Below are 72,089 nucleotides of genomic sequence, written 5' to 3' on the forward strand. Positions count from 1 at the left end.
CCATAAACTCTCATTATACTGTGATGATCTCCTTTTGTACCCTTCACATCTAGATACATCTATACCTCCTGCATTAGACCATATCACTAAATTTGGGGTAATATCTGGTTGCAAAATGAAACTTTTCAAAGAGCCCATTTTTTCCTACAAGTGTGGCTGCAAAGCAGAGGCCTCTTGACATGTTTCCCTTTAAGATCACATATGACTCCTTTAAATACCTAGGTGTACATGTTAGAGATTCAATGATCTTTTTAAAAATAACTTTAAGGTGGAACTGGAAAGGACTAAACAAGACTTGACACGATGGTTGTCCCTTCCATTATCTTCAGGAAGAATTAACGCTATTAAAAAAAAAAAAAAAAAAAAAAAAAAGGCCATAATGCCACAATTCTTATTTCTTTTTCAGAGGATCCCCACATTCATTCCTAAAGCATTCTTTACTGAAATTAATAAAAACATATTCACCTTTGTATCGAACAGAACTTTGCCACGAATTAGGCGAACTTTTCTAGAGAGGCCCAGGGAAAATGGGGGTTTAGCATTACCAAACCTAATGCACCAGTACTGGGCAGCTTGTCAGGCTCAGACAAAGAGAGAGGAATCAGATGCAGAATGGCAGAAGTAATGTCAGGTTTTATTGACTGATTTGCAACTCTTCAGCTTGAATGATAAATCAAATGGCTATGAAATACTATGGAGGACAAACAGTACAAACAAGACATAAAACACAAAGAATGAAAAGCGCTGTCGAAGGAGGAAAACCTACACTGCACTTGAAACCTTAGCTATAAAAATTTAACAGAAAACAAAATCACTCCGAAGAGGTCAGCACGCAGGCTATGAAACTTTCTACTCTGTATAATACAAAAGGTACAACAAAAGGCGCTCCACACAGAGGAAAACAAAAGGCTATCAAACAACTATACTGAAAAATCAAACTCTAACCAGAAAACATTATAAACTCAAAATCACTCATCTCAAGAGGTACACATACAGAAAATAAAACTTGACAATACTTAGCTCAGAGCAATGGCAAGACTGTGAAACAGGGCTTCAGTACACAACAGACAACAAAATACTTTGGCGATGCAGACAGGAGAAGACAAAGACTTTATAAACATGGGGGAGGGGAACACAGGTGAAAACAATCAAGGATTAGGGATGAGGTCAGACCAGGGACACAAGAGGAAGGGCAAGTGACCTGAAACGAGAGGAGAGTTACTTTTCAAAATAAAACATGAAATTCACAGGACAAAAACCCAAGACAGGACATCCACCGCGATGTGACACAGCTAACCTTCAGCCCTTTCATTTTGGACATCTAACATCCCTGAACATGAGGCACCAGTATGGTTACTTATGGAACAACACTCTAGCTCGCCCAACTCACTGGCTGCCTTGCTCCGATGCCGATTAGCAGGCGCTACCACACAAATAATCCAATAATTGGGAACTCCCTCTGAATCTGGTCACAATTCAGAGTACATTTTGGACATAAGAAACCACTTCTATCAAGTCCCATCCTTGCCAATCCCTTCTTTCCTCCCTCTCTCATAGATCCAGCATTTAAGCTGTGGAAAAGTAGAGGTCTCATATGTGTAAAGGATTTCTTTAAAGATGGCCTTTTTATTTCATTTGACTATCTAAAGGTACATTTTGACATTCCAGACATCCATTTCTTCAGATATCTCTTCTCTTCTCTTCTTTCTGCAGATTCGAAATTACATTAAGACATGTTTTTTACCTTCGCTAGTAACCATAGAGGAAGATTGGATCCATGATTGTTTTAACAGGGATCCACAAACAAAAGGCTTTGTTTCATTTGTATAAGATGCAATCCAAAATGTAGCTGCTCCTTCCCTTCACCATATAAAGACCAAATGGGAGGAGGATCTTAATCTGCAGATACCGGATGTGACCTGGCAACTGGCAATAAATCGAGTGAACTCGTCATCTATCTGTATCAGACATGGTCTAATTCAGTTTAAGATATTTCACAGGCTTCACCTCTCCCGGAGCAGACTGGCTAAACTATAGGCCGATGTAGATCCAAGATGCGAAAGATGACACCAGGTGGAGGCCACCCTTGGCCACATGTTTTGGTCATGCCCAGTGTTGAGCTCCCTCTGGTCGTCTATCTTTGATGGCATCTCCTATGTTTGTAAGAAAAGGATCAGCCCCAATCCAATTATGGCAATACTCGGTGCCTCACTGGAAGGGATCATACTCTCAGTAAATCAAGCAAGTATAGCTGCTTTTGACACACTTCTTGCCAGTAAATTAATTCTTGTTAATTGGAAAAGCCCTAATGCTCCAACACATAAACACTGGCTTGCGGAAGTACTCGCACATTTAAAGCTGGAGAACTTGGGATACTCCTCTCAAGGCTGTACTCAGAAATTCTACAATGTGTGACAGCCATTCATTGACTATTTCAATGAGAATTTTTCCTTTTGCCTGCACAAGATAACGATAACCCTGACGCTTCACCCCCCCATTGTAGTAATGTGTTTTTTTTTCTCTTTTGTTTGTATTTGTTTTGTATTTGTTTTGTCTTGTTTGTTTGTTTTTTTATTCTCTCTTATTTATCCATTTATGTTTTCCTTCAGTCAGTGCGTGGTCATATATATACGGAATAATTGTAATTCTGATGTCTGTAATTCACATCTGTCCTATCAAAACCTTAATAAAAATATTTGAATATATTCCATTATTTAAGTACATTGCTACATCGGTATTACTTTGTTGCTCTTTCACAGCACTTTTATGTTGTTAAAATATTACCAATATCCGATTCACTTCTCAGTCATCATGTAGCCTGTCCTGAACATATTCAACTTGTTGTACCGCAGCATTTTTATAAATTGTGGATTGTGAGAAGAATTAATTGATTAAATATTATTTTGTTAATGCCAATTGTTACGGATTGAGAAGACTTGTAAAAGCTGAAACACTTAGTTGGCAGTCTTGACCAGGCTGAAGCTATCTATTCAGCATAACTGAACTGCATGGCTTCAGATATATGTCAAGCCTGCAGGAGCTCAAGCATAAACAGAGAGGAAAAATAAAATGTGCTTCTGTCATACCATATAATATGCTTCTATGTCAAGCCTCATCTCTCATGAACATTCAAAGAGACAATTATAAGGTGTTTAGAAAATTCTCTTATCTTCTAATATCATTATATAAAAATTATACTCTGACCACTATTCTATTCCACTTGTGTCTACAGGACCTTGGAGAAGAACACAAAGAAGAAAATATCTTAATAACTCTGGGGGACTTTCCTGATGTTATAGTGTATTGTTATTTTGGCAAACTGCAAGCCTTGATTGTCAAAACCACTGTTTGACCAGGGGTGGCTGTAGCTCAATGGGTAGAGCTGGTGGACTAGTGATCAGAAGGTTGTTGGTTTGAATCCCTGCTCCTGGGGCAGGACTGAGCTACATGTCGTATCCTTGAGCAAGATACTGAACAAAGTTGCTCCTGATGTGCAGTTGGCACCTTGTGTGGCTGCCACATAAGGTGCCAACCACTGCCATCAGTAAGGGCGACTCATCCAGCTGGTGACTCATCCAGGGTGTACCCTGGCCCTTAGCCCATTGAGTATTTTGGCCCCAGTAAGCGCCGCAACCCCTTAGAGGGAAAAAAGCAGCAACATCCTGCGACCCTCACGGTTAAGCAGAAAGAAAATAGAACACTGTTTGACCATGTAATAATCAAGTGAAAGCCAGGGGGCAGTATTGTCTGGACTCTCATTTTAAGCAGTTGTTCTTCACTAATTCTCGTGTTCCTCCTGACAGAGTCAGTCTACAGTGCTAAAAAATGGCCACTGTGCTTTATGACAAACTGAAGGTCAACATTCAGAGTTCAGTCATTCTTCTACTTGGGGAATGCTGGATGCAGCAGTGTACTGTGCTATATCTGTTTAATGCCCAAAAAAACAAAAAAACAAATACAGACATCAGTCTTTTACTAGCTGCACTCTGGCACACAGCGTCGGGCTGAAGCTTACCTTAGGCACTGTTTTTTTGTATGTATCTTTTCAGTTCTTTCATTTTGGTCTCACACTGATTTTCCTCCGTAGGTGTTATACTTTTCCGTCTCCTGTAATTTAAATTGTATAACCATGAATTGCAGTGATTTACCTCAGTCATAAGAAAAAAATCCTTATTTTTTGTTAATTTCTTTTTCTCTTTTTGTATTGGCCCTTGCATAGACTGGCATTAACTGTGTTAATTTTTTTTCCCCTGTATCATAACCGGTGTTTTCCAGTTTTCTTGGAAACCAAACTTGTGCTCCTAAAATCACTCATGCTGAGTGTGACAATATAAAGTGCTTCAGTCAAACAGCCAATGGTCAACGCAAAATTGTACGAAGCTGGTTTTCTTTACATCACGTTTAGCACTGTTGGTGTACTGCATCTGTTCTTATTGTATAAAGTCATATAATAAAATTGTGATGGGAATAAACAAGGATGATCTTGGCTAAATGTTAAAATGATCTACACTATGTGACCAAGTACATGAACAAGTATATTGGTCAAAATGTAATGTTGTAATGATAATAATAATGACTAACTTTATTTAAATAGCACTGTTCAAAATGTAGTCACAAAATGCTTTACAGAACGAAAAACAAATAAAAGTGAATAAAACAAGCCAAAATCCATAAAATCCGGTCATTCAGTTTTTATAACCAGTGGTAATCCTTCGTATCCCCTTGATGTAACTTCTTGAGTTCTTGTAATTCTTCAAGGAGCTCTTTAGTTTACATTAAACATTATAAAAAACAATGTTAACAATATGTTTTAGTAGAATGAGGTAAGTTTTTCAGGAATGCAGGGAGTGTGCCAGAGATTGTGCTTTTTTGAAACAGATTGGGTTCAGGTATACTTCCTGTCCACTGTTGACTCACAAACAATGCAACAGGAGATAAGTGCAATGAGATCTCCCCACAAACATCGATTAGTTCCACAATATAGTATCTAATCAATCTGCCAGTATCATATCCATGTTGGATGAAGTCAACAGATTCTCAATTTCAAAAGATTGATTTTGGTTCTGTTTATTGACATAACCTTTAAATTGTCCATCCCCTGGCCTAATTTAAACAAAACCTGGACCCTTTGGACTCCAAGCTGTTGTATAGACACCACACACATGCACATGCAAACTGCTTTACTGTAGCATCACGCCACAGCCTTCCCAGTATGACAACTAGTCTGCTTTGGCCTCCCCCTTGCTGATTGGCCAGCTGTGCCTTTCTGATCCCCCAGGTGAAGATGCCCTCAGCCAGTTACAGAGGTGTACTCTAAAAGCCCAAGTGTCAGCCCACATGACAAGACAAGAACTGGTCACTGTTATTTTGCAGATTATTTTTTGGATGATATCTGTACTTTAGATTGTTTGCTTTATCCATGTTGCATGAGAGCTGAGGATTAAGAAAAGGATGACCATGTCCAGTATTTATGCAATGGGCCATCATGGCTGTAAATCTTCCAGACACACTCAAAAGAACCCACATGAGTATATCGAGAACTATTGGAACCTTACTCTGGGCCCCCAGAATCCAAAGGACTTCTTTAAACTTAAATCTCCTTACTAAACTATTGTAAATGTCCAGTGTGTAGGGTTTAGGAGGATCTACTATTGGCAGAAAATGAATCAAATGAATGAAATTGAATATAATATTTAACATAACATAACATGCAGTTTTCCAGATCTCTCCAGAACAATATGTAATGCCTATTCTCAATGGAGTTGCTATTTATTAGCCTTGATATGAGGCACTTTAGATCCAGATGAAAAATAACAATAAAAAATGTGAAGTATGAGTATTAAGTGTTTTTTTTTTTAAACCAATAGCAAACGTGTTACTGCTTGTATAGTGTTGTCAAGCATTTTATTTATGTTGATAAGCAGTCTTAAATTTCTTAACAAGTTCAACACATAGTTGTTAGTAAGTAATAAGAACATAATACATGCATTAATTATGCTATTATTAATCCTCATACAGCCGTGCTTATGTTAATGAGCATCTTGTAAGGTTTAATAATTGACATATTAACTATTAATTAATGCTTTTAACAAGGACCTTAATATAGAGCATTACTAATAAACATGGTAGGATAGTGGTAGGAATAAGTCCAATTTTTATTCCCAACAGTTAAAAGGTAGTGCCTAAACTCTCTGTCTGTCTGGAAACAGCTCCAGATCAAAGCAGAATCTGATGCAACTTTAGGTGTTTATTCCTCCAGAAGGTCCAGCTCTGCACCAGACTCTCTTCTTCAAAGCTTGCCGGCTCAGGGCGGCTGAGCAGCCGCTCTGTCATGTCCCTTCTCTGGCCCATAGACCCACTCAGGAGGACCCTTTATATAACACCCCATCAACTGGACCCTAGTGGATTGATTAGATTACATCAAAAGACATTTGATTTTCTGAATCACCTTTTGAAAATTGCTGGTGTGGCATATTAAATATTATAACCTTCGACCATTGCATGAAACTAATACACTATTTTCACTGAAATCAACATGCACATGTTTGTTGGTCCCACAGTGTGTGTATGAACATATAACTTGTCTTCTTGTGTCTGTGTTTCATATTTTGGTTTGCACAGAATACATTAAAAGCCATTTGATCTGTGACCAGAAAAGAGAGACTGTTATGTTTATGAATTTTTCAACACCTCTACAAAAGAGAGAAAGCACAAAATCAATGGACAATCGTGGGCTTTGTTGATTAAGAATGAAATCAAAGCATGCAGCTTATCTGAAATTATAATACTGAGATAATTCAATCAGGCAGAAGCAGGGCAGACGGAGCCATACTGGTAATTACATCCTTCTATTGATGTGGGCCACAATCAAACACTGAATGAGCTGACCATTTTTTCCCCTTGTTTTAATTCTATAAATCGTCTTTGAAAGCTATAACTGTCAAAAACTGTGTTCCCAATGGGGAAGAACCCTAAATCTGAGTAAATAGTTCCCCAGAAGTGACCTGAATTAGTGTGTGTGTGTGTGTGTGTGTGTGTGTGTGTGTGTGTGTGTGTGTGTGTGTGTGTGTGTGTGTGTGTGTGTGTGTGTGTGTGTACCTTGCCCCAGCTGCTGCTGATGAGGAGGCACTCAAATTTTAGAACAGGAGAAAGTTTCAAAATAAAAGCTGGACTGACACGAACTTTTTTTTTCACTAGGTTATCAGTCTGTCCCACCCACCACAATAGGAACATACAATAGATAGATGTAAGGGAAATATTACATGTTCAAGAAATACGGTTGTAAAATGTCTTTTTTCTTTTCTTTTTTTTTGTTTTAAGTTTTTCTCTGCTTTTTTCAGCCTAAAGAATTATTCCCAACCACATCATCACAACAGTTTTTTAATCAGGGAAGGCAAATTGCACAGGAAATAAATGAATACAAAAATGTTCATAATGTGCGCCTTACATTCCCTTATTCATTAATTTATTAAGTCATTTAGATTCTCGAATGAAGCACACTTGAAAAGATGCATGACAGATTAAATAAAGAATGACATTTTGTATGACTTGTATAGCCTAGACTACAATAACAGAAACATAACCGTTAAAGAATACTAAATGTAAATGTGGACAATCCCAATCGCTTTATTAATTTAGGATGCTTTTATTTTGAAGATTTCCGGTATTTGCATGTCTGAATATTTGTGACTTGAAACGCGTTGTGAGCCATATCGGTGTGAGTGCTAGCGTCTCCCTGTCGGACGAGGGTGTGTAGAGGCCGACCTGTGGACAGCTACACAGCGAGCTGTCACCGGGCAAAGTTTATCGTGGAGCCTACTTGTCCAGCTCTTATCTCCCCTGAGGACACACAGAGAAAGACGGGCAGCAGGAGAGCAAAGAGACGCCGAGCCGGTATGTGACATACATGCAGCATGTAGCCACGATTGAGCCTGACAACCGCAGTGTGGTGCCGATGTTCGATATCCTTTGACATGAAGCAGTCTCTTATAAAAGGAAGGAGGAGGTGTCTGTGTGTACGACTGTGTGAACCTGTGTGACTGTCACTTCTGTGTTCTCCATGTTTGCTTCTTTCAGCCTGTCCTCTCTGTCGTGGCCCGCTGTCTGCTCCTGTCCTCTTTACTCATCCGAGCCCCCGGTGACCCGCTGGAGCCATGGGTGGGAGTCTGGGCTGCCACCGCTCCATCCCCAAGGACCCCACAGACTTCAGCTGCGGAAAGCGCAAATTCAGCGCTGCGTGTAACTTCGGCCACATTCTGGTGAACCAGGAGCGGCTTAACATCAACACAGCCACCGAGGAGGAACTCATGACTCTACCGGGAGTCAACCGCACTGTTGCGCAGAATATCGTTGAGTACCGGGACTGTATCGGGGGGTTTAAGAAGGTAGAGGACCTGGCTCTGGTGAGCGGTGTCGGTGCCACCAAACTGGAGGTGATCAAACTAGAAATATGCGTCTCCAGCAGGACAAGTTCGTCCCAGCACTCTCCGTCCTCCCTGCGAAAAGATCTGGATCACCTGTCCTGTACCGGGATGAACATAAACACGGCGACCCCGGCGCAGCTCATGAGCATCCGAGGTATTACGGAGAAAATAGCCAAGAACATCGTAGCGTACCGGGCGGATCATGGCCCGTTCAAAAGCATCGAAGACCTGGTGAGGGTCCATCACATCAACAGCTCCCTGCTGGACAAAATCCGCTTCCAGGTGTTCGTGGAGCGATCCAGGGCGCCATCTACCAACACCAACGGGGGGCTGACTTGCACCACCAAGTCCCACCCCAGCCCGACTTCATTCAGTCTCATGATCGACGACCTGGACCTCCCGCCTGGGGGACCGACCCAGATCATCTCTGTGCGTCCCATCGTGGAGCCCCCGCCAGCCCTGCGTGACGGGAAGCCCGTGGTGCGCCTGGGCACCTGGAGCCTGCAGGGCTGCTCCTGCGATAAGGCCAACAACCCTGGAGTCAAAGAGGTGGTGTGCATGACCCTGCTGGAGAATGAGTGAGTACAACTTAACTGTTCTCATTCCTGTTGTCTAAAGTGTGTTTTGAAATGAAACATAAGCAGATAGAGATGTCCTGGTGTAGTAGCCCCAGATGTCTGAAGCTAGGCCAAAGTAGACGCATTTTGGTATGAGAACAGTGGTGTGCACAGGGGGTAGGTCGCCCCCCCTCATGGCCCAGTTGTTGAAAAATGTGTGCCTAAGTGCTCTCTTGGTTGGCAAAACACACTAAACTGCCCTCTTGGGTCTAAAAAACACACTAAACTAAGTATAATGTGCGCACAAAATACTAATGAATAATTTTAACATAATTTCTGGACAGCTGGGTTAGAACATTGAGCGCAAATTATTCTGTTCTAGTCAATATCTTGTTATCCCGTATATAGGCAATTATTTAATTAGGCCTATTATTGATACTGTGTTACAACAGGTAGCATATCTGTTGACATCTCACTTACGAACTTTTTATTCTCATCCTGTTGCTTAACTTTGTTTTATTGTGCTAATGTGTAGCCGTAAACTCATTTGTGTGTGCAGCAGCTCCTGCGCACACAAATGAGTTTATGAGTTTATTACAGAATAAGAAAAGACACTCAAGTTAAGGACATCACATAGGCTATTGCAGTTTTTAGAGAAGGTGCGCTCGATTTGCTTACCCAGCTGTCCAGGAATGATATTGATATTATTCATTAGTATTTTGTGCGCACCCTATACCTACTCTGTGGCCAAAAATGAGTACTTCATGTGCACCTTATACTTATTGGCAGTATTGACAAAATACTAATTTGTGGCCATGAATTAGTATTTTGTGTGCACATTATAGCTATATTGTGACCACTGTTTAGTGTTTTTTTGACCATGTCATGTCTGGGGCTCCGTACCACCCTGGTTAAAGAAGCACAGAAATGCTCTACTGCCTACAGAGAATTAAGAGGCAAGATTCTGGTAAACTTTTACTGAGGAGCAATAGAAAGCATCCTGACTGGAAACATCACAAACTGACATGGTTCATCACTGCCCAGGACAGGGAGGCTCTACAGCAGGTGATTAGAAACACCAGAACATCTTTTGTACCATCTAAAGAACATCAATGACATCACTCTGCAGAAGGTTGAAAAAGATCTTTTAGCTAAATTGTTTGAGTTTTTTCTTCCACTCAAAGTCTTTCATAATAATAGTAAAACAACCAAAAAAACAAAGTGTGTATTTTTATTCAATAAAGCAAGAGATTTTGATTATATGCTCCTCATAGGCAACAGTATCAAAGCAGCAAGTTTCTGGGCCAAACCTGTTTTAAGCTAACAGGGACAAGCTTTGAGTGATGCAACATCTCTGATTATTTGATTGCAGCATTGTTGTTTGACAGGATTTCATTAGTAAAAACAAGTAAAGAGAAATCAGTGAACATGCTATTTTGCCCCGAGCGAAACAGTATTGCACATAGCAGGAAAATGGCCCTTTGTGAACCCAGGTTAATCTGCCCAGATAAACTCTGAGAACAGTGTTTTAGTGTCAGGTTCCACAGTCAGTGAATAATGAGATTAATTTAAAGGGACTCTGCATGAATTTGCTTGACAACAACCACTCTACTACTTCCCTGAAAGCTCTGTAAGCTCAGGCCTGAAATAACTCAGCAAGACATGACACAATGATATTTACTTTGTTCAGCTCATATGACTGTTGTGGCTGCCATGTTCCTCAATTATTCTTTGTTCATAATACAGTCTTTGAGAAAGGTGTTACCAGTGGGTTTGGGTTTGGAGCTGTGCAGTACCCTACTTGGGTGGTGAGCCATGGTCATGGGAGGAGCATTATTGCTGTATATATTGCTACATCTGAAACTGTCACTGCTAGTGTAATTAGTATCCTCTGCAATGCAGCCATCACATGATCCACTCTAGCTCCTCAACATTATGTTGTATGGAATATGGAGAAGCCCACAGACCAAACTCTATCTGACCATTCTACATTCTATGTTATTTTGCTTAAAAGAAGCACGTACACTTCACTAAACATAACAGGAACCCTTACATGAAAAACTACAGGTCTGTTGTCTGATTATGACATCTCAAAAAGTAAAGCTCTTCTGTGGAAGTGGTCTCAAAATGTTGGGTTTGTTTTGTTAATATTCTTTGAAGATGTTGATGATGCTTCTCAGAATTACCATGACCTGGATGCTAAGTGCCATATGGTAATTGATGCTATCGGTGATTTCACCAATTTACTGAACTTTCTTATTCTTTTGTCTTCTCTTCTTCCTCCACAAACACAAACACAAGGCTTTGCTGACAACACCATACCAGATGCAATTCTCTAATCAGGCATATTCATAATTTGTAGTTTGGGCATATTTACAGTCCTGTTCAATGACATTCACAGTTTGTTTGCTATTTTCTTTATTTAGAGCTGTCTGATTACATTTAGCACCATGTTAGATCTGCCTCCCCTCCTCCTATCAAATCCACCCACTCTCATATAAATCTTTACGACTTCCTTCACTTATGCCTCCGATTTCCTGTGTTCCCAAGCCATCGCCAACAATTCTAATTTTGATGTTGTAGGGATCATTGTTAGGGAGGAGGAGGACGTCATGGAGGAGATACTGTGTGTTTGCACAGTGCTTGGGCTTTGCTGTATGAGCAATCACAAGATCCAGACTGAGTTTACACACTTCCTGGCTTTCCTCCAGGCACAAGCAGAGAGCTACTAGAGTTCAATGAACTCCCGCCTACCAAATGTTACACGGCAAACCGCACTTAGCTATAAAAGCCTGCCAGGCTTGCCGATGTTAATAATAAGTCAGCCATTAGTCAGTCTCACACACTGGGTTGAAGGGATGAAAAAAGATGCCACCGGCTCTGAACAGCAGGGTTAATATGGCTCAAGTTGTAGATGGGAGCTGACAGGAACTCACTTGATTAAAAGCAAATGTGGCTGTAGTTGTAAAAAGCTGTGTTGCAGTTGGATCTGCTCCTTTCTTTCTACATGGCAGTTTGTAGGAAGATGTTTCTGTTTATGGAGCGTTCACTCAGGTTTTTTGGGTGATTCATCAGTCTGAGGGGGGTTTTTTTGTGTCATAGGGATGAATGCAGCTCTGTCAGTGATGAAACATTTACACGGCACATCCACTGTGTTTTTGCAGTGCTGTGTTAAGCAAGCATTTAATTCTTGCTAAACTACATCCATCTTCGCTGTCTAAATACTGAAGTGGGACTGCAAGAGAGAACATCCCCACAGTTTCATCCAAACATGACATTTAAAGTCACACAGGAAATGAAAAACATAAAACTGAGGAAGCAAACTACCCAAAGAATGATGGGCTCATCAACATTTTTTTTAAATCTGTTAATCTGTCTCTGATTTCCTTTTGTGTGAATCATCCTAGATGAGCCAGGTCAGTAAACATGAGGGTGCAGTTCGCAGTGCACTGACATGACTTTAGTTGACACGTTAGTTCTATAATTTGAGAGGATGAATTTACTGTATTTAAATATTGAAATGCGATGATCAAATTTAGTACATCTGGATTATTGCATATTGCTGATATTCTGAAAGCTTGAGAAAGCTCATGGGCTACGGCCAAATATGCTTTTTTTTTTTTTTTGCCAGATTCCAAGTTATGACATCAAATAATCACATTTTCTTTTTTATACTGTCCATCACTGCAGCACCTCTATCATCATGTCTGAAAACTAAATTTTTTGTCCCTATGTCTTCGCCCCCTGAAAAGTCCAGTCTAGTCTGATTGGCCTGAGCAAGGCACCAACCCATTGCTCCCAGATCAGCTCTGTAGGTGGTTCTGTAGGTGGTTCTACAACCACAGCAGTGCGTGGGGTGTGGCTGAAGGCAGTGACTATGCGGTTGTGACATAATAACCTTACGGAGGTCCTGACGGCTCGTATAAAGGTACAGTTTTTTAATATGAGCTGTGTTAATTTCTCTGTCTATTGAGTGTTTTGAGACTTGAGACTTTTACAACATTTGCAATAATAAAAAAAATTCTAAAATACTGGACCTTTTAAGCCAAAAAGATAAGTCTTTTCTCTCAGTAACTAATAACCCTCCCTAACTAGTCCCTTGCTTGTCTTAGTTAAAAAGATAAGGCCCTTGCAAGGACTGATAATGTACAGAGTAACACATCACATCTTGCAATACTTTTAACTACACAGAAAAGGCCCTCACAGTCTTTTTTTATTTACATGTTTTGTTTCCTTTCATTAATGTAATGCAAACAACAGGAGGAATTGGGTTGTTGATCATGTAGATGAAGTTTGCTGAGCCAAACAAGCTGAAGCTTAAAGCCACAAGGTAACTCAAGGTCATTTATACTTTTTCCATCACAATGTCAAGTCACAAGGGTTTGTTTTCAGTGGTGCTGTGTATGTAGTTGACCTCTGACCTTGCTGACAGGGCAAATGATGATACACACACTGGGGAGAGTTTCTACTAAAACCAGCTTCCTCAGAACAGCACAGAATGAAAAGCAAAAGATACCAAACCAATCTACGTCATTCCAGCAGAATACAGGCTCTCAAACCATGTACCCATGCACTGAACAGAATCTGTAGCTATGATATTGACTGACATCCAAACCCAATGAGCTGCACTTACTCTCCTGCCTTTCACATTTCTTGTCTTCACCATTCCCATATCTTGTAAGCAGAATTTTGAGTGACAGTCGAGTACGAATGGCAGTTGCTGTCATCACTCCATCACTGAAGACTAGCTGTAAAAGGCTGCATTTACATAGACCATTGTATTCTATTTCAGAATCCTGAACCTGTGTATTGTGTTAACATTTTTTTTTCTATTTTAAACATATTACATCACTATTCTGTCATAAACAGAGCAGAGTCAGACATAAAACAAGAGTCATGGATTTTGAAAAAAGCTACCTTCACATTGAATTTTTTTCTGACTGCACATAGGAGGGACTTAATGTGCTGTAGTTGGAATCATTGAACTGAGCTGTATTTCCCAGAAGTATCTTCTGATTTATCTGTGTGTTCAATAGAAAGGTCAGCATTAAACTAATAATCATGGCAGTCAGCACTGGCTTGTGTATGCACCCTAAAGCCAAAAAGTCTGGGTGTGGTTGCACCTAGAAAACACAACATGCATAGAAAACAATATACGAGAAACAACGTCAAGTCCAAGAACATGTTGTTGACTTTTTAGGGGGCCAAGCCTGAGGGGCCGAGGGAACACATATGCAAGCAGACGCATTTCCTAGGACCAGCGGTGCTAGAAACCCTATTGTAATTAGGGGTCCAAGCCCGAGGGGCCAAGGGAACGCATATGCAAGCCAAAATATTATGCTGAGAGCTTTGAAATTTATATGGTACATATAGAATAGGACACAGTTCTTCCATACAAAAAAAATTATAACACATTCGCAAACCTTATAGCCATATGTTCCCTGGATAGAGCTGGGTTTTCTGACATAGGACACACCCACTGCTCCACATTTTATTTGCTAAATTGCCACATATGCAAAACCTACTTTTTCAAACTCCTCCTACAATTTATGCGCCATCTGCTTGAAACTTTGCACATAGACTCTCCATTTGTGTCTGATGAAAAGTTGTCAAAAGAATTGTGGCACTCCAAAAAATCTTCTAGTTATAACCAAACGATCTTTTTTGCTAGTTAAAAAAACACATATGGTTTCATATTTCGGTCAAAATAAATGCTTTCAACATCAAACTTAAGCCAATTGTTTCTGAAGTCATCCAGAGGCTCTTTGCCAAATTTGATGCAAATTGGCCTATAGTAGGCACTATAACAGATGTAAATGCGTTTTTGCCTTTAACTTCCACATTTTAAAGAACACATTCATAAACATCATATTATTGTATTTCCCCAATAGCGTGGGCTGCAGAGACCATGCAGAAATCATTTGCTTTCCTCATTCTGGGAGTTGGCAGGCTCAGGGAGGACCAGCTTATATATGTAGAGACCAGAGAAAACGTGTTTTTCATAATATGGGACCTTTAAAAAAAGGTTGGCCCTCGATAGGAAAAAAGTTCCCCACCCATGCATTAAAGGGACCATTCATTCTTATCACTCTCTATGCATATTTTCCTCTTACCTGTATTGTTTTTTTTGTTTGTTTTTTTAAAAAAAAAACATTGAAATATCAATAAATGGCAATATTGAATCTTTGAAACAGTTTCAATACTATATAATTTCCCCCAGTAACAATACTGATACCAGCCCTGCTCTCTCACTGTCTCTTCTCTCTTGGTCTGAAGTAGTTTATCCTTGATGTTGTTGTGCTTAACACACAGTACACAAACCTTGTTATGTTAATATTTTATTAAAAAATCGAAATTGGAAATTCCAGTGAACACTACTGTTGACAACACTACTTACCTGTAGTGCTATTAATCCATTTAGGATTTTGTGGTATAAGTTTTTTTTAGATATGAATATATATTTTTGATATTGGCTGTAGAGATGTCTCCCTTCACTCTAAGATGGAAGCAGATGGAAGTGTGCTTTTACTCATCAACAAGAGGCTAGCCAACTTTACAACTTAGCCGAGGAGGACTATACTACTACCGACACCCCCTTTTAATATGTGTGAGCATCTCATCCAGATGCATGCACAGTGATTCAGTGCAGGTCAGTAGAAAGAAAACAGTCCCTTCATGTTACTTCTCAAACCAAGGTCTGTGGATTAAACAGTAACCAAATCATAATTTCTGGAAAGAGTCATTGTTGTTCGGTTTTTGAAATAATTTGTTTTTACACTTTGAGCACCATGTGTAGGTTGTCAACTAGTTCCATTATATTGAGAAGGGAGTCATCTCTATAGAAAACCTCCAAAATTCAGCAACAAAATAATCTAAATGGATTAAAGGCGCTACAGGTTAGTGGAAACAAATGTATTTTTGATTTTGATTTTAAACATGTTCTCCAGTGTTAACCAAGCTGTTGATTTGAAACTGGTAATTACCAAACATTTCTGCACATTCTTTGTAAACACAAAATACATTTCAACCCACAGCAAAGCCACTCCCAGGTTCTGTGAGTGACTGACACTGTGTACATCTATGTTTGCATGTGTGAGGTTGTAAATCCTGTTGATTGCCACCTACACAAGCTCAGTGCAGCTGTCAAAATGATTTACCCAACATGTGTGGTCTGTACAGTAGGTCTGTATTTTGAGATAGGCAGGCATGGAGTCTGGCAGCTGCATGACACACTCATTTAATCCCTTCATAGCCTGGGAAAACGATCAGAAACACTAGAGGTGGGAATGTCTTGGCACCTCACGATTTGATTCAATTCTGATTCTGAGGTCAATGATTCGATTCTAAACCAATTATCGATGCATCTCGATGCAGCAGTTTTTTTGTGTAGATTTCGATGCATGATTTAAAAATACTACTACTACTACTACTACTACTACTACTAACTCTCTCATGCACTAGTGCACAGTCATGTTGGAACAGGAAGGGGGCATCCACAAACTGTTCCCACAAAGTTGGGAGCATGGAATTGTCCAACATCTCTTAGTATGCTGAAGCATTCAGAGTTCCTTTCACTGGAACTAAAGGGCCAAGCCCAGCTCCTGGAAAAACAATCACACACCATAATCCTCCCTCCACCAAACTTTACGCTTGGCACAATGCAGTCAGACAAGTACAGTTCTCCTGGCAACCGCCAAACCCAGACATCATCCACCTGTCCAGTGGCAGTGTGCTTTATTACTGTATTGCGTGGTTTATTTTTGCTGGGTGGCCATTATTTTATGATATCAGAATTTTATTTGCATGTTACAATCCACATGGATCAACTCTTTTTTTTATCTTCTTTTACTGTCATCCTTTGGCCAGAGTGTCCACAATGCATACAAAAGTTTCTCTGACTCTCTTACTTAGAATTTAATATTTGCTGAGCTCGTCCATGCTCCCCAAAGGGTGAACCTTTGTTATTTTAACAACTACATTACCTGCATTACCAACCTAAAACACAAACTTAACATTTTTAGCCCCACTACTTGGCAGACCTGCAAAGTTATCATTATGTTGTTTGTTCTGTCGGCCAGCTGTACTATTAAAGACCCCACTCACCGCGGACATTCAGACGTCAGACTGTCAGACGTTCAAAATGCATGACATTTCAGCCATCTTCGTTGTCCGCTTGTTGTTGTAGCAGAAAGCTATAAACGGTTGCTACTTTCAAATTAAAAGCCCCCCGCTAAGAACCCAGTTCTAAACTCCAGTGGAGTGCAATGTAAAGCTCTTATTTTGAAGACAAATTCGTTGTCACTGTTCTCTGCCCAACTTCGAGCTTCACGTCACGTCACATGTTTAGGTCTACCCCCAGATATATGGATGTATTTTAAATATAATCCATAAGTATTGGAGAGTGCTGTTGGACAGAATCCTTTCATCTCCATATTTCAACTTTTCAACTTTTTTTCCCAACATATTTTAACTGTTTTTTGACTAAAACTAAAAAGCATTTTAGTCAAAAGGCTAAGACTAAGACTAAATCTTGAATGGCTGCCAAAAACAACACCGGCTGCTATCAGTGTTTTGTTGTTTCTGAAAAAATGTTAATGAACATTTATTTCATTCTGTTCTATACTATTCTATTCTGTTCTATTCTATTGTATAATATGGTCTGCTGAACATTGCAGCCTCCAGACTGGCAATCTTATTCTAGTGTGATTTGTGGAAAATGTTGAGTCAATCAAGACAAAGCACACATATGTGATTAAGAATAGGCAAACAAATAAGAAATTATAACTACGAAGTTGTTGATTTTCAACATTGTGCTTCTGGATATACCCTTTTCACGTGACTGCAGCATTTAATCCACTAAATAGCACATTGGTATATCAGCATCACTCTACATAGTACATTTAGGACTCAGTCTTAAGAGGTGTAAATAGGCACTGAGCTTTCCACACATTTGTCATTCTTACTTTACCTCCGAGCCTCTTTATCCTTCACCTACTGTACTTGCTGTGACCTACTAAATATGTCTCAGCAGCCGCTGTAATCTATTTGAATTCCAGTAACAGTGAATGGAGTCATGATTGCACCATGCAGTGCTCAATAATAGTACAGCAGCTGACTAAAGAGGGCATAAACACACATCACTTGTTGCCAGTGTAGCTTGGTTCATTTAGGCTGGTACGAAAGCTGCTGATGTGGTCCCAAAATACTGGACTCACACTACAGAAATCCAAAGAGAAACAGAGGCTGGCAGTGCATGATAGACATCAAAACACTCACAGCATCACGATACACTACTGTCATATTTTATAGAGTCACGATTTGCTATAGGATTGATATGGTTTAACCTAGTCTGAAAGTATGTTAGGTTAGTGTCAGACATGTGTTCCATTTGAAATTGGGAAATAATACACAGTATGTCTATTCAGCTAAGGAACACAATGAACTGGAAGACATCACCTAGTATGCAACAAACCAACCTATTACAAGTTGTAACTAGCCAATTTCCTGACCCTATGAAATTAGCAGTAACCTTAAAACAACTGACGTGGGGTTTCTGACAATTGACATTGATCGCTTTGTTACAATGCAATGTTCTGCTGGGGAACCTTGAGTCCTGGCATCCATGTGGATGCCACGTGACATGCACCACCCACTCAAACACTGTTGTGAACTAAATAAACCCCTCCTGGCAACAGCACTCCTGACTAGTGTTGGGGAAGTTACCTTTAAAAAGTAGTGTTTGCTCATTACTCATTACTTCTTTAAAAAAAGTAATCCCTTACTTTACTTAGTTACCCTCTATAGAAAGTAACTTTTTATGTTACTTGTTACTTTTACGTTACTTTTATGGTGCTCAACTTTGGGCAGAACCCCATCTCATTTCCTAAATGTGTATAGGTCTACATAAAGATCTACTATGGAGGACATAACAGGTATTTGTTTTGTGCTCTTTATTATGAAAAATGCCACAAGCAGAGCACAACAACAATTCAAACAATAATACCAATTAGCATAGGCTCGATGCATCTTATTGGCATCTAGGTGAACACAAAACACATGAATTCATAACACTTACATTAAACAGGCTACACCAAAATTGGTGCAAAGCTATAGTGTTTTGTATCAATAGGCTGGGACAACATGATGAAAACCTCAAAATGGCCCAAAAGTTACTGTATGTTCCATTACCATATTTTCAGTAGTAACGGGTCAGAGCTGTTTTTGCTGCACATGGGTAACCTCCACAATAGTAAGCAGTTGGTTTTAATGTTGTAACTGGTCAGTATATATGTACGTACAATGAATGACCTATTAAAATGATAATAATCCTTCTTGGGGGAATATAATGGTATGTTTAAAAAGTTTTTTTTAATCTCCAAAGTCTGAAACTCAATTGTTAATGCAGGACCAATGACATGTTAGAATTACATGACTACTACACAATCAACATTTGATCACAAGAAAGTGAAAACTAGTGGAGACATGAATTGTTGAAAATGAGAGTTTCTTTATTTTGGTAAAACATTTTTTTTTAATTATTCATTTGATTTCTGTTACCATTCAGCAACAACTATTGAAACGAATACATGTTGTCAAATGTACTTATGGTTTCTTGGAGGTTAAACAAAAATTTTGCTCTGACAAAGAAATTATAACTAAAACTGTATTTAAAGTACTGCCTAAGGATTTTGCACAGTCGTCTGAATTTAATTGAAGATTTTATATGAATCTTTTTCTTTCTTTTTTTTTTAACAAGAAAATATGGCATGAACTGGAAAAAATCTGAAATTTGTGTGAGTTGGTATGGAATAACCTTCCTGGCTCCATGGATTGGCACATCTTGGCTTCTGTACCTTTCCATTAAATTCGATGACCACTTTCTTCTAAAACATTCTGTTAAACCAAGGACATTGAGTTCTAATATTCTCAGATTAAGAGGTTACTGCCAGGTTGACTGACTACATTACACTTGCTGCTGGGATTGGTCATTAATCCTCAATGTTGACACTCAGCAAAGTGAATGTGAGTAAGTCTGAGAGCTCCTGTAATGCATGGCAGTAGCAGCAGCACTTCATTAATATAAGAGACTGTTATGCAATGTGATTTTTTGTTTGGCTGAGTTCGGATTAGTAGGTTGGAGGTGAATGGGGTCAACGCATTGCCACCAACTTAATTATATTGTATTACACTACAGCGAATCAGTTCAGCATACGGTACTGCAGGCTAAGGGTGTGTATTAGTAGAATAATGTCTTGTGTAACTCAGTGAAATAACACCCCTGACTCTGATATAATAAGCAACTCAGATTGAGTTCTAGAAGATTGTGTGTGTTAGCTAGCAGGACTTAGGGAAAATATTTTTCTTTTTATTACTGAACTTCCTTCATGCATCAGGGTCATTTGTGAAAGATGTTGATCAAACGAAATACAGATACTTTCCTCATTTCCTGCACAAATGACATGGCACAGCAATTTCTCATCAGAGCCAAATGACGGGAACGGGGGAGCAGAAATATTTAGCTTTCTATTGTGCTGACTGGTCTGCAAAATCATTCAAAAAAATTGTTTTCTTTTGGACATCCACAGTGACCCATCCACAGTGCACTAATACTGTTGGCTGAATTAAGGACACTGGTCCAAACTCCCTCAGCATGAGATGGACAGATTTTCTTACCTCACAGCCAATTTGAAAATCACTGGATTGGCCCCTCAGGACAGTGCTTTTTATAAAGTAGGAGATCCAGTTTGGGCAGTGCCACTGCCGTTGTGTCAACACTATCCGACTCCTGCAACACAGCATATTACTACTGTGTGCGTGATCATTGAACATTTCCCTGGCTATAGCATTATGAAACATTACTCTATATGCGTGGACTAAAGTTTTCCGTCGCTATAACAGATTTTTGTCAACTTGGCTCTGATAAGCCATGAATGGGATTGATGCAGATCTGAAGAGAAAAAATAATTAGGGGTCCCGTCACCCCTAATTATTTTTTCTCTTTGGATCTGAAAGTTGAATCTCTGCCACTTGATTAAAGAACAGGATGGCCAGTCTGAGATCTGTTTTTGGGCCACAAAAATGTTTTCAATGACTCAAAGGTCCATGTATTGAGGTCAGTCAGGCCACATGCAATAATATTGTAATATTCAAAACAAAATGTCCTTTTCATTCAAAACAATAAAATACGAACTAAAATAAAATGTCATTTCCATTTTAACATAAATTGAAATACACAGTTGAAAATTTCCTCTTTTTTTGCCTTCAAACATTGTGTCCATCACTTCAGTCATGCATTATTTTATTTCATTGTGTCATAGATGTGACAAGAATCGTGCTTGCAGCTTGATATGACGATTACAGTGCATTTATTTGTGTTGTGCTTACCTCTGAATTTTGAGGAAATGTCTCATCAAAATTCTTGTGCTTCATCTCATAATGCCATTTCAAATTGGAAATCTTCATCACAGATTCTCCTGGAATATTGTAACACCCCTAGTGGACTGTGGTGCAATGACTCATGGGTATTCTGTTGGTGTTGGTGTAATTTTGGTTTGTGAGTGTGTTTGTAAGTAAGATGATAGGTAAGATGGTTGTAGGTTAATTCACATTGTTTGTTCTGTGATTAAATGGTGTTGAGTTTTAACAAGGATGATAAAAATTTTGGCACTGTGAGTGAAAGGGTGTTTGCCAGGAGATACTCCCCGTCTGTTAGACTAGTGTAGTGTATGTAAATATGTGGTGAATCTGGTGCAAATTTGTTAAACAATGTAAGAACAAGTCTATGTTACCACTGTGTTTTCGGGTATGTGGGTCTTATCCTGGTTGAAGGAAGGAAGAATGAATGTAAATGGAAAGTCCCTGCGTCTTTGAGTTGCAGATTTTCACTGTCCACATTTTTATAGCGGTTTACTTTGAACACGCTATTTTCAATCCCTTACAACTAGCAAAATGTAAATACGTGAACTGCTCCGAAAACATAAGTGAAAGTTAAAAGTTGCGCTCGCAGCAGTGAGTGACCCAAGTTTCTGTGTATTGTTGGCATGGAGACAAGTCCCAGCGTACACGTGCTGACCCAAACAAAACACACAGTGAAGGAATAACAGTTCGGGGGCCTCAAACAGGAGGCCAGCGGGCCGGATGTGGCCTGGGGACTGCCCATTGACCGCTGGTATATACCAATCCCTAGACTGGTATACTGATCCTTGGAGTGGTATGTTGCTGTTATTCCTCTTGTATTTCACAGACACATGATGATTAGAAAATTAGTCTTCATGGAAAAAAAGAACCTTTCTGCAGAAAGGTTTGAGCAGTGCACTAAAACATTTGGCGGCTGCAGGCGCAATGCAATTCCCAGCGCTTGATAAACTATGCAAAACTCGATAAGCAGAAAATTATTCCACTGCTGTGTTCAATGCCCCATCAGTCTCAAAGGCTAATTAGTCAAAGTAAATTATTTTAAACTGATTAGAACACAAATTCAGTCTCAAACGAAGACAAACAGCAAAAGTGTTTGGCAGAGTCCTGAGAACCAGACACTAAGGCATTGGCTACAGTGCAAGGGCATCTCATACAGCCTGTCCAATAATAATATTGATAGCCATATTCATGTTTCTGAGCCTGTCTTGTTAGAATTTGTGAGGTAGCCCATCCTATCAGTGCCTTTTAATCAACGCAAAGTGATCAACTTTTCACTCGCTCTCTTAGGCAACAGTGTGTTGGCAAAATTAATAATGCAATAGTTGCCTATTTGGTTTAGCCTATTTAAACCCATGTCACAACTCAAAATTAGTCTTGGCCTGTATTTTGTAAAAACAAAAACAAAACAAAAACAAACTGTCAGATGATTTGTTTTTTTGCTTTAATCACTGTCTATATGTTGTACACTGGATAGAATTCCATTGTTTCCAGCTTGTTCACTGTAAGTAGACTATTTGTGTAAGGTAGGGCAAACCTTGTTGTTTCCTTGGAAGTAACTAGTGTTCTTGACTGTTTAGTAATGCTTCATTTTACAGATCTGTAAAATGTGTATAGATATGTGTATACACACTCCGTATTGACCCGACTATAGGACAAAAAGGGTAACAGCAGCAGCAGTTTCTATAGCGTGTGGTCCTAGATCTTGGCATTATGTTATAGTTATATTGAGGTGTAGGTGAGAGTCTTCACACCACTTTACAAAATAGTCGACAACCAGGCTGTGATTATGTTTACTTCCCTGGAGCAGGCTAACAATCACAGTCATCTGTATACTTTTAAATGAGATTTAGAATGAGTGCTCTGACTTATATTTGTTTATAGAATGAATAAGAGGGGTGAGAACACACACCCTTGTGGTGAACCAATGGAAGAGCACACTTTGTCAGATAAGACCCCATTAACTCTGACCCTCTGTGTCCTGTTTGTTAGTAAGTTTAAAATCCAGCCCACAAGATTTTTACTTAGTTCTAAAAGCCTCTGCGTTAAAATGTGCGGCTGGATTGTATTAAAAGCAGGGGAGAAATCAATAAATAAAAGCCGGGCATGACACCCATTTCCTTCGAGATGTTTAAAAAGCAAATTAATCAGAGTGAGTGTGACGTCCTCCACCCTCTTTTGGGCCTGTAGGCAAATTGCAGTTGATCTATTTCACTCTCTGTATTTTTCAAGATTTCCAGCCGTACAAGTTTTTCAAAAATGTTCATAGTAATTTAGGTCAAAGCCACTGGTCTGAAGTCATTTAGTGTTCAGGGACAACTGGATTTGGGGACCGGGACAACTACAGCATCCTTCCAAATCCTGGGGACCTGCTGTGCTTCTAAAGATCTATTAAAAATCTTGTGGAAAACTGGACTCAGTTCTCTTGCACAGGTTTTGAGTAGCCGACCACAGATGTTATCAGGTCCGTGACTTTTATTGACCTTTGTGCAGTAAAAGGCTTTTTCACCATCCTCTTGTTTTACAGAGAAGTGCTGATTGTCACACAGTTCGCGGTTTAGTTCCTGTATTTCTTTGCTAAAATCAAATATATCAAAACGATTATAAAAACAGTTGAGAGCATTGGCAAAATCAGTATCTGAGCTGAAGCCATTTAAAGTGACACTAGTGCTCTCTCTTGAGTTATGGAGGCTGGTTATAGTTTTCATACTGGACCAGGCTGAACCCAGGCTGTTAGAGGCCATTTTGTTCTCCAGTGTGGATTTATAGCCCTGTTTTGCCTTTAAGATCTCTAGTTTAAGTTCTTTGTAAGCTGTGTATAGATCTGATGCTCCCCCAGTTGAAATGCCATTTTCTTTTTCATTATAAAAGACTAACAGATTTGTTTACCCATGGCTTATTATTCGGGTATATTTTGACCCCCTTAGTAGGTATAAGCATGTCTCTGCAGAAAGCTGAGTATGAACAGACAACATCAGTTAATTCGTCCAAATCCTCACATGATTCTTCAAACATTCCCCAGTCTGTACAGTCAAAGCATCCCTGCAGCGAGCTCTCAGCGTCATTTGTCCAGACTTTCACATAAAAAAGCTTAAGGATAAAGTTACGTACTTAGAAGATGCAAGCAGGCGGAATAATGTGCGTGTGGTAGGCATACCTTAGAACGCAGAAAAGTAGGATCTGCATGCTTCATATGTTGGCTGAAAAACTGGAGCTAGACGTGGATGCGGGATTTGAACTGGAACGGGTCCATTGCCCGATGCGAGACAACAATTGCAGCCGTCATGTCCTGGCTCGCTTTCTGAGATTCAGCGCAAGAGAAGCAGTTCTTCGAGTGGTCCGCAAGAAGAGGAGAGTCGAGTGGCAAGGCAACAGGATCTTCTTTTTTCAGGATCTTTCTCAGGATGTGTTTTAGCAATGTAGGAAGTTTGACATGGTGAAGAAACAGCTCCAAGAGCGGGGGATGTCATACTCCATGCTGTATCCCACGACTCTTACAGTCTCTGCCAACAACAGGTCCCATACCTTCACCTCGCCAGATGCATCAGCTACCTTCCTCACAACGCAGGGCTGAACACCAGAATATAGGACTGTGTGTCGGGTTGAAATTTATGAAGACCAATATAGGTATGTTCATTAGTTATCCTCCTGGATGTTTATTATACAACACTTGACTCATAGTTGTTATTTCCACATCTGTCTCCAGAGAGGGATAGGAAGGTCCTTTTTTTTTTTTTTTTTTTTGTTATCGTTTTGAGTAGCCTATATACATGTGTATGGGCAGAGCTTCTATAGTGAATGTGCCCTTTGTAGCCTGAAGACATTTTTACGTGTTTGACGTGAATTTACCTCCTGGAAGACATAAAAATGTTCAGCTGTGGCCAATAGTTATTATGGGTCATATGTGAAAAGCACATCTATGTGATCAAGGGGGGGAAAAAAGATGGGGGGATGGGGTGTAGGGGAGCAGGTCAGGTGCCCCTTTCATGCGGATGCACTATGGTAGTTTAGTTAGAGTTGGAGAGCCTCAAGTTCTACTTTGGCTCACTGTTGTTTTTTATATATGTTGCGTTAGAATGTTTTTTGTAAATGTGGAATTTTATGTACGTTCAGTCTTTTCACGAGGGAGAGTTCTAACAGGACAGGAGACCTATAGGTATTTTTGGGTAATCAGCGAGTACTTAAGTATTGGTCTCATTATACATCTAATAACAAATTATGGGTGAACTGGTTCGACTGACATCACTGAATGTTAAGGGTGCAAACTCAGCCATCAAAAGGAGGAAGATTCTCTTGTATCTTAAACAGAAAAATCCAGATCTGGTCTTCCTACAGGAGACTCATTTGGAAAAGAATGATTCATTATTACTGTAAAGGGACTCGATTGGGAGAATTCTTTATAGTGCCGGGTCTTCTAGTCAGAGGGGAGTCGCCATTCGGAAGAATTTTAATTTCAAGATATTCAAACAACAGTCAGATGAAGGGAGATGGATAGCTTTGGATGCTGAACTTCTTGGTATTAGGTGTACTCTTATGTAGATATATGCTCCAACAGCAGACCTGCCAGGTTTCTTTCTAGATATTAGCAATGCAATTACACAGTTTGGAAATTCATATATAGTATTAGGTGGGGACTTTAACAGTTAGGGATCCTAAGGTTGATAAAATGTACAAATGGGATGTCACACGGCCCCCACAGGCACAAAAAGCAATTGATACAATGGAAGAGGAGCTAGATTTAGTAGATGCTTGGAGATTTTTCCACCCTTCAGAGAAAGAATTTACCTTTTATTCCCATCCACATATTTCTTATTCAAGAATAGATTATTTTCTGATTTCAAAATCACTGAACAAACAACAATAGGTACTGTCTTAATATCTGATCATGCACCAGAGGGGGTGGCACTACATTCAGGCCAGTTACCAATGTGTCAGTTCACTAGGTGGCGATTTAACTCATCCCTGCTCAGAGATGAGCATTCAGTAGAATTTATTCAAAGTGAGCTACTGGATTATTGGTTGAATAATGAAGGCTCAGTGTCAAATCCAGCCGTGGAGTGGGATGCCTTTAAGGCTGTGATTAGAGGTCGACTCATTCAGCATTGTTCAAATTTGAAGAAGAGATAGATTCAGTGTCTCCAGGAACTGGAGGTGGACATTAAAAAAAATGGAAAATGTGCGCTCCACTCAATCTGACCACTCCATTCTTCTTGTACTAAATAAATTAAAAGTGGAATACAACTCTATATTACAGAGGAAATTCGAATTTACATTATTCAGAACTAATCAAAAATATTATGAACAAGGGGAGAGAACAGGGAGATTTCTTGCACAGAGAGCAAAGCAGCAGTATGCTCAGTCAATTATATCTGGGGTGCAGAATGATGGCGGTGACCTGAAAACAGATGACATGGACATAAATACTATATTTGCCACATTTTATCAAAGTCTTTAAAAATTAGACAACCCTAATACTGAAGATATTAGTTATTTTTTATCCACTGTAAATTGCCCAACAGGAGGAACAGGACCGAATTGGAGCAGACATTACATTGGAAGAGATTTAAAAAAAAAGGCTATACAGGACCTGCAGGGTGGGAAATCTCCAGGTGAAGATGGCCTCCCAGCTGAATTTTATAAAGTTTTTTCAGATATTCTTGCCCCAAAACTCCATAGAATTTACAGGGACGGCTTAGAGAAAGGTTCTTTTCCAGATAGTATGCAGACAGCTATAATAACTTTAATACATAAAAAAGACAGAGACCCAAAGCAATGTGGCAACTACCACCCTGTATCACTGATCAATGTCAATGCTAAGTTGCTTGCCAAGATTTTAGCATCTAGGTTGGAGGTTTTTTTACCAAAACTCATTCACCCGGACCAGGTTGGTTTTATTAAGAATAGGACGTCATCTGATAATTTTCGTAGGTTGCTTCACCTCATATGGCAAGCTGGAAATGAAACAGACATAACAGTAGCTTTTTCGCTGGATGCTGAAAAAGCATTCGACAGGGTAGAGTGGGCGTTCCTTTTTCAGTCATTAGAAAAATTTGGTATTGGCTCCTCTTTTGTTAACTGGGTTAGATTATTATATTACGATCCAAAGGCATCTGTAACAAATGGCAGGAGGTCTCCCTCTTTTCAGCTTCATAGAGGGACAAGGCAGGGTTGCCCTCTGTCCCCCTTGATATTTGCCCTGGTTCTTGAACCATTAACAATTGCTATTAGGCAAAATAATAATATAATGGGCATTAAGGCTGGCAGCAAGGAGCACAAACTGCTTCTGTACGTGGATGATATTTTGTTACTGTGCACGTGCCCATCAGCAACTATACCTCATATCCTCACTCTGATTGACTCATTTTCAGGTGTTTCTGGTTATAAAATAAACCAGTCAAAGTCTGAAGCGATGCCTCTATCGAGAGTCTGTCCACCTAGCATTAAGCAGGGATGGCAGTTTTTATGGCAGCCATCTGGCCTGACATATTTGGGTATAAAGATTACTCCACGGCTGGATTATAATATTATGACAATCAATCTTCAAGCTAAGGAGCTGTATCTTGTCACACCTTAAAAAATTACTGCTTACATTTAGAATTGAAATACAAACCAGACTGGAATAGGAGGGGCACTTCAAAAGGAAAACATCATGCTTTTATAACCTTCTAAGGGGGTCTCAGTCACCCAATTATAAAGGCCTTAAGAGATGCTGGGAGAGGGATATAGGGGAAGAGATATCTGGTGATACGACGAGACTCACAGGCCCAGCAGATGTGTTTTCGCTTGAGTGCGTTGTGGGCATCCAGTCGTGATTGGATGGTAATTTCTCTGTTCAACTGAAGATGTCTTCATGGTTTCTTGAGCAGTTAACTACTGCACCGTCTTCTGAATAATGATCAGTGTCTTAAATCAGAGTTTCTTTGGAGCGGTACTTCTTCATCTTCGAATATGAACTGATTTAACTTCTTGTTTAAAAATAACTGGAGGATGAAACACTGGTCGGGTGGGTCTTCCTTAGTCACTAAATACAAGAATTAGAAAAAGTAACTTCTTCTGAGTTGGCAACGATACTTTAAAAACGTATATTAAATCAGACAAAAACAAATTAGTTTCGTTCTTTTGCGAGCTTTTAAAATAAAAGTACTCAGGGAGAGAATACCTCACAAAAACGAATTATCACTTTGAATTTAACAAAGTGGTTCAAATCTGCGGAGATTGCAAGTCTCGGAGCAGAAATGAAAAAAAGTTTTACACGTTTCAGAAGTTAAGGCGAAGAGTTAAAAAAAGTAAGAGAGCGACAAAAATGAAATTCTCTCTTTTAAGGTTTTTAGACTGAAGGCGGAGCGAGGGGTGGGCTGACCGCATCACTTCCTCCGGCTGCATTACAGCTCATCTCACGGAATTAAACTATTCTTACCATTTTTAAAGTTTTGAGATCACGATTCACTATTCTCAGAAATCTAGCATCGTTTCACATACATTTGTCTACATGTTTTAAAAAGACATAACCGAAATCGCTTAATAGGCAAAGAAAATTACTTGTTGTTGTTGAATACATCAAACACACACAGAGACATATGCAGCTGCAGCACTGATGACTTAAACATATTTCGTATAGTATAACTTCATACTTAATGCAAAGATATATGTCAGAGGAAAAAGTGTAGATTGGCATAAATGTGGAGTATAAGTTCTTTAGGAAGTTTCTCTGTTAACTATACCAGAACTTACCGTAAGGTGAAACTGTGGTTCCATTAAACATTCAAACACATTAAGCCAGAACTTGTAATTTGGGTTTTCATGTCAGAACAATGGGAAAAACATCAAATTAGAGACCTTATCATGCTGGTTAAGGATATTTTATTTTGGAAAAGATGAGGTTCCAGTTTGATACTCATCCAGGATTAACTTGAAATCAGGGCCGTTCAGACTCCTGCTGTAGAAGCAAATGCCAGATGTTGATTGTTATCTCTGGACAGAGTGACTGCTACATCAAAGAAAGACAACCCGATCCGGTGACCATTCCTTCTTAATTTACAATCAACAAAGCACTTAATTATCAGCACTTCTTTGCAGGAAAAATAGTTGTGATTCGCTACAGATGTAGAAATGTTGCACCCCTGAGTGTTGAATGTCCATGACCTGTAGGAAGAGGCTTCATAGTCATAAAGAGGAGAGGAGAAGTGTCTTATAGAGGGGGGAGAGGTGACAAATGGCTTTCACACGCTATAGAGAAAGGGGGTGTCCTTCCTGTAGAGTCATCCCCTTGCCAGGGTAAATGGTCAAGGAAAAGGGGGTCTTCCAGACCCTCTGATGGGGGAGCAGTGCATTAGGTGAAAGCTGAAACACAGACACATGAACAGGGCCTCCTGATGATGAGGAGATGAGAGGACATGTTCCTACACAGATACCATTCAGCGAATTAAACAGCTTGTAGTTAGTGGATGGTCTGTGGCTTGGTGTGGATATGTTGGTAAATACGCAGTCAAAATGTGAATATGTAGATATAAACTTATCCTCTTTCTCTTTTTCCAGCGTCAAGTTACTGGCAGTTCAGGACCTGCTGGAGCGGGAGGCTCTTGATAAGGTACAGTGGAACTATCTGCCTGGGTCACACTGGTTGATTTGAAGGACTGCTGCTGAATGTGTTGAAGGCTGCTTAGACATGTAGCATTTTAAATCAAACTAGACAACTTTACATTTTCTGAAGAAAATGCATGGGAATGCAGTTGGTCTGCTGCGATCTGCTGCCATCACTTATGGAAAGTGATGTGTGTAATAATCGATGACTTGCTGGGGTAGATTTCTCACAAAATTCTGAGTGCGTAGTGTAAAGAAGAGAGAGCTGCTAGTAGCTTGTAGTGTAGTGCAACAGCTGGGTCTCTCTTGATGAAAAGGAATACACGGTAATACAGGGATTGAACCCAACAGTGTCCTTTAGTACTACCAATTTCCATTTCCTCATATTCTTGATTGCCATGGTTGAGGAGGTGAATGGAGACGAATGTTCCAAATACTTTGAAATGATAAGAATATAACACAGTATAGAACGAAAGCAAGCAATGTAATGTATCACATGCCAAGAGGTCAAGACCAGAAAATCCAAATGCTGAGTCAGCATTCGCACTAATCATAAAGACGTATAATGTCAATCAGTACATCTCCATGCACACTTAATTTGTGCCACAGTCAGAGCTTGATTAGGCTATTAAGTTGGACTTATGCCATTATCTCAGTATACAAGCACCAAGGGAGAATCAGTTTATTGATGGAAGTATGTCTGACTACACCTCAGCAGGTGGCAGTAGGCACCATTTCAGCTAGTTGCTACTGGACCTTCATCCAGTTGATCAATTACATCACATACTAAAATAATTAAGAAGCAGAAAATGGGCTGCACAACTAATGGTGAAAACATGGATGACTTTTATGGATTTATGTCATGGATAACTTCTGAGTCAATGCCTTGACTGTGGTGCATGCACAAAACGCCAACGTCTGTACAGGTCCGACTAAGGCGTATTGTAAATCAACTTCCAACTGCGTTAGTCAGCGTTATTTAATGTGTTGCTGTTATGCAAATGCTCCTAAAGTCCACGTGGATCATAGCATGCTGCTGTTGAGGCGTGCCACGTGCCCGGTCCCATTGCCTGATTATTGTCTACCCATCTCATAACTGTCCGTGTTTTGGGCGTGGCTTATATCAGGAGACTGAGCACAATTCAGAGAACGCTTGGATATAAGGTATTTGAATGTGTGATAAAGTACCTGTATTCCAAGTTTGGTGAGTTTTGGGGTATGTTCAAGCAGTGAAAAATGCGATAATTCGGGACAAAAAAGTCGTCAGGTCTGTGACCTGCTCGGGCCCTAATAATGTGCTTGGGAGTCGTGACAGCTAAAATTCCCTGAGCACAAATTACAAAGAAATATAATATAAATATTATCTGCTTAGAATAGAGACTTTCCTTGAGTGTAGCAGTTACCTCCTACTCTCATACGTTACAATGGGAAATGGACTTACATTTCTGCAGGCTCTTTGGTGGAGCTCTGGTTTGAATGAAGTTCCGTCATGACAAATGAATGGACTACTTGCGGAGTGACATGAAGAAATGAATCAGAGGCACAAAAAACCTTGACAGCGCTGGCCAGTCACTATGCTTACTGATACCCGACCCATGCCTTTCGCAACTTGATACATTTTCAAATGTTGAATGACGGTGGACAGCGAGGAACAAATTTGAAATTTGAAACGCAATCAGTAGATCTGCTGTAGTTGTAAAATGTGTCTGTTTTACTGTTTGGCATTTATGTTGAAAGTTATATAGCAAAGTCGGCAAATTTCACCAGCCTGCCAATGGCATGTGACCTATTTATTTTACTCGCCAAAACATTGTTTCATATGCATTTGGCAAGTGGCGGGTGACAATTTTAAACCCTGTTCCAGTGTCAGGTCTCACACCAGTTCCCAATTGTTTAGCACTTAAATCTCCACTGAACACAGCTATCCTGCCTAATTGGCTCACATGCGCAACTGGGTTGATAAGCCCCATCACATCACGCCAGCCAAATAAAAAAGGAATTGATGTCTACAGAAGCCTACCATTTAACTAAACACACTAAATAATGATCATTACTATATCTGTTAAAAATGGGAGATATTTAAACATTTCTGGCACCCCTTAGCGCTATGTACTAGTGAATGTATGAGCATCCAGTTTTTGATAATATTGCATTTGCGAACAATTTACTCAGTAAGTTGCTGCCTCACTTTCTGATATTTTGAGGGCACTTAAATTGGGTTATTGATCCATCCTTAGACCACTCTGCCCCCAATGTGTAGCCTCCCTTTGCTATGGCAAATTATTTTTCGTGTTTGTGAATGGTTGTGCCGACCCATGGAGATATAAACATCCTAGGTCTTATGGATATTCATTCTTTTCATATGTACACATTTTGTATTCCTTTCTGCATCAATTATTTCTTTATCTACAGTACATTGCTGCCTAAGCTAATTTGTGAGTCTTGAGTCTTTTGCAGAGGATGGCAAGTGACTCTGCTGTCCCATAAAGCTAGACAAGATTAACTTTTTAAAGCCATACTTGAATTAGACCTGTATTTTATTAGACTGTACTTTAAATCTATCTTCCATACTATAGAAACTGTGCTTAAACCCCAATCTGAATTCAACCACTTGTCTACTCAAGATGCAACGTGTTTACTTCTGTGCTCAAGTGGCTTTATACAAGCACAGCGACAAGGCAAGCTGCCTCCCAATTAATCCCCTAGACATTTCCTCTAAAATTTGATCCCTGTCACTGATTAATGATACCTTTTAATCTTTTTACTCATACTTCTATAAGTCAGAGTGCGCCCACCAATCAGGAAAGTATGACCCAGTTTTTAGATTAATTAGTGACTCCTTCAGTTGTATCCGAGACTGCAGATGGTCTTAACTTTCCTGTCATTGAAAAGGTTATTCAAACAAGCAGTTCTATGCAAAGCAGTAACACCCCAGACATTTGTTCTGCTGTTAGTTTGTTTTTTCCAAACACGCCCCTCTGCTTGTATCTATGTACAACGAATCACTTGAAAATCGACATCTGCCACCCACTTTGACAGGCTCCCATAGCTCTAGCAGAAGGTTGCTACTTTGTGTGGCTCTTACAGGTTGATAGGCCTCCTTAACATAGATGTAAAGCTCCTAGCATAGTGGCTGGAAGCAGATGTACTATCCTCTCAAAAGAAAAAAAATGGTTTTATAATGGGAAGATACTCATTCTCTAAAGTAAGTACACGTTGAAACATAATTTACCCAAGGAAACACTTCTGAAGTAGTTTGCTCCCTTGATGCCGAGAAGGTGTTTGAGCGTATCAAATGAGATTATCTATTTTCAATTAGTCTATTTATCTGTAAAGAAATGTATCTGCAATAGCCATCTCACACAGAGACTGCATCTGCACTGCATTATCACCGCAGTGGATGCTCATCTTTAGACTGCCTTTGTTTGTTCCTCCAGTTTCCACCTGTTAATCTAAATATGTATCGGCCAATTGTTTATAATCATATTGATGCAGCTATAATGTGTCATGACCCACCATGCATCCTGGAAAATGACAAAGTTATATTTTTTGTTCTAAATTACATAATTACATTACATCAATAAATAGCAGACCATGTCTGACCCTCTAACTTGGTGGGTGGATGCTGTTTTCTGGGGGAAAGTTCACCAAAGTCTTGGTCAAAAAGCTGACAGTAGTGGTGACTTTTTGCTGTACAAGTTGCTAGAGGCAGTAACTACATCACCTCCATAGTGAAAGGTGACAAAAGCACAGCGAGTTAAAGTTTTTTGCTCAGAATAGCGTCACATAATCACTACCATTCAACTGCGGGAGGCCGTCTGGCTCTGTTGCTGGGGACAGACGCTGTTTTTTGGCAGAAATGTGACGAAGAGTCAGTAGGACACTCAAGATGACAGAGGATTTCCACGTATAACCGTGGTATTTTTTTCCTCATACAAGTTGCCAAAGACACTACCAAATTACAGTTGTTTGGTCCTGTAACGTTGCTTTTTAGGTTAAAGTGTGGGACATTTCTCTTTTATTTGATGAGTGAAGGACCTATTTAGCTGTCAGACTGTGAACACAATTCGACAGAGACACACTTGATCCACAGTTCCGGCTTTTCCATTCACGCAGATGCCATCTTGCTTCTGTTGTAGCTCTGATACTGTCTTTGGAGCTGACTAGCCATATGAATGAGACTAATTACTCCTGCTCAAAACTACTTTGCCCTTGAATGCGGTCAGGGCTGTCTGCATTTTCTCTGCCATTTGCTCTGGCAATGAAGCCTCTTTCTGAAGCTTTACCCACTTCAGCCTCCTTTCTAGGCGCAAGGATGTGTGGAGTTGTCCCTGTACGTGGACAATATATGAATGTAAATCAAAAATGCTACTCTCTCTCTGCTGGCTTTTATTTCAATTCAAAAGATTTTCTGGATATAACTTTTATCTTTAGAAGAGCAAAATGTGTCCCAATAAATCGAGCTCTGCTACAGCTCCCGAAGTCAGTCTTGTCTCTTTAGATATGCTGTGTTGAAGAAATCATTCAAGTCCTGTTAAGCAGTTTGCTGTAGTGATGTGTTTATTCAAAGAATACCGGTAAACTGGTGGACTGACAGGCACAGAGTGGATCTGAGCCAGTCAGTGGACCCAGAGCAAATGAAACTACAGAATTTTATACAGTAAGAACAAAGGAGACAAAATGGCAGGTTCAGACATTAGGAAAAGATAAGCTGTGATGAGCTAATCACATCAGTTTGATCACATTTAACATAGTAATCAAATCGGCCTTAGATGTCTTTTGATTAAGGGGATAGGAGACAGACAGGAATCACCATTTAAGGTCTGGAGGTCAAAGGTCATTCCAAATTCCTCAATCCACCTTTTTTTGACCAAATTGTCTCTCACAGTCACTGTATTTCAAACAGAAAATCATGACTTTCTACCTCTATTGGTGGAGCAGGTTGGGTCACAGTGGAGTATATGATTTTAGTAGTGGTTTGAGTGATAAGTAACTTTCACACAGATTTGAGACAAGTGATCGCAGAGTGACAATAGTCAAAGCTCCAAACCCAAACAAAACAAATTCAAAATTGAATAACCAAATGACCCTAGCTTTTCTTTAAACCAGGGGTAACAGGGTTATGAAATGTCTTGGCAATGTTATGCAAATGGTTTTGTTATTTCTTGTAAGGTGGCATTTTGATCAGGTATGAACGTACAGCATTCAGTTCCAATTACAGCACAAGTTCCTTCTTGGGAGGCCAGTGAGTAGTTCGGTAAAGCTCGATTTTGTAACGTCATCATTCTTACTACAGTCTTCTACTCCTCTGGAAGCTGGCGTACCTCATCTTTTGGGTCTCCGGTGCCAGTGTTGTCCTTCAGGGGGGAAGATCCTTCCCTGGGGTGCAGCCAGTTCTTCATGGCTCCATAGGTGATGAGGGAGATGGCCCACTGGATGATGGGGGTGTCTTCTGACAGTGTGATTTGTGGATCCAAGAGGAAGGATCCTGACACTTGATTGCTATGTTGGTGGTAAGCAGGACATGTTGTGGTTTTTCGTCCAGACCTCTCTGATGCAGACCCAGTCTCCTGGTTGAAGGTCATAGCACTGCTGGCTGCTAGGAGGTGACTGGACAGCTTCTACTTGTCTGTGGAGTAGCTGAACAGCATAGGTTAAGACAGACCACAATGTTCACATAGACCCATCCATGGCATAGAGGTTCAACATGGAGGTTGGACAGCATGTCTATACATACAACAATATTGTCATATCCAGAATCAGCATTCTTGCAGGTCCAGGCTTCAGGCCGGTTGGAGAACATCTCTATACATACAAGAATATTATCATATCCACTACATTTCTAAGGACAAGGAAGCTGGTGGCACAACGTGGCCGTCATCATATCGCAAGATTGTTAGCGGGTAGGGAAGGACAGGAATGTCAAGTTTTGCAGCCACTTTGGCTGCATGATCAGCCAAGAGCATTGCCTCATGAACCAGCGTCCTTGGATTTGATGTAAACTTCACAATTAAAAACGGGGTTAAATTTGAAAACTAGCGACCGTTAGTAGTTTGCTCTGAAACAGTGTCAGGTGGCGGTAGCGTTCCGTACGTTGTGTAATCAAATTTGCCGGTATGGCGGTATATTAAAAATTAATATCATAATGAAAATATACACCGGTATTCGGTGTGAACCGGTATACCGCCCAGCACTGGGTCAGCGTGTGTACACCGGGACTTGTCTCCATGCCAACGATACTGATGACAGCTGGGTCACTCACCGCTGCAAGCACAATTTTTAACATTCACTTTCGTTTTCCGAGTATACATGCCGGTGAGAAAATCGAATTACTGGCTGAAGCATAGGTGGCACTGTCCCCATTTTAACTAGTGGTAATAGAGCCACCTCTGGCTGACCTCTTTACGTCACCAGCAACAACAAACTCTGCCCCGGCATTTGAGAAAGATTGCGTATGAAGAGCAAGACAAAGCTACATCTCTGTACATTTCGTATATGGTGTACATGATAATTACACAAACTAGATGCACAGTGGCGCTCTTGCTTGTGGTGATTTCGGAGGAAAGACACAGCAGTCCTTCTATTTCGGGCTTACGACTCCTGGAAAAAAATCTCAAGCCTGTGCAGAACGCAAAATCCAATCCAATCTGATGGAATGTATACATGCAGGAGTAATACGGCTATCAATCTGATAATCTAGGTGTTTTAATCCGACTAGGAGAAATCCGATCTGGTCAGATTTTAGTCAGACTGAGGTGTATAAAGTGCTCAGCATTAATGAGTACACCCCCTTCGAAAAGTCATATTTTAAAAATTATCTCAATGTTTACAAGAACAAGTTTTATATAACATCTGTTTAACTTATAACATGAAAGTAAGGTTAATAATATAACTTAGAGAACAAAATTTTCAGTTTTACTCAAATTAGGGTGATGCAAAAATGAGTACACCGCACTGAAAGTCTCTGGAGCAAGGCTAAATTTTAGACTACAAATTTCAAATTTAACAATAATCAACCACAGGTGAGTCTAATTATTCATTACACAGGTGTCCAGCAGACAGTTGACTATAAAAGGCTGTAGAAAACCCCTTCCCATTTCATGTTGTTAGCAATGGCACCACATGGAAGAGAAATGTCTCAAGGCCTGAGAAAGAAAATAATTTCTTTACACTGGAACATTGAAGGCTACAAGAAGATCAGCAAAGCTATATTTATCAGTCAGAATACTGTAGCAAAAGTGGTACAAAAACTTAAAAAAGATGAAACTGCAACCATCTCACAGAGATGTCCAGGTCGTCCACAGAAGTTAACACCGCGACAGGAGTGTCTTCTGATGAGAGGGGTTGAAGAAAATTGGCATGCAAGTTCACTGCAGTGGAATGCAAGTTCACAAAATTGGCATGCAAGTTCACTGCAAGAAAATTGGCATGCAAGTTCACTGCCGCATCCGGCCCACCGGCCACCTATTTGTGGCCCCTGAACTATTATCCCTTCACCATGTCTTTTGGTTGGGTCGGCACGTGTATACCAAACTCGTCTCCATGCCAATGATACACAGACAGTTGGGTCACTCACTGCTGCGAGCACAATTTTTAACATTCACTTTCGTATTTGGACCAGTTCACATAGTGACATTTTGCCGGCTGTAGATTGTACGAAAATGGTGTGTTCCAAGTTGACGAAGAAAAGTGGACAGTGAAAATTGGTAATTCAAGAAGAATGTACTGAAAAATTTGCATTCATTCTCCCTCCAACCAGCACAAGACCCATGTGCTTAATATGCCAGGAGACTATAGCTGTGATGAAGATTTTCAATTTGAAACGACATTATAGGAATTTTGAAGAGACATTTCCTCAAAATTCAGAGGTAAGAACAACAAAAATGAATAGACTGAAATCTTCATATCAAGCTGCAGGCAGGATTCTTGTCACATCTATGACACAACAAAAAGAAACATAGTGCTCACTTAGAGACTTTGTTTTATTCAACTACTTTACTTACACTTTAGAAACCTGTGTTATCCCAATCCCAATGGTGTTGTGCTATTTCTACAAATTCAGTCATTGGTTTTCTTGACCAAACAACTGTCAATTGTACCTTTGTCCTGGTTTTTGGTTGAAGACTATTCACGAACAAATGTTGCATGTAACCAGTTGAAAATCTGGCTATTTGACTTGGTGACAGACCACAATTATCCTTTGCAATTGTCATCATTTTTACATACTGTTCCCTAGGACTGTCATCTTTTCCCTGTCAGATTTTTGTGAGAGGAGTCAACCTGTTGTATTACCTCCTGTTTAACTGCTAAAGCTATGACACTGTAACATGTCTTAGCTTCCTCTGGTGTGATTCTGGCAGTTTCGCATACATTGATCACTTTGTCTTTCAATCAGATGGCAAGTTGCATCATAACAGGCATATGAGGAATGTAGCTCATGCACACCAAATTCCATCCCACTAACCATTTTTATTTGTCCTTGCATCCTTGGGAAAATTTCTGACTATTATTTTTAGCTCCCCTTGGTTCTAAGGTTTGTAGACAACATCTACAATTTAAGTTGTCAAGCTAATTTTGTTGGGTTTGTTTTCTTTGGTTTTCAACTTTTTCTTGTTGGAACCCACCGTTGTTCTTCTACCTGATTATTTATCCCAGGTCTTGGGTATTCAAAATCCCAGTCATCACCAGTATTATCAACACTGGATTCTTTCATCTCTTTTACAGGATAAAGGCTTTTTATTTTGATCATATTTGTTTGTTTTAGTGTTTCTACAGGACATGTCCCATTGACTGTCCGGCTTAATCTTAGTCTGACTTGTGATTCTTCTTCTTCTTCTTCTTCTTCTTCTTCTTCTTCTTCTTCGTCTTCGTCTTCGTCTTCGTCTTCTTCTTCTTCTTCTTCTTCTTCTTGTAATTGAGCTATTAGATTTTTATTTTGATCTGTAAGGGAAACTATTTTAGATTCTGCATAACGGCAGCTACTTTCATCTGTCCAGTTTGAGGGAGGTGAAATGCTTATTTCTATCTGGGAGAGTACTCAATTTATTCCTTAAATTTCTTATAAAATCTTATAATCTAACTGAACCCAAATTAAACAAATGTTGCAACAAATGTCAAACAAACAGCAAACAAAAGCTAGCGTCATCATAATTATCATGCACTGGACCAGTAAATCTCTTTCAGACCTCCTAGTAAAACAACTTTCCAGTTTCCTTTTGTAAGATCCCTCTATAATTGAAAACACAAATAACCTTCATACTCTCTTTAACCAACAACTGACTTACAAATCTTTTCAATCAACTTTTTTACTCAAAAGATACAAGTCATCCTTTTTTTTCTGTAACAAGAATAAATCAGATCAATACATAACGAGAATAAATCAGATTGTTACAGAATTAAATATATACATCCAAGTATTGGGATCCCCCATCCCTGGGATAACGAATTATCCCTACTACATCCTACTGGTCCTACATAGGCCTATTTTCTCAGTGGGCAAACCTGTCATTCCCCAAATCAGAGCTCTATATCCCCATGTGGATGCTAAGTAAGATGTTAACCTCCAGATGCTTGGCCTTCAAGAGAGCAAATTGCCTTAAGACTAGGAAAACACAAGTAATTCCACAACCAAATCAAAAGCTATGAAAGCAAGTATTCCTATACATCTAAAAACTAACCTCCCAAAAACATTATTGAAACCATACAACAACAAAAAGAATTTCCACAAAACACACAGCAAACTTACTTAAAATGTCAGATGGTGTCGCCCTTCCTTAGGACTCCCTCCTCAACAGACCTCCAACAATGCACAGTAACAGTAATGCAAAGGACCTTTTACCTCTGCAATTTGGTTCTCAGGTCACTCGCATGTCGTTGATCTGGAAAAGGAGTCTCTGTAGAAGGTTTGTTGCCATCCGGATCACAGCACCAAGTTGTTGAAGAATCATTCAAGTCCTGTTGAGCAGTTTGCTGTGGTGATGTGTTCATTCAAAGAATACCGGTAAACTGGTGGACTGACAGGCGCAGAGAGGATCTGAGCCGGTGAGTGGACCCAGAGCAAATCAATCTACAGCAACTCATCGCAGCTCATCACATCAGTTTGATCACATTTAATATAGTGATCAAATCGGCCCTAGATGTCTTTTGATAGGAGACAGGAATCATCATTTAAGGTCTGGAGGTCAAAGGGCTCTGTCACTCCAAATGTGTATTTTCTTCCTCAGCTGTTTGTGGTTTTATTCATCTTGGGGTGAATACTTCCCCTGCTCTCTCAAATGAAATCTGACAGGTGGTGTGATTTACCATGACTGCTTATTGGCAGGATTAACTCTGTTAAAATGAATAGTTTACCTAAATTTCTTCATTTATATCAGTCCAGCCCAAATCATTTTTTTAGATCACTTAGTCAAGCCATCATGAAGTTTGTTAGGGGAATAAGAAGGGCTCAGTAAATACTTTCTTCATCTGCATGCTCCAGATACCCTATGGTGCTAACTGGAGGCTCAGTCTCTCACCTCTATGTGGCTTCTTGCCAAACAAGCCTTACCAGTAATCCCATAGTACGCTTCACACTGAGGATTTGGTATCAATTTCCCTGACTTCAAAACATTCCCCTGCACCACTTCAAGATCAAGAGGTCAATGTCCCCCTGTGATCTTTGTCATATTTTGCTATCCGCTCTAAAATTGTATATTTATTGCCGTTCGATCTTCTAAACCCTTTCTAATGATCTTAAGATTAATCTGCAGCCATGCCCCCTTTTTATGGTGTTACCTCTGATACATCCATTTCTTACAAAATAGCAGTCATTTATATAATTTTTTAATGCCCTTCAGAAGCATCCTTCAGATGACAGACAGTAACTTGAAGTGACCACGATAGTGTCACTGCCCGTGCTTTCTCCATGCAGCCCTTGCAATTTGCAAATGTATTTCATATACTCACTCACTCATTTGTCTCCTCCAACCACCACAAAAAAATCAAGTTCACAATAACCTTTCACAGTTGAAAATTCTCTCCAGCTCTCTGTCCCTGTAAAGACCAACACTGTCACGCTGATTTGCAGTGACTTAATAGATTTTGCTAGAAGATTGTCTTATGAAATTCTGTCATGATTGAGCCTTAAAACATCACATTTTGGGACCTCAACCTGCCAGTATGATGGAACACACACTAATCTATGTTGTACAGTCAGCTCACCAACTCTTTCATTGAGCAGAATGGAGTGACTGCATTAATACAGATGTGGTCAGGCTATCCATAACATATCACTTTATCTTTTGGCTACCAGATGGATCCTTGGCAGTAATATCAGAACTCTGTGGAAAGGCAAGTAGGTCAGCAGCAGAGTATTTTGGACAGAAACTGGAAGCTGGCAGGGTTTATGAGTTATCTCTGGACAAGTGCTGGCTCCCATTGCAGTGTTTTCATTAGGAGTGTCCCATTCAAACTACAGGATTGGGGTCGATATGGTCATTTTTTCACTGATCAGCAATTTTGAACGTGGACCCAAGACCGATTTTTCTTTTTTTTTTTCGTCAGAGCACAATTTGTGGCAGAACGAAGATGCATGTGTAATGTTACTCTGGCAAACCTGTGGATAAAATGTCTGCAGTGTGGAAATAGGTTAATTTAGAAAATGAAAGCAGACCAGACGTTACTGTACCTATATCTTCTTCACGTTTTTATTCCTCTTCTTTTCCTTCACTGGGCGCTAGATAGTTTCAGTTATCATTAACAGCAGCAAAAAATGACAACATTTTTTTGAGCGACATGTAACATCTGCAATGTGACTGAAATATTATTGAGAACTTAACTGAATTAAATGCTCTGGATAACCAGGTCATATCTGTGGTAGAGGATCAGGGTTTTCTTCGTACTGATAAACTGAAATAATTTCGACAATATTTAAATTTCAATAGATTTATTATATATTAACATAGTTCCAAAACACTGCAAAATCAACGTTAAACAATTTTAAAAGAACTGTGCAAAATAGGTCATTGGCTTGTTTTTGAAACATGTCCTTTAATGTCTTTAATGTTACAGAGGTAGAATGAGATGTATTGGCAGCAGCACTCCATTGGCCAGCAGACCCTCTCTGTGAAAAAAATGAAGAGAACATGTCATTATTAATTACTACTGTCACTGTTACTTAATACTAAGGGTGCAGCCAACACATCACAAAACTCACAATTTAGATCATATCACTTTTGTGAGAAACAAGGTTGGATTATTTTTTAATATCAAAACAAAAAGGATTATTGTTAAATTAATTATGAGTACTCTAATTTGGCTCTTATCTCTATCTAGACACTTGTTATATTCACCATTTTATGTTATTATTTATATATAGTCTATTCTACAAATAATCCACAAGTATTATGTATTTCTGATATTACTAATATACATTGGCTGTCTCTGTCTACCTGCTCATCTGTTGCCAGTGGACTCGGTCAATCTGATTGGTCAGATAGCTGCTGAGCCACAGGTAGACGCTGGTCCAGTGAACGGAGCTGAGATAAAAGTCTGTCATCTCAGTCAGTTTGCATTCACTAACTCAGTCCACCCAGTACGTGTTTGTCTCAATTCAGTCAGTTTACATTAGTGACAGCAAATTAGACAGAGAGACCTCGACATACACATACATCATGCACCCGAGTTTAAGGTTAGCTTACCTTGCATTCGCTTAACAGTTGAGGGTGATGGTCGCTTAAATTGGATGTGTTACCGCCCCTCACAGCAACTTTCTTCTTGCAGCTTCTGCAAATAGAGCTGCCATCCTCGACCAGCTGTCCCTGAGCATGCTTATAAAAAACAAAATACGCCCAGACTTCAGATTTGGTTTCTTTGAAGGCGGAAAAAATGCCGTGAGGGCCGCTACTATCACGTCCTCCCGCCGCCTTGTCTTCTTCACTACATAACAAGCGCACGTTGCACGCTGCGCCTGCGTACCGAGACTTGGATAAAGTATCTCGCGAGTTTTCTACACCGTGGTTATCGACCGCGGTTACCATGGTAATTAAAACTTAAACGGTAACCTTCACCGTCGGGAAACTTACCATGGTTTACCGTGACACAGTGGGACAAATCTAGGATAAAGGTCATCCATAACCTGTATTAATTCAAAGAAAATATTAAGTATTGGTTTGGACAATTGATGCACTAGCCTTTGTCTTTTTCAAAACACTTATCATTAATGACTGCCATATATGTAGACTAATATACACTGCGTCATTTTACAACTTAGTCATTATGAAAAACAAACGGTGGGTGTTATGACTTTGGGCTCAATTGTCTATTTGTAGCACGAATAACATTGCTCAGTGCATTTTCTTGTCACTTTCAAGTCATTACTCATTCATAAGAAAACATCTCATAATAGCATGGCCTATACATTTTATTGCGTACTATACAGTATATACAGTACTTTGCTGCCTTTTCATTAACATTTAATTTTGACTTTATTGCACTGCTCTTTTTCTATATATGTTTTTGTTCAATTTGTTTTTCTGTTGCATTATTCTGTGTTTTTATTCTTAACCGCCATAAATTTCATGTTTGTTTCTATGTCTATGCTAAGTATTAATTCTTGTGCTGCTGGAACGCCTAAAAAATAAGTACCACTAAATACTACAAATACTACCCAAACTCTTGATATCTACAGTATAATCCAAGTGAATTATTAAGTAATCAATCAGAAAAAACATTTTAAAAAAAAAATACACACACCAAGTCACAACATGATCAAATGTTCTGTAACCTTTTATTCCTGAACACAATAAAGTCATTCATCTGTGTGACAGTCATAGTAGGCCAAATACTTTCTTTGGTCCGTTCTTCGCAGAATTTCCACGTCATCAGTGTTGTAAAATTGGAACTTGAAGGGCTCTGGGATAGCTTCCTTTTCATGCTCATACACTTCATCTTTCCATACCCTTACATATTGCAGAGCAGCCTCAGCCTGGTCCATATCAGGCAGGTCGACTTTGGCAGACAACAGTTGTTTGTTGGCCTCAACCCACTCTGCTACATGTCTGCAATCATGAAGAATGCGATCTTCAACCGAGTCCTATGGAAAAGACAGAAAGATGTCTGTACCATACCTGATACACCAACAGTATCTGACCAATAGATACTGTGAAAAAGTTTACCCCTTCCACTGGTGTGTCCACATCGGCAGGTCTGACTGAGACCTCAGCCTGCTGCTCTTCTTCCTGAAAATATATAAATAAGCAAAATGATCAGTTGTAATATTCAAAACACAAGCTACAAAAAGGAGAAAAAGAAAAGATCCCATCAGTGCCCTCTTCTAATATGTCCACCTCAACAAATGTTAATTTTCCAATCCAATCATGCATTATCTTGGCACTTTATTTTCAAAGTGCAGACAGCAGGTCTGACCTAAACTTGTGAATGGCATATTCTTTAAAGTGACCCCACAATTGCATTATAATTGGAAAAAGATCACAAAGGGGGTAGTGGAACTGACTGCAGCATGTTGTGCAGCGTTCCATTGCAGGCTCTCCACCACGTGGAAAAATTGAATGATGCATCTAAAAAATATATAAAATGTGTCATGTGTTTGAATTGTAATACATGAACTTCAATTCAAATTAATGTACACAGCCTACAAACTGAGATTGTCTTTGCTTACAGGTAAAATGGCCACTTGCACCAGGTAGAGTAAATGAGGCCTTACTTATGTAGAAGACGTCCAGCATTCAAAAACTTACTGTGAAAGTGAAAGTGGCTAAAACAAGACACCTTAGTAATTTAGTATGTTATGTTAGAAGCAAAATATACAAGTATCAAAAATAAAAAGTACTGATGGTGCAGAAGCAGATGGTGCAAATGGAAGCAGTTACTTAGTTTGTAACATTCTGTAATTTGCATCATTAATTACTTCTATAACATTACTATTTTACGGCACCTATATTTATGAAGAACACAAGAAACCATGCATTTACTTTCTGTGGATGGTAAAAATCAGCAACTCACCGCTACTTGGGACACATGCTCACATGCTCACTCGTTGGTCTCTATCGAATTAAAAGGCAGGTGAAATTACCCCCCCACAAAACAATAAAAAAAAAAATTTAAAAATGTCCTCACTTTCCGTCCTGACAGTGGCGCCTGCACCGGAAGCGACCTCACAGTGGAGGTCTGCAGCCAGGTGCCTCTCCACACTTCAGCTGTCTGTATAAGAGGGTCTGCTGTCACAGTGCAGCGTCACAGACTCACCTGCTACCACAAGAAAAGTGGAAGGCCAATGTTGCAATAGCATATGCAGAATAAGAAAGAGCCATATTAAAGTATATACTTGAGAATGTGACAATATACCAAGTTGAACTGACAAAATCATCTGGCGGCAGGCAGGCAGAAGATTTTAAGAATATTTGTCGCAAAAAATCAATGATGACATTTCCCAACAATTAGCAGAATCATATTGATTGATTTGCTCAATATATGATGAATAGTTTGGTCTAGTGTGAAAGAGTTGAAAGCATTTTATTACATGCTATACAGTATACTGACATCTGAAAATACCTTTATGCAGATGTAATGATAATAGTTGCAACCATATTACCCATTCATGCTGCATCTCACAAATAGAGCTGCAACAGTTAGTCAATTCAAATGTGGCATTTCTGTGTTGTGATGTTGTGATGAGGCAGTTGAAAATGCGCATCAAGTGACAGCCTCAGGACCGTCACAGAAGATCTGACCAGAGTCCAGTATTAGAGATACACAAATGTACACAGTAAACAGTACGTTTTTGGACTACAACACTGATATGCTGCTGCAGAAGTTGAAAAAGAATTGTAGTATTTCTTCGTCTCTTCCTAACTCACCCTTCATAGTCTTTTTAAGAGATGTTTTGAAAATTGTGTTTGAGTTAACTATTACCCTCTGTGTTATCATTTACTGTAATCACAAAATCCAAATTTGGGAAAGTGGTAGTGGAGCTGAGCCAAGATAAGTGGGTTGCAACTGCCATGGCAGAAGCTACCTCAAAAAGATCAAAACTTATATCACTGTGACAAACTTGTGCTGTAAAAAAAAAAATGGCTTCAGAAAAATGTGGCATGAAAAATGTTATATACCACTGCATCCATGTGTTAAATTGTGATGTAGTGATGTAGTGTGAGAACATTTCCAAACATCCTTTGGAACATTTCCCGGGGACATGTGGACTGTATGTCATGAGAAAAGTGTAGCTTGCAGTGTTGAAACCACAGAGATAACTACAGCTCTGCAGTCCTGCTCATCTCTACAGAGTTTTTTAGCTTTTTAAAACTTCAGTATCATTGCTCTCATCTGCTTTATTTCCACTGATACCAGGCAGCCATTTATAGGGAAAAGCTCTCCTCTGCGTGTTTGACCTGACAATTCATCCTTGGCCTCCCTTACATGTAGACTTGTCACTCTTTATACTACTTAGACTTAATAACTACAGCCACGAGAGGCTGCCACTTAAACAGACACATGAATCTGAATGAATGGTAATGTTAATCTACTAGACTCATTTAAGGGCTGTCCTGTAATTTAGTATTACACCTACACCCAGTTGGGATATTTATGAAAAGTCGATGGTCAGAGTCGAGTCAGGAGTTTTGAGCCCATGATGAAATAACTCTGATGACATATTTATTCTGTCAGACTTTAGAGGGTTTTAAATATTGTGTTCAACATAAGAGAGTACTGGTGAGGAAGTTTTCCTCTGCCTGTAGCCTTTTGATTTAACACAGTCTCAGTCTAGTAATCAGATAATTAAATCCATGGCAGTTAGAAATGAGCTTCTGCATTACTGTTTTTGCTTATACCTGGTCTAAACCAGATGTCACACTAGGACTCTCCAGCTCTGCCTGTGCTCATGTCAGGGCCCTTTGGTCCTAACAGGCTAAATTACAAGGGTGGTAGCACTATGAGATGACCTGATGGACTCTTTGGTGTAAATTATTGTTATGTAGCTTTGTGCTGAACTTGCTAAACGATCATGGTTTGGGTTTTAGTCCCTGTGAGGACATACTATATGAACACAAAGCACAAATTAGTGCCCTCAAATTAAATTGTATGCAGGGATTACAGTAACAGAACGTAATGTTTTTTTCTAAACCCTTAAATACCCCTTACCCTTAGTATCCATGTTCAGATTAGGAAAAACTTCCCATTTAATCTCTTAAAATGTTTAAGGAGTATCAAATTAAAATACAATATCAACATTGTTTATACAGGCAAAATCTGAACATATTTATCTCAATTCAAGATGAAGTGGCGATGGGGAATTGGAGTACATACATTTTATTAATCAAAAATGCATATTTTATGCTTTCATATTGTATTAATAATAACTGATATGTTAGTTTGAAACCCAACTTCATCTGTTGGGCCACATAGTAAAGAGAAGTACGTCTTGAGTTTACCCAAAACTATTGGTTAGACCAAATTGCCACTCTATTGCAGACATCAAAGACAACAAAGCAACACATCACATGAAATAATCCCAACAGAAATGTCAGATAGGTCAGACCACCAAAATTTCATAATCTATCGTCCTCAATTATCACCACTAGGTGGCGCTATAATCAAGGAAAGTGCATCTTGGCTTATAACTCGCATATACTTTGGCAGACATAGAAAAATCTTATATCCATGCACTCACTGAATTGGGCCATTCCCATTTCTGCCAACCTTTTTTTCCTGCAAATTTGCCAAATATTGCAAAATACGTCTACACATCAATACCAAGTCGTCCATTTTGATTTTTGCCGCCATTTTGAAATATTTCCAATCCTTGTACTTTAACGACATCCTTCTACAGATTTAACACAACAAACTTCACAGTCAGTCAGTATCATCGTTTGATCTTGAAGATTAAAAGTTATGAAAAGCTTTATCCTACGTCATACCAGCTGGCCATGGTGGTGCCATCCATTTAAACTCTTCGCCACAAAGCATCAAGTCCCTCTAACTTCGTCATACAATTCCCCATCAACACCAAACTCAACATACATGTAGAGGTTCTTGCCCTGATTATGTCTATGCATCAATACTGTGTCATATCCATAGCACCACCCATTGGACACAGGAGTGAAAGACAAACATCATCCAACTGAACTGACATTTACTGCTTGTTTTCTCCACATCATACACTACAACATTTCATGCAAGTAACAGGTGAGCGTGCAATCTGACGGCGCCGCAGCCCGGCGTGCATGGCCTTCGAGGGCCTGTTCATTGCTGCTTGCAGCTTTAATTCTATAAATGTTACTATAACAGCTGAAAACAGTGCCTACAACTCAACTTATGCCTAAGTTGAGTTGTAGGCATATCAATACCAAAACACGGCTGCTAGCCTGCCACTAACACTATTTCTTGTTTGTAACTGACTGGTGTAGCCACAATAACATAATTTAGAAATTAGTGATATATGAGTAAATGAAGATCCAAAAAATATAATAAACATAATTCAGTAATAATTCAAGACCATGAATCAAGTCATTTTAGAGCAGTAACTGGTAAATTTTGCACGTTAATTATTTTTTCAAAACCAAAATTTTCAAATTTATTGAATTACGTGCAATATTTTGCAGCGTCGTGTTGGCACATGCCAGGCTCTATTTGTTCTGAGTGTCTGAAAAATAATTTCTAAGAGCTATATTTTATTTACTTTATGCTTGATGGAAGCTTGGAGTAGGGCTGAATGATATAGACAAAATTTCATATCTCGATATTCATGCCAGATATCTTGATATCGATATGATACAATATGACTACGGGTTAGGTGAAAACCAAACATTTTTCAGAAAAATAAAAAGATTATTTTAAGCCATATACAAATGGTTGATAGAGAAGTCAGTACCAAAATATCACAAACTCTCTACAGAGACAAATATATTTGAAGTCACAACAGTAAAGGGAGGGAGAAGATCAAACGATCTATGTGCATTTTTACAAGATGAACGATGACATCCTAATCTGGAGAGAAAGAGTGAAAGTGAAGATCGAGACTCAGCAGCTTCAGTTTATCGGTAAAGTACCAGTGGAATCTAGAAGGAAGTCAGAGAAATAACGGATCAACAGAGTAAACAGCAGCTATCCCGGCTCAAATCCACAGAGCGAGCGGCCACGGTATCCGCTCCTGCTGCCCCAGCCAGCCCCCGACACACTGGCCTGCCACCTACGCAGCCGCTCGGGAGGGGAGAGACCGTGGACTGCGATGACTCTGAGCAGCAGGAGAACTACAATATAATATTTTTCTTGTCTTTCCCCTGATGACCTGAATAAGTCGCTAAATTTGTCACTAGTCGCTTTTTCAAAATAAAGTCGCTCCAAGGGTCTGAAAAGTCACTAAATCTAGCGAGAAAGTTGCCAAGTTGGCAACACTGTGTGTGTGTGTGCGCGCGCGTGCGTCTCCGTCTCCCTCGCTCTCGCACTCGTATGTTTGTCATTGGTTTGCTTCAGTTGTTGATCCACAGCAAGCATGAAATGAGGTTTGCGGTTGGCTGGCCTTAGCGGTGCATTCATGGGAAATCGTAAAAATGATATTTGTTGTGACTGCCCGAGCTGTACATGCATGGCGAGCGAGAGAAAACTATATTGTTTATATCGTTTCTTTTTCGATATTAATATCTTGAATGTTCGTATCTAGATATAGATACGATAACGATATATCGTTCAGCCCTAGCTTGGAGGTGATGGAGTATAGGTGAATTTGGTCATGCTCAACATACTGTAAGATAAATTTCTATGTGTGCTTTATTGCACACCTTTATGAAGTGTTGAAGGATACAGTTGGACATTTTTTGCATTTTATTGTAATTTTATGATATAAGGACAGATCTCGGCATCAGGGTTGTGCTTTGCAGATTGTTTCTTTGACTAGAGATGGTTTTTGTCTTAGCATGGGCCTCTCATTTAGAGGTCAGGAAGGTATTGCATGCATGCTCTAGGTGGGGTTCCTCTGACTCTCCTGACCATCCTGTCCAACTTGGAGCCTCTCTTGTTAAATTTAGAGCAGTGGCAGGTCAGCCAGAGCAGCAACCCTTAGCCTTCATGAGTGTGTTCTTCTATCCAGCCCCTCTGTCTCTTTCTTTTTCCCTTCTATCTTTTCCTTACAATCTTACCTTTATGTGTATTTTAGAATATTACTAGTGGTATCTCAATGATGTCCACATAAGAGGCTTCCCTTTTCTCACAGTATTTCTTCTGAAAGATGAGATGAGAGGTCTTTATTATATCTCAGTAACTGTAAAGCAAAACATGTTTTTTTGCTGATGACCAGTTAATCTGCCTTCAAGTGGTAAAATAAAGAACAGCACTCTTACTGTGTACTGCACGTTCTGAATGATTATCAACTCACAGTGTTCGTGGCCCTGACAAGGTACGTTTGGTGTCCTCTAGAAGGCACAGTCAGCTTGTAGTTAGGGTGATCTTAGTGTGTAGAAACAAAAAAGTGATCCCTTGGTTAATGAAAGGAATTGAGAACATTGTTTGTGTACGCAGAGTTTACTAAAAAGAAGGTTTTTGATCTACTCATCGTAGGAGCTGGATATCCGGCACGCTGCTGTCATGGCAGACAAAAGGTGTCAGTTCCCGAGTGCGACCTAACAGGAAGGCCTGCGTGAATTTAGATCTAGCTAAAATCGTTTTCACTGTAACCATGCTTGCATGAAATGAGCACAAAGTTGTGTTGCATCGTTCAGGAACATTTATTTTTAGCAACGTTAGGTAATAAATTGACCAGATTATATCAGTATCCTCTTTTAAAGACCAACAGAGAATCACACAGTAAAAGTCAGCCTGTACTCACTATAATGACGTTCTTCTGTTACTCTTCATAATTTTAGCAACTAGCTACTATTTGGGTATTTGGTTTAATCCATTTTATTTTATTTTTTTAACTGGGTCCATTTACTGTGGCTTCTGTATCCCATTTTGCAATAACTCACAATAACTTTTCTTTTCTATTTCTGAGCTGCATTATTATGAATCAAACACGTCGATCTCTTAAGCAAGAAGACTGGGGGAGAGGCCCTAGAGGTCGGTGTTTTAATCCATAGTAACAGAAATGGAAGGAAAATGTATTGCGAGGTAAGGTAAAAGTTCTGTGAGGGAATGCAAGAGTATTTTGGGGGAGCTAAAACAAATAATGCTAGGGAACCCAAAAGTTGTCCTAAAATATTGTCACTATGACCCTTTTAGCGCTCTGTTGATGTTTGTAGTAGTAGTTTGTGCTGACAAAATGTCCTCTGCTTTGTGATGTAGTTCTGTTTGGAGATAAACCAAGGAACCCTGGCCAGCGTACGGAAGTGGAAACGGCCACGAGGGCTGTGGAAAAGTGTTGTGTCTGAAAAACCCACTGGACGCTTCAGTAAGGTACAGCAGCCATCTTTACAGCACTGATATCTTTCTTAGGTTGATTTGTTGAAAGAATACAGCTACACATATTGACAGGTGCAGCTAACTGCTGCTGTATTGGTGTTGTGATCTTTTGCTGATGCATCTTCAATTTAGAAACATTGATGTCAGTGGTCCTCAAGTACCCAAAAACCAACAAACCCAAATATTATCCATTAGTCCCCAAATATTAAATATCAATCCTGACAGTAGTTTTTTGTTCAAAAAAAGAATATATCAGTGTGGTGATCAACCGTATCTGCCACTCCAGTAAAGCTAAGCCTAACATTAGGCTACAAACTAAATCATAGTTGCATGACTTTAATATCACCACCACTACACTACCTACTACACTATACACATTTTACTATAACTTAATTGTTCTACAAGTTAGAGTCTGACCAGTTTGCATGCTTGAAAGGTGCACAATGAGTAGATGCATCTCTGTTTGGTGTGATGTAAAGGCATGGACACCCTCTGTAGTCTCATTTAGCCACTTGTTAGCCTTTAAAGACACAAAAACACGTTTTAATCCAAACATTGCATATTTATTGAGGTATTTTACATTGTAGAACTTTCACTTCGTGAAATTCTCTAGGCTTGTGTAGACCTTATTTCAGCCATCTGACCAAAAACCTATCCATAAAACCCACTGACTTCCAGTGAAGGGAACTGCAAATGCAATAATGGCTGGTTTCTTTCCTGAGGCACTCTTTACTCCCTGAAGTGCCACCTGAGTTGATATTGTTTTTACATGGCATTTTTTCTCATAACGTGTTGCTGCAGAAACAAAAATTAAAAATGTGATAGAAGTGCTATGTAGTTTCATACTTTGCAATGCAAAAATGAAAAACTGTAAAAGTACATATTTCAGTATATCCTGGTGCTGTCTTTTTTTGTTCACATCATTAATTAATTAATTTTCTTTATTTCAACATAGTGTTCCTGAAAATCTAATATGTACTAATTCTCAATCATATTTAAATGATTGTTAGACTATTTGTTTCTCTTTTTGCATTAGAATTGGATAAATTGGTTACCAAACTGTCTTTTTTTTATTTGCAGAAAATATAGCAGTTTGATAACTGTAACTAAGACTTGTTTCCTGTTCTTTCATCTATAACACGTCTTTGTGCCTGGAAGAAGGCTATCTAACATCTTTACTGACTTCTGCTTTCTTCACCCATTAATTGCAGTTCAGTAAGCAAAAGTTCATATTGATGGCCTTGTGATACAGTAAGTGGTCATAACTGACTCGCATGATTCTATTTTCCCAGGGAGCGAGCTACTCTGGCTTTCTGTGGGACAGTTCATCTGGTATTGAGCTGAGGGATGCTGCAGTCCTGGATCCTCCTGCTGTAAATGGTAACAGGAATCATACCTACCCTAAACTCTACCTGGCTCACTTTTCTGTAAGTAAATTCCCAAGAAAGAACATGGTATCCTCAATGTGTAGAAAATTATTTTCAATCCTGTAAAGTTTATTATAATATGAGATTTTTTTGGTTTGGCAACATTATTGATTGCATGGACCTACTCCCAAATGCAGAAACAAACCCTCAATCGTTAAAGAAAATGGGTCATTCCAGAATTGGAGGACATTTGGGCTTCGGAATTAAAAAAAAAAAAAAAAAACCTTCTATTTGACAGTTTTCTGTTACATATTCATCAATAATAGACATTAAACTATTAAAAGTATGGCTGTCAGGTGATTAAAAAATTAATCTAACTAATTACAGGATTTGTAATTAATCAATCTAATTAATCGCATTTTAATCTCAAATCTGCTAAAGGTACCCAAATAAAGAATTCTAGGACATTACAAAATTGTATTGCATGACCAATCAATTGAATACACTAAGAAGAGAAGATTTGAAATCCACATTTTTTTGAATTTTTTTTAGTGAAGTGCATTTCATAAATTAAATTTAAAAGAAAATGGTCAAGCGCATCCCAGCAAACCAATTAGGCCAGGAGCATTATTCAAAAATGCAATACAAATACACTTAAATAAATACAATTCAGAAATAAAATAAGGCTGAGTCTCAAACAGGCACTTAAGCAGACTTCTCAATTCAAAATGAGCACTAAAGCTGACTCAATACAGCAATTCAAAATGAATACCAAAGCTGACTAAATACGGCAATTCAAAATGAATACCAAAGCTGACTAAATACGGCAATTCAAAATGAATATTAGAATTATAAGGCTGTGAACAGTGATATAGAATTTGTCTTCAAAATAAGAGCTTCACATTGCATCCCATTTAGAACTGGGATCTTAGCGGGGGGCTTTTAATTTGAAAGTAGCGACCGTCCTTAGCTTGCCAACATAACAACAATATAACACAACCAAACAGCTACAGAGCCCGAGGAGACACTGCATCACGTGGATCTCAGCAGCTGTTCAGTTGTTCATCTTGATGTCCGCGGATGAAGTGATGGACTGACTGCTGTGATCAGCTGTTTCTTGATTTTAAAACTCCTCAGTTGTGGGTCACACAACAGTGCAGGTCATTGACACCTCCGCCCACCCTACTAAGAGGCCGGCACGTTTCTGCCTCGTTTTTAGATAGCAGGCGAGGCTGAAATAAGTGTACCCTGCTTTTTGTTGTTGTTGTTGTTGTTGTTGTTGTCACCCTGCTTTGACTAGCGACGCAGGTGGAAAGTGACGAACACGTCCGGACAAGTTCCTCGGTGCTAGTGCTACCATGACGTGCCACTGCCAAGTAGCCTAGGGGACATTCAATGGGCGAAATTTAAAATGCTCCCGCATTGAATTGCCACTCAAAATCTCAGAATTAATTGCGTTAATTTTTTTATAACGCGTTAATTTGCAGTGTAATTAATGAATCTGATTAACGTGTTAAACTGACAGCCGTAATTAGAAGCTATATTGGCTCATCTAAGGCATCAAAAGATTTCTTATGTATTACATCTTTAATTTGATATTTGCAAATACATGCTAATTTTAGCATTTTCTCACAAATCTCTTCTAGCTGTTTAGCTAGCTGTTTGCATTTACCAAGATGACAAACTTACATAAGTAAACAAGTAAAGTTTGTATATTATTCTAGAAATATGCTTGACAGGGTCACGTGAGGTAAAGTGAGACATTCAAGCAAGGCTGACAATGTTATAAAAATATGAAAAATATAAGAGAGTACATACCTTTGCTCTACCCATACTGTTGGGAAACTGATGATGTCACTTCCAGTCTATCATGTGGCTAACCCTTTTCTTCTACTTTTACCATGCTAAAAAGTTTAAGATAACAGGGTTGCATGCAAGTTGTGGGACACAGGTTTCTTGCAGAATAATACTTATTTAAAACATTAAAACAAACGTTTTATTAAAAAGATGTTTCTCCATCTACAAGAGACACCTATGAACAAAACAGTACAAAAGAAAGTAGATGTAAATGTCATTTTGACAGTTTTTGTCGGAGTTCAATTTGGTCACCAAGGGTGTGGGACAAGTGAAAAATAGCATATCAGGGGGTACTCCAGACTTATTTGGTATTTTAAAAAATATTTTCAAATAATTTTTTTCTCCAAGTTTATTTAGAGTTGGTCTCTGGACAAGTAAAAGTTACACAACAACTGCATGATTTTGTATTTTGTAAATTTATTATTTGAAATGTCATGGGTGGGAAGTAAAATGTCCTCCAATTTTGGAATCACCCAAATAACTTATTTTTTTTTCTCAGCAATACAGACCACATACGTGTATGATAGTATTTTAAACAACTCATTATCATTAGACCATTGCAGAAGAAGAGATGATGAAATTAATGTGTCAGTCAAACCTCAAATGGCGGAAAAGTTATAGAAAACTGAAATATGTTTGAAATATAGCAGTTTTGCATTATCTCTCCATGCAGAACGTTTTTTTTTTTTCTTTTTGTCCCTAATTTCTAGGTTTGTGGGTCAATGGAATTTCATCGCTCAAAGCTCATTAGTCCCCAATGAGGTCAAAATGAATAGACAAGCCACAGAATTTAAAGGTGCAAAATGTAAAAATGTCTTCAGAAACATTATCAATTGAATGTGGAGAAACAACAGTTTTGACGTAATGTGAAATTTGTATATGTATGGTGTTGCAGAGATTTCAATTTAAGTTAGCATTCTATCCAGCTAGCCCCTAGCCCCTTTCTATCTTAAGAGGTGACAGTACGTCTGATAGTAAAGAACACCAACACTCCCCCATGCTCTGAGCTCCCAGTCCTGGAGAGGTTAGCTAACTGGCTTAACTTACTAGCTCACAGAAGTTACACTTAACAGCAGTTAGCTGATACTATGTTATGATACTATATGCTGCCCTTCTTGTTTGGAGTATGAATTTCTGCAGGTAATCAAATTCCTTAACCTTTCAAGAAATACACCAAATGAGAACTGCCTGCACTTTGGTATGCAGAAATGTTCTCCTCTGTGTTCAGATGGAGGCAGAAATCTCAGTGACAGATATTTTGCCAGACTAACATCTCTTCCATTAATTTCCACTAACATTGTACATCTTAATGAGGGCTTTTTTATGTGCAAATTAACTTCCAATAAACCCCAACATCTTTTTTTCTCAAAGTTTCATCCAGTTGACCTTTTATTAGGTTAATGTAATGCCTCTTAAGTATGCAGAGTAAAAAGATGAATTACTTTAATGTTTCTGTTATTAGTTATGACAACATTGAACTAACCAAAGTAATCACAAACATGGTAATCAAATGATGATACAGGTTGTAAGCAGTGATTTTACTATTGATAGGAATGTTGGCCAAAACTATGAAAAATACCGAAATTATAATAATCTGGAATTATCCTTTAATCTCTTTCCAGCCATTTTCAAATGGGCATCAAAAACTGCTATACCTGCAGTCAGTTTAGGGTAGCTCCATGTACATCCCTGTCTTCTGTTGTGCTGCTAAGTGGATTATGTCCTGAATCAAATGTCTGACTTTTCCCATTAGGTTGGTGTGTACGAGCTGACGATGGTGAACGTCAACCTGCAGGGCACAGCTACATCGGGAGAATCCAGCGGCACAGGTGAAGCCCAGTGTCATCGCCTTTCCCCCATCATTCAGGAAACACTCAAAGGTCAGGAGAGACCAATACAGATCCAGTATCCAGTGTTCAACACATCATGCCACATGTCTGACACTGTTAATGGATTCACATAAGTTTTTCATAAAGAGAGTGATCAAAACACAAGTTATTGCATACACATTATTGTCTTGTATGCCCTCCATTTCTGCATAAAGGTGAATTTTAAGAATCATTAATTTTCTCATCCCTTTTTTTACATTTATATGTATATTTATCTTTCCGTGTAGGTGAGAAGGATTTGGTGGTGTTAGGAGATTTTGGCTCTCCTCCTCAGAGCTCAGAACTGGATATACTGAGAAAGGAGAAGCTCTGTGCCCTGGTACCATCCACCCAGTTCACTAATATCAGCACACGCTCACCACAGGGCACCCACTGTCTCGACAACATCTGGCTGAGCCGCTCCCTAAAAAAGATCTACTCAGGTAAGTGGTTTTGGATAGGGGATTTGAATTTTAAATCTGAAGTCATTAATAGCAAGTGAAGTCATAGTTTAGACAAATCTAAGTTGAGTCTCAAGTTATATGACAAAAAGTAAATTGAGGCAAGTCCAAGTCAAGTCAGTCACAGCAGAAACAGGCCGAGTCGATTCTCAAGTTGATCTTGTCCAGTCCAACTTACATTTTTGTCATACTGAGACAAGTAAAAGAGGATTCTAAAGTCTGTCAGAGCAAGTCTCAAGTCAAGTCTACATAAAACAAAATTGCAAGTGAAGTCTGCATGCTGTCTTACATGTTTGCTGACCTTCCATCTTCTTGTGTCTTTTCTCTGACAGGCCACTGTATGGTAGTGCGGGAGGGCTTGACCAATCCCTGGATCCCTGACAATTGGTCATGGGGTGGTGTGGCATCAGATCACTGCCCTGTGGTGGCAGAGTTTTACACAGATGTATCACCAAAGGACTTCAGCAGGCCAGGTATGGCAGTGGTGGACAGAGGAGACATTATGCCCAAACATGAGCGGTGACAACATCCACAGTGACAATAAAGACGTCAGTGGATGACCTCACCTCAGATGCCCTGCCAGGATTCTGATTTGTCTTGGTAGGAGACTAAGCAGGACATGGACATGGAGCACAAGACTTTCCTGATGAATGTGAAGAAGTGCCAAGTTTGCCTTTAGGGTTTCAATTTACATTGTACTAACTGTTAAGTCATAGAGCCATAAAAATGTTCAGGCAAAATATATATCATGTACTTTAAAAAGTGCCAAACATTTTCTACATGTATATACAATAAAGAAAAATGAATAAATGTTCCAGCTGGTCTGAACTCTCATTATTGCAAGTGCAGTATCTAATCAGAGTCATCTGAATGACTCTTCACAAGCTGTGCTGTAACACTCACCTGGTATGTCAGCATACAGGATGATAACATTTCAACTGAGCTATAGAGCTCATGGATGCTGCATTCTTAAAGTAAGTAAACCAGGCCTCTGTGCATGTGTTAGCAACCATCTTCCTCTGTGATGTTAGAAGAGGTGCCATGGCAAACCGCCATTAGAGGGCAGTGTTGCTGCCTCGACTGGGCAGTGTTCATAGGTTTGATTGGCAAAGGACAAAATAGCAGGAAAATATACGGCTCCACTATGTCTCTCTTTACATTTATTTTGTCCTGTTCTCGGCTTCAGCTAAGACAGAAATAGTTTGGCCCACACGTCCAAAATCCTTAGAATACAGTGTTTCCCCTAGATTGTTTTGTTGCTGCAGTGCTCTGAGTTGGTAACCTAGCGACACTAGGGGTGTCTGGGGGCATGCTCCCCCGCAAGAAAATTTTGAAAAATAACCCTTTAAATGAGGACTACTGGTGAGATTTTTGAGGGAAAAAAAATCATTTTCAGAATCAGAATCTAAGTCATTATTTTCAGCACAACCTCACATGTGTGAGTGTAGTTATTTATTTATTTATTTAATTAATTTTGATAGACATGAGACAAAAAGTGTAGAAGTTGACATTGCTGTTTGACAATATGTTACCCTCTTGAGCATTAGAGAACTTTTTTAACCATTATATTCTTTATGTGTCATTATTTTCAGCACAACCTCACATGTGTGAGTGTAGTTATTTATTTATTTATTTAATTAATTTTGATAGACATGAGACAAAAAGTGTAGAAGTTGACATTGCTGTTTGACAATATGTTACCCTCTTGAGCATTAGAGAACTTTTTTAACCATTATATTCTTTATTATATATTTATATATGTAAACAGAATCTGTAAAGTACTTTTGGTACTTTTCAAAGGGGGTGTACTCATTTACGGTGAGCACTGTATATATGTGTGTGTGTATATATATATACATACATACATACATACATACATACATACATACATACATACATACATACATACATACATACATACAGTGGGGCAAAAAAAATTTAGTCAGCCACCAATTGTGCAAGTTCTCCCACTTAAAAATATGAGAGAGGCCTGTAATTTTCATCATAGGTACACTTCAACTATGAGAGACAGAATAGGGGGAAAGAATCCAGGAAATCACATTGTAGGATTTTTAATGAATTAATTGGTAAGTTCCTCGGTAAAACAAGTATTTGGTCACCTACAAACAAGCAAGATTGCTGGCTCTCACAGAGCTGTAACTTCTTCTTTAATAGGCTCCTCTGTCCTCCACTCGTTACCTGTATTAATGGTACCTGTTTGAACTCGTTATCAGTATAAAAGACACCTGTCCACAACCTCAAACAGTCACACTCCAAACTTCGCTATGGCCAAGACCAAAGAGCTGTCAAAGGACACCAGAAACAAAATTGTAGACCTGCACCATACTGCAAAAAAAGGGGGGTCTAACAAGATAAAAAACGCTAAATCTGAGGGGAAAGGTACTCAAAACAAGTGAAATTATCTGTCCATGCAGCAAGATAATTTCACTTGATAAGATTTCTTAAATTAAGATTCTTAAATATAGAAATAAGAATGTCTACAGAGGTATTTGGAACGCTTAAAATAAGCCAAACATACTGGTTTTAAGATGAGATTACTTAAAATGTAACTTTTTACAACCCTAAATTAAGTGAAATATACTAAGTATAAGCATAAAAATAAGCATAAAATGCTGGTTTTAAAATGAGATTACTTAAAAAGTAACTTTTTAGAGCCTGAAAATAAGGGAAATAGACTAAATATAAGCATAAAATGCTGGTTTTAAGATGAGATTACTTAAAAAGAAACTTTTTACAGCCTTAAAATAAGTGAAATATACTAATTATAAGCAATTACAAACAAAGTCTTTCTTACTTTTAGGAAATTAAACTGAAGATTAGTTAAAAATATTAAATTTAGAGAAAAATACTATAGTATCAGTGAAGAATGTCTAAGCTCTGTCTTAATTCAAGCAGGTTTATCTTGAAACAAGGCTTACTTCATCTTAAAACTAAACCTTAAAACCTAAAGCCTGTCCTTATTTTTAGAATATACATCGTACAGAAATCACAACCAGAATGACTTATAAGAGCGTTCAACATTTATTTAACACTCAACATCATCAGCAGTGAGTCAGAGTTGCTATGCAGAAAAAGTGGGAGGTTAAGTAGCTTTTTAATGGATGTCGAAATGAGGCTGTGTTTGAAGGTGGGACATCAGGGATATGTAGGTTTGTTGTGAAATCCAATATTCCAGGGTATAATTGGCCGTTTTTGACTGTTTCTGATTTTGCCGTTATATTTCACCTTAAAAACTATTTACTTGGTGTCATTATTTTCAGCACAACCTCACATGTGTGAGTGTAGTTATTTATTTATTTATTTATTTAATTTTGATATACAATATTAACACAATGGACCCAAAATCACAAAAAAACATAAAATCTGAGTAGAAAAAGTTACATTTAACAAACCATTTTTATTACTTATAATTCAAATATAAATTGTTGTTTACTAAATATGTGCATACATTTTTAAAATTTACAAAGTTATATGTAACTATTTACATTTAAATGCAGGCAATGCTCAGGTCTGCCTGAGCTCCTTCCAGCTGAATGAAGAGCTGCACTGCCTGCTCCACATTCAGCAGTCTCCTCGTTATTTTGACTAATTGAACAAAAAAACGACTCCACTACACACTAAACACACTACACCAAACACTACATAACACACTAACTATACACGCCAAACACACTTATGTCACAAATCTCTCAACTCTCAACATCGCTGGCTGTCTTACACCAACCCTGGCATCGACTGTGGAGGGGTGTGCCTAAAGCGCCGCCATCTTGGAACAGTGCTTGAAGAGGCAACGGTGCATCAACCTACGAGGGAAAGAGTTACCCCCCAAGCTCAAAGTAGAATTATTCGCTGAATTTTGGACCGATTATCAAACGTATTGATTTGTTAAAAACGTCACACATGTAGCTATGATGCAGGGTGCTTGGATATTTTTAAAATGTTGATTTTACTACCCAAATACAAATTCTGCTTAAGGTTATCTGCAGACAGACGAGCTTCTCACAGAATATTTGTGAATGAAAAGATGTGCTTCGGATTTAACACGGGTCCATGTTACTGGCGACCGTGAGCCGAATGCCTGTGGTCACCATAGTTACAACAGATGTTGAAAACGGGAAGAGAAGACGTAGCTGTCTTGACTCGCTGACTTGTTACACTTGCCAGATCTTCAAAGTTGCTGTAAACAGGAAAGGTGAGAGTTGCTCTTCCTGTGAATGTGTCTCTCTAATAAACTTTTATTAAATACACGTCTTCTCCCTGTCTGAGTAAACATGCATCATTTAGAGGAACTATGCAACCCTTTTAAACAAACAAGCAAACAAAAAAATTACGGGACTTGAACTCACATTCACTGAGGGGAAAGAAAATACCAGCGCAGCAATCAATCCAATATACCAGGGGTCGGCAACCCGCGTCTCTGGAGCTGCATGCGCTCTTTGCTCTCTGATGCAGCTCAGCTTTTGAAAATAATTAATGAGTATTTAATTAAAATGTTTATTTTAGTTTGTTCATTTTCAAAATGTAATTCTATGGGTTATTCTATGGCGATCTTGTAACATCTAAATAAAATGTGTTGAAATATTTTTTTTCGCCCTTAATACAAGTCACAACCTCCAATCTGCGACACCCGCTAGTGTGCGGTTTCTTGAACTTTTTGACCCCAGGTAGGCCAACTATGGAGAATTCAAAGAAAAGAAAAGTGTCTGAAGAAAATGCGATGAGGTTCAGGAGCAGAAATCACATTGACCAACTATGATAAATATGTTAATTGCCTATTATTTTGCATATTTTTTCATTGTTGAGTGAAATAGACATTTTATTATTCAGGTTGACAGCTGACTGCACGGCGCCAGTAAAAGGATGACGGCACACACAGAGAGGACGGCATTTTTGGTTTGCTGCCAGTGGATAATTTAATTTTTTTTTTTTCATTACTACAAGAAGGACTCGAATAGACATTGAGTATTTTTAATTAACCTTCAACCCAACGTCTTTTTTTCGGAGTTAAAATGTTTTGTTGCATGCAGAAATGTTATTTCATTTTCTCTGCAGTCGTTCATTGATTTCATAAATGTAACATAGTTTGTTTATACATAGCACAAAGGCAAAAAAAAAAAAAAAACATTATATGCAGTGTTATTGCAACAACAACAATAATAATAATAATGATAATAATAATAGTGATTCTAGATATCCAGAATGTAATTGTGGATATCTGAAATTGAAAGCCCAATACATATGAATGGCAAAAGTGTCGTCATTTGTCCTAGGAAGAATGTCATTGTGGATATCTAAAATGTAACAAGGAGGAATTGAATTACAGATATCTGCAATTCATATCCAGTCTAGCCATTAAATGTTAAAACGGCTTGCCATGAGCGTGTATGTATATGTCTATGGTGTGGGGGCTAGCAGCTAGCTACACATGAACATCTACAGATTCCAATTCCACTTTGTTGTCTGCATGTCTCCGGATCTCCTCAGACCTGAACAGACTCGTTTAGTCTCATTAATCCACAACAGTCAGTTTAGATGCACAGAACAGAACGGGACCGAACAGCCGGCAAAATCCCGGTCCAGCTTGCATCGCTGCAGGTCTAAATCCGCTTGTCATGGGTTTGACCTCTGCAGTGATTGGCTCTGGTGCATACGTGACTGTGGTGGCTACAGTTAGCAATGCTAGTAGAATTGGTAGAAAGACAGACAGAGATTCCTTGCTTTTATAGAGAGATGTAGATGGTGCTTTCCCAGTGTTCGGGCCGATAAAAGATATCTTTGTGATAGATTCCTCTTTAGTTGCTTTTGAGTACCAGCATTATGAAACTTGAGTCCAGAGTTGCTGCCATATGAGATGGCAGTTCACAATTGTTGCCCAGGCTACGGAATTTGTAAAAGAAATAATTGACTGCATTTCCTATTTTCCAGTTAGTTTTAAAGACAATACTTTTGTTCCGATAAAATATAGTCTTTGTGACATTATAGCCCACAGACATTAAAATGGAGGAACAGTAACTATGTATGGTTGTATCATGTATTAGTTGACCCAGTTTGCCAGTTTCCTGTTTTGTATTTCCTGTGCCAGTTAATCATCATCTGCTTGAAGTCAGAGCAAGAGATTGCTGGAGGAGACGGGCTTCAGCTGAGAGACGTGGAACGTGGTGCACAGGTAGAGAAGCCGGCAGCTTTAGGTGAACGGCAGCGGGATTAATCGGGGGGGCCAGTTTGCGGGACTGCACCTGGAGGGGGAGATCCTGAGCGGACAGCCACACCTTTTCTCCTGGCTGGTATTGGGGAGCGGGAATCCGGTGACAATCCGCCAGCTGCTGGCTTCGCCTGGTAGACTGGGTGATGGCCTCTCAAGCCGCTCGCCACACCTCCCTGCACTGGGTGATGTGTTTGTGGACCAACGGAACGGCGATCTCGCCCTCCTGGGCTGAGAGAAGGGGGGGTTGATAACCATAAGCTGCCGTGAATGGGGTCATGCCGGTGGTCGCGCTGGTCAAAGAGTTGTGCACGTATTCCACCCACAGGAGGAAGGAAGACCAGGAGGTGGGATTACGGGCCGTGATGCAGCGGATGGCGGTCTCCAGATCCTGGTTGGCTCTCTCAGTCTGACCGTGGGGAGGCCCGTGACGAAGTCCACCGCTATATGAGACCAGGGACGCCCATGAACAGGTAGGGGTCTGAGGAGGCCAGCAGGAGGACGATGAGAGGATTTGTTCCTGACACACACCACGCAGGCAGCTACGAAGACACCCACGTCTCTGGCTTGGCCAGGCCACCAGAAATGCTGACGGAGGAACTGTAATGTACGTTTTGCTCCGGGGTGACATGTGAACCTGGAGGCGTGCCCCCACAGCAACACCTGGGGCCAGACCTCCTCCGGTACAAACAGCCGATTAGGTGGCCCCGAACCGGGATCGGATGACTTCTTTGGGCCTCACGAACAGTGTTCTTGATCTCCCAGGTGGCTGCTCCGATGATTTGGGATGAGGGCATGATGGGTTCCGGGTCGGCAGGGGATGAATCCGCTGAAAACATGCGAGAGAGTGCGTCTGGCTTTCCATTCTTAGAGCCGGGGCGGAAGGAGAGGGTGTAGTGGAAACGGCTTAAGAACAGTGACCAGCAGGCCTGACGGGAATTCAGTCTCTTGGTGGATCATAGGTAGGCAAGGTTTTTATGGTCCGTCCAGATGAGATAAGGCTCCGCGGTTCCTTCGAGCCAATGACGCCACTCCTGCAGCGCCAACACAACGGCCAGCAGCTCTCTATTTCCCACGTCGTAATTCCTCTCAGCAGGGGAGAGGCGTCGGGAGAAAAAGGCGCAGGGGTGGAGCTTACCCGTAGCGGCACTCCGCTGTGAGAGGACGGCTCCTACGCCGGACTCCGAAGCGTCCACCTCCACCAAGAACTGGCGAGCCTGGTCAGGATGTTGTAGGACAGGGGCGTGAGTGAATAATGTCTTCAGTCTGTGGAAGGCTTGGTCGGCTCCTGGGGACCAAGTAAAGGGAGAGGTAGGAGAAGTGAGTTGAGTGAGCGGGGCTGCGACTCTGCTATAGTCGGGGATGAAGCCCCGGTAAAAGTTTGCAAAGCCCAGGAAACGTTGAAGCTGCTTGCGTGTAGATGGTGTGGGCCACTCCTCAACCGCTCGAACCTTGGCGGGGTCCGGCTGAAGCTTTCCTTGAGCTAGAACGAAGCCCAAAAAACTGATCTCAGAGGTGTGAAACTCACATTTCTCCGAATTCACGTACAGTTTATTGTCCAGGAGTCGTCTTAACACCAGCCGCACCTGTTCAACGTGCTCCTCCATTGTTCTGGAAAAAATCTAAATGTCATCGAGGTAGACAAAAACAAAATGATTAATTATGTCTCTGAGAATGTCTTTGATCAATGCTTGAAATACGGCAGGAGCATTAGAAAGGCCGAACGGCATCACCTGGTACTCAAAATGCCCCAGAGGGGTGTTAAAAGCAGTCTTCCATTCATCACCCTCTCGGATGAGGACCAGGTGATATGCGTTTCGTAGGTCGAGCTTGGTGAAGATCTTGGCATTACAAAGGAGCTCGAAAGAGGGGTCAATAAGAGGTAGGGGATACTTGTTCTTTATGGTGATTTCATTTAATCCTCTGTAATCGATACATGGGCGAAGACTCCCATCCTTCTTCCCCACAAAAAAGAAGCCAGCAGCAAGAGCGAATGAGGAAGGTCGGATTAACCCAGAAGCTTGTGACGTATTTATGTAGTCCTCCACAGACTCCCATTCGGGGTGAGACAAATTGTAGAGCCGACTAGAGGGAAGAGGAGCACCAGGGAGCAGGTCAATGGCGCAGTCGTAAGGGCGGTGGGGTGGCAGAGACAGCGCTCGCTCTTTATTGAACACCATAGCCAAATCGTGATAAACCTGGGGTACCAGAGACAGATCAGGTGAGGGAGGAGCGATGCAGGAGGACGGTTTGACAGGGGTGGCAGCGGAGCGTAGACAATGGGAGTGGCAGAAAGTGCTCCAGCTAGAGACAGCGGAGGAACACCAGTCTATGTGAGGATTGTGAAGGCATAACCATGGAAGACCCAGCACTACAGGGGAGGAGGGACAGGAGATGATGTAGAGCTGTAGGTGTTCCCAATGATTGCCAGAAATTATCAATGAGAGGGGTGCGGTGCGGTGAGTGACAGTCGCCGCCCATCCAAAGCATCAACTGTCTTAGGGGCGTAAAGGGTCTCAAGGGGAATCTGAGCGCTTTCAACTAGTGAGGAGTCAATGAAACTGTCATCTGCCCCAGAGTCCACAAACACATGCAGAGGTATAGACTCACGTGACCACTGGAGTGATGCTGGGAGGACGATGCGTGTAGCAGGGCTCGGTACAGATGTAGTTTGCCAATGTGCCCTTAATCACTGGAGAGCCGGACCTTTTGGCAGGACCGGACAGATGGAGATCAGGTGTCCGGTCTGACTGCAGTAAAGACACAGCTGTTGGGTAAACTGGCGTTGTCGTTCCTCGGGGGTCAAACGAGTCCTGCCCACCTGCATGGGTTCCTCCGGAGCAGGAAGAGTTCTGAGGGTCCAGGTGGGGCGTGAGAGGCTCTCTCTTGGGGAGCTCTGGGGTGTGGGCAGGGGGAGAGGGAGCTGGCTGGAGGTGGAGCTAGCTGATCTGTGGCTGGAAAACGATCTCTGTCCCTCTCGCTCTCTGAGTCGGTTATCTAGCCGAATTACAAGGGAAATTAGCTCCTCAAGAGAGTCTGGTTCATCCTTAGAGGCTAATTCATCTAGCAACCTGTCAGATAACTCCCTCTTAAAAAAACTGACGAACGCAGGCTCATTCCACCCTGTCTTGGCCGCCAAAACGCGGAAGTCTAAGGAATAATTAGCTGAGCAGACTGGCGTAACGAAAAAAAGTCTGGTTGCTGCTTCTGAACCCAGAACTGGATGATCAAAAACCTTCCTCATTTCTGTCACGAAAGTATCATAAGACTCAAGTGCATCTGAACCCGCCTCCCACAAAGCTGTCCCCCACTGCGCTGCTCTTCCTCTCAACAAATTCATGGTGTATGTGATATTAGCTTTATCAGAAGTGTAACTGGTAGACTGTAAGTCGAAAACATGGGAGCACTGAAGCAAAAAACAGCCACACAACCCTACGTCTCCTGAATATTGTTTAGGTGGGGGAACAAAAGGCTCTCTGCCTGGGGGAGATGAGAGCGCGTCGCACTCGTACTGGGGGAGTTACTCACGGCAGCAGGTGTAGTTGAGGAGGGGGCGGCGGCCGGTAGTTGGGTCGTGAGGAGGTTGACTTGTTGACCAAGCTGGTTAATGGTAGTAGTGAGGTTCTGAAGCATCTCCACTAGTCCCTGGAGAATCTGTTTGTGCCTTCCCACGAGGACTCCCTGTGCGTTCAGGGCCTGGAGGATGGAGTCTGGATCCGCTGGGTTCATGTTGTGGCCAGATGATTCTGTTAGGCCGAGTGGAGTGTGAACCCAAGAGCAGACACGGAGGCAGAACAATGTTAGACACTTGGTGATTTATTTATTTATTTTTTTATAATTATCTTTTTATTCAGAAAGGCAAATTTACATCACATATATCATTTACAACCTTCATTATTTCAAAACATAAATGTGAAATAGTACATAGAATGCAGGTCATACATATTGCCCTTCTGGGATTTTCTTTTTTGGATCACTTCTTAATTTTGGCTTAACATTCACCAACTAAACAGGAGAGCGCACCAATTCAAAACAATTCAAATGTCACTTTTGTAAGAGGGATTGGGGGGGGGCATACAATCAATTAAAATCAGATCTAACTGGTTTTACATACTCAGTCCATTTTGACCAGATCTTATAGAAGTTTTCCTTATCAATTTTAAGGGACGAGGATATCTTCTCCATAACATAAATCTCGTATATAATTTCAATCCATTCCTCAATTGTGGGTGGATACACTTTCAACCATTTCCTTGTAACACATTTTTTACTAGCTGCCAGTAATATAGCCAGCAGTTTTCGATTTTTGATGTTCCATGATTCAAACATTACATTGCCTAAGTACAAAGTTTCACATTTGAATGGGATATCAACATTAAATATATTCCTTATATGTTTGTGAATTTCTTCCCAGTACGGTCTTATTACCTGGCAGTCCCAAAAAATATGATAGTGGTTGGCTCCATTAAATCCACAAGAGTCTCCAACAAGCGTCTCCACTACCTTGGTGTCTTTTCTGGATGGGTGTTATAAAAAATCTTGAAATGTTCTTCCAACAGAACTCCCTCCATGTGTTTGACCCAGTTGAAAACCATTGTAGCTGACATATTTTTTCCCAGCTCCCCTGTGTGATCATGACCTTTACTTCTTTTTCCCATTTCCTTTTTATATATTCTGTGTCCTCTTGTTTTGATAACTGTATGGTATTATGTAATATGGAGATAATTTTGTTGCAAGGTCTGGGCTTAATCAGTGTTAAAAATACTTCCATGAACCCTGACTTTTCTTTTCCAAACCCCTCTATAAGATTTTTGTTAAAATAATGTCTCACCTGGAGGTACCTAAAAAAATTGTCTCTTTCCAGACCATGTTCTCTCTGCAGGGTCTCAAAACTCCTAAATGCTCCTTTATGGACAAATGAATAATAGGTAGTTAAGCCTTTTGAAATCCACATCTTAAACCTTCCATCATTTCTATTTGGTGTAAAATCGGAGTCAAAGGCGCACCACCTCATAAGTTTGGATGTGTCTCTTATTCTGCAAATTTTAACTATTTCCTGCCAGGACTTCAGAAAACTGCCTGTTACAAAGTCCTCTGGGATCTTCTGTTCTCTTTGTAATTTGTCATCACCCAGTAGAGCTGTTATCGGAATTCCCTTTATCGTTGTGCCCTCAATATCCTTCCATGCTGCAGTGTATGTGGGTGAACATAGGCAAATTAAAGGTCTCAGCTGGGCTGCATGGTAATAGTCTTGTAAGCAGGGAAGGCCCATCCCACCCTTTTCTTTCTTTAATTGTAGTGTTTCGAATTTAATTCTGGCCCTTTTCCCTTGCCACAAATACTTTGCTATTAATCTATCCCATTCTAAGAACTGTTTAGATGGTATCTTGACTGGCAGACATTGAAAGAGGTACAGCATCCGTGGAAGAACATTCATCCTAATTGACTCAATCCGGGAACTCAAACTTAAGAAGGGAATAACATTCCATCTATGCATGTCAGATTTAATTTTTGAGCTTAATGGACTGTAATTGATGTCATATAGTCTTGAAGAATGCCTTGGAAGTGAGACACCCAAATATTTGATGGATTCAGAATTCCATTTCCAATTGTACATGGCCTTAATTGAGGATGGGGGGTCATAATTAAAAGCTAGTACTTGAGTTTTATTAATATTAATTTTGTAACCTGAAATGGAGCCAAATTCCTCTAATAAATTCATCAATTTTGGGAGTGTTTGAGTGGGTTGCGTTATACTTATTAATAAATCATCAGCAAACAGGGCTAGTTTTTCCTCCCCAGATGCCATTGTTACTCCCTTTATATCTGACCTCTGCCTAATTAACTGACTCATAGGTTCTATGAACAGGGCGAAGAGAAGCGGCAACGCACAACATCCCTGTCTCGTTCCCCTTTCCACAAGAAATGAATTGGTTAAATTGCCATTGATTTTAATTCTAGCTGTTGGTTTGTTATACAGCGCTGCAAACGTGTCAATTATATCTGTATGGAAGCCAAATTTTGAAAGTACTTTGTATAAGAATTTCCACCTCACTGAGCCAAAAGCTTTCTCTGCATCTAAACTCAGTATCAGTGTCTCCAGGTTATGTTGTGTAACTTGTCTCATAACGTGCAGTGTTTTCCTGATGTTATCTTGAGTTTGTCTTTGTCTGACAAAGCCGGTCTGGTCCTTATGAATTAATTCTGGTAGTATCAATTCTATTCTTTTAGATAATATATAGGTGGTGATTTATTGAATAAACGAATGCTTGAGCGCACCCGAGTCAGAGTCAGAGTCAGAGTCCCTGTCGGGTAGAGTGTAGATAGTCTGTGTAGGAGTTTTCCCCAAGGATGCCGATGTCGAGCCAGGGACGCCGGGTGGCGCAGGGTGAGAGAGAGCCGGGAGAGGTGCGCGGAGCTGGGAGGCTGGAGCAGGTGGTGCAGGTGGCTGACAAGTCGTGCGTCACTGGGAGAAAAGGACACGAAAGTAATTAATCTCAATAAGAGAGCGAAAAACACAGTTGGAGCCGTAGTAGCTACAATCTACGTGAGCCATGTACCACATGTATCTTATTTTAACAGTAATTTACCTCATTTTAAGATTTCCTGCCTATTTGAGACAAAAAAGATAAGATTTGCTTGATATAAAATTATAGTGTAAAGTTGAACACTTAGGTTTAGAAGTGTTAGATAATTTGTCTTGTTTTAAGAGTTAATTTCTTATTTTAAGTTTTTTTTTTCTTGGTAAGAACCAAATCATTTGCAGTGCAGGCTGGGAAGACTGAATCTGCAATAGGTAAGCAGCTTGGTGTGAAGAAATCAACTGTGCGAGCAATTATTAGAAAATGGAAGACATACAAGACCACTGATAATCTTCCTCGAACTGGGGCTCCATGCAAGAGCTCACCCTGTGGGGTCAAAATGACCACAAGAACTGTGAGCAAAAATCCCAGAACCTCATGGGGGGACCTAGTGAATGACCTGCAGAGAGCTGGGACCAAAGTTACAAAGGCTACCATCAGTAACACACTACGCCGCTAGGGACTCAAATCCTGCAGTGCCAGACGTGTCCCCCTGCTTAAGCCAGTACATGTCCAGGCCCGTCTGAAGTTTGCTAGAGAGCATTTGGATGATCCAGAAGAGGATTGGGAGAATGTCATATGGTCGATGAAACCAAAATAGAACTTTTTGGTAAAAACTCAACTTGTCATGTTTGGAGGAGAAAGAATGCTGAGTTGCATCCAAAGACCACCATACCTACTGTGAAGCATGGGGGTGGAAACATCATGCTTTGGGGCTGTTTTTCTGCAAAGGGACCAGGATGACTGATCCGTGTAAAGAAAAGAATGAATGGGGCCATGTATCGTAAGATTTTGAGTGAAAACCTCCTTCCATCAGCAAGGGCATTGACGATGAAACGTGACTGGGTCTTTCAGCATGACAATGATCCCGAACACACCGCCCGGGCAACGAAGGAGTGGCTTCGTAAGAAGCATTTCATGGTCCTGGAGTTGCCTAGCCAGTCTCCAGATCTCAACCCCACAGGAAATCTTTGGAGGGAGTTGAAACTCCGTGTTGCCCAGCGACAGCCTCAAAACATCACTGCTCTAGAGGAGATCTGCATGGAGGAATGGGCCAAAATACCAGCAACAGTGTGTGAAAACCTTGAAGACTTACAGAAAACATTTGACCTCTGTCATTGCCAACAAAGGGTATATAACAAAGTATTGAGATGAACTTTTGTTATTGACCAAATACTTATTTTCCACCATAATTTAATTTAATTTAATTTAAAAATCAGACAAAGTTTTCTGGATTTTTTTTTTCTCTTTTTGTCTCTCAAACCAAAACAAAACAAACCACTGTGTAATGAATTCGAGATGAATAAAAATAAAAGTAGCAAGTGGAATGTATCTCACAGTAACCATGCACGTGAACACATACACTCTAAAAACTTTACTAAGTTTAACTCAGTTTTTTTGGTGAAACATTTTTACACTTAAATTTGAAACTGGTGAAATTATTTTAACATACCAAACAAATTGAGTAAATTCAAGTATAAAATTAAATTACAACTCAACTTAGTATAATAGCACATAAATTGTATATAATTAAAATCCTAAAATCTTCTAAAAGTCTGCGAAGAAGTGGAGGAAATTGAAATTTCATTAATGTTTGAGGAAAATCAATCCAATCATATCCATTAGTCTAAACAACACAAAGAAATATTTGTGTTGTATTTACTCATTTTTTACTCATTTACCCATTTCTCCAGGACTAGTTTACTGAATACACTGAATGAAAACAAATGAAGAATGAAACATGAAGAATTTGTCCACACTGACATTTTGATGAATCCTTTATTCAGATTTTAATACATGGCATTACCTCTTAATTTTGAAATGGGAGACTTACATTGCAAACGTGCCTATTGTATGTCCCATACAGTGTTATAAGCAGTCTCAAACATGCAGCAAGAACAGTGGTGAATATCAGAAAACAGTCAATGAGGCTGTTTGAACTTTTAGGCATAACATAATAATTCCTTCTAAGGAACATGTGAAAATGTGCTTAACTGGCTTAAAGCCAATAAGAACAGTGCCAAAAACAAATTGAAAAGGAATAAACAACAGTATCTTAACCTCACTGTTCTTAAACAGTTTTTTTTTCCCAAAGGCTAAAGGAAGACAGCAAAAAGGCATACACCAATGCGAGCATCATAAGAATTGGGAATGAAAACGCAATTTAAATCCTCTTTGTGTGTTTAATGTGTTTAATTTATCAAACAAATGGACAAGCAGAATTTAATGCAGCGTATTTTGAGCTCTAAGTGTAAACTCTCTCATGGCAAAGCCAGTAGAGGAAATAAGTCTGTGAAGGTTCTCAGTCATACAGGTCATTTTTATACAAAGGTTTGAAGCAAGGCAACTGGACTTATTACAGTTTCTTGCA

At 39.8% G+C, this 72,089-nt stretch overlaps 1 protein-coding gene across 2 annotated transcripts; it reads left to right on the forward strand.

Annotated features, from left to right (window-relative positions):
* Positions 1–7,681: 7,681 nt before the first annotated feature.
* eepd1 (endonuclease/exonuclease/phosphatase family domain containing 1) lies at positions 7,682–57,728 on the forward strand. Of its 2 annotated transcripts, none has more exons than XM_037093750.1 (8): positions 7,682–7,893; positions 8,077–9,001; positions 29,930–29,981; positions 51,245–51,355; positions 52,654–52,788; positions 56,339–56,414; positions 56,702–56,896; positions 57,247–57,728. In XM_037093750.1, the coding sequence occupies exons 2-8, from the start codon at positions 8,154–8,156 to the stop codon at positions 57,435–57,437; spliced, it is 1,608 nt and encodes a 535-aa protein (XP_036949645.1). In that variant the 5' UTR covers positions 7,682–7,893; positions 8,077–8,153; the 3' UTR covers positions 57,438–57,728. The 2 variants fall into 2 exon arrangements, with proteins under 2 accessions (XP_036949645.1, XP_036949644.1); XM_037093749.1 differs by having other exon boundaries at positions 7,684–7,893; positions 56,339–56,465.
* Positions 57,729–72,089: the final 14,361 nt, after the last annotated feature.

Source organism: Acanthopagrus latus, chromosome 3, assembly GCF_904848185.1.
Source record: "Acanthopagrus latus isolate v.2019 chromosome 3, fAcaLat1.1, whole genome shotgun sequence".
NCBI lineage: Eukaryota > Metazoa > Chordata > Actinopteri > Spariformes > Sparidae > Acanthopagrus > Acanthopagrus latus.

Coding starts and splice junctions, on each gene's coding strand:
- eepd1 (XM_037093749.1), top strand. CDS start 8,154: ATGGGTGGGAGTCTGGGCTGCCACCGCTCCATCCCCAAGGACCCCACA. Junction 29,982..51,244: donor AGCGGGAGGCTCTTGATAAG/GTACAGTGGAAC, acceptor TTTGTGATGTAG/TTCTGTTTGGAGATAAACCA. Junction 51,356..52,653: donor CCACTGGACGCTTCAGTAAG/GTACAGCAGCCA, acceptor CTATTTTCCCAG/GGAGCGAGCTACTCTGGCTT.